The sequence below is a fragment of the Triticum dicoccoides genome, chromosome 5A, assembly GCF_002162155.2.
Source record: "Triticum dicoccoides isolate Atlit2015 ecotype Zavitan chromosome 5A, WEW_v2.0, whole genome shotgun sequence".
Classification (NCBI taxonomy): Eukaryota; Viridiplantae; Streptophyta; class Magnoliopsida; order Poales; family Poaceae; genus Triticum; species Triticum dicoccoides.
This window is the reverse complement of record NC_041388.1, coordinates 641,882,672-641,954,760: the sequence shown is the minus strand read 5'-3', so window position 1 is coordinate 641,954,760 and position 72,089 is coordinate 641,882,672. Positions and strand designations below refer to the sequence as shown.

The 72,089-nt window shown below is 45.4% G+C and overlaps 1 protein-coding gene across 6 annotated transcripts in view; it reads right to left on the bottom strand.

Moving 5' to 3' along the window:
* LOC119303680 (mucin-19-like) overlaps window positions 1-546 on the bottom strand; it is a 3,929-nt gene extending 3,383 nt beyond the window's left edge. For all 6 annotated transcript variants that reach the window (XM_037580813.1, XM_037580815.1, XM_037580814.1 and 3 more), the window contains exons 1-2: window positions 163-546; window positions 1-93 (exon numbers count right to left, since the gene is read on the bottom strand). The exon at window positions 1-93 is cut by the window's left edge and continues 229 nt beyond it. In XM_037580813.1, coding sequence (XP_037436710.1) covers window positions 1-93; window positions 163-178 — 109 coding nt within the window. In that variant the 5' untranslated portion in view covers window positions 179-546. The remainder of the gene's footprint in view (window positions 94-162) is intronic.
* Between the last annotated feature and the right edge of the window lie 71,543 nt (window positions 547-72,089).

Below are 72,089 nucleotides of genomic sequence, written 5' to 3'. Positions count from 1 at the left end.
AGTTGGTGTCCCGCCTCTCGCTGTCCGTTGCGCCACCAGTTGGTGTCCCGCATCTGTTGCCACTCGCCGACCCCTGCCATGGGAGAGGAGAACCTGGGGGCGCGTAAGTACAGGCCTACGGGGAGAAGATGGGTTGGGGCATCGGCAGGGAGATAGCGTTACCTGGGTCGTCGCTCATCGCTGTCGCGGACGCGGCGCTCCTGCTCGTCTACCTCCCACTTCGATCTCCTCCTGGAATCGGTGAAGAAAAGAAGAGACGGCAAGGGCGCAGATCCACCGCTCCAATCAAATCCCTTCCATTCCCTTCCCTCCCTTGGGAGAGGGAGAGAAGGTGAGGGGGAGGAGGAGGCCGCCGGCGGTGTCGCCATGGCCGGGCAGGGCTCCTCCCGCCTGCCCGCGACGGGAGGTGGCGGGGGCGGCAGCGACGGGCGGCGGCGTTTGAGGGAGGGGATCGGCGGCGGCGGCGAGGGCGAAGGGTCTGGTGTGGCGTCGCTCGAGGGCAAAGGCTTCGCTCGCTCCTTCGCAACGCACGGGAAACGTCTGGCTAATTCTTTGTAGGTTAACCGTCGTAGATTATTTTCAGGCGCGAGTTTTTTCGATGAATCGGAGGGTTTAGTACTGGACATAATGGGAGCATACCGATTTTTATTTTCTGGTTCGAGCACGGAGGTGGGAACCGAGAGGACGCGGGAGGTGGGATCGAGAATAAAAAAAATCGTCTCTGGTGGAACGAAAATTGACGAGCGGAGATTACCAACTGCTCCATTAGGAATAGAGAAGATATTAATTCCACATGGATATTAGGTATGCTATTTATGTGTTAATTATGTGATTAGTGCAATATTTGATATGATATTAATTATACGTTAAACATGTTCAACGCTCGTCATTGGAGCAGTCTAGGTCGTTGATTAACTTAGTTCAATGGCCGAGATCAGTTGGATTTGTCTTTTTAGGTTTTTTTATACTGGTATAGATATAGATGCATTTGTACGGCGCTGCGCGGGACCTCGTATATGGCGCCATACACGCCGAGAGCCACAGGAGCGTGCACCCTCCCCGCTCCCCCGCGCGCCCTCATGGGCTGGCCCATGTGCGGGGCGGGGAGCTCCTTGTGTATTTGTTTTTTCTGTTTTAGATTTTTTTTAAAAATAATTCAAGATTTTAGAAAAAGTTGCAAAATTGTTGAATTGTTCACGACTTCAAAGATTGCTCATGATTTGAAAAGTGTTCAGGAAATGATAAATGCTCATGGATTCAAAAAATGTACATGATTTCAAAAATAATGTTTGGCTATTCATTTTTTTACAATTTCAAAAAATGTTCATGAATTTCTAGTTTTTTCAAAACATTAAAAAATGTTCTAGAATTTGTAAATGTTCACAAAATTTTAAAAAATGTTCATCAAATTCAGAAAATTTCAAAAAAGTTCACATTTTCCAGAAATGTACACAATTTCTAGGAATGTTCGGGAATATGAAAAATGTTCACGACTTTTAAAAATGTTTAGTATTTTAAAAATAATGTTCTTGATTTCAAGAAATGTACAAGATTTCCAAAAATATTCATGAATGTCTAAAAACTTTTCATCAATTGAAAAAAATATTCATCGATTTGTAAAAAATGTTCCACTTTCAAAAAATGTTCGCAATTTGAGAAAAATGATTCGCAAATTTGAAACATTGTTGGAAAAAAGAAATGGGAAAGGAGTAAAAAAAGAACATTTAAAGTTTTTCGCAAATTAAAGAAAAGAAAAACAAAAATGAAAAAAGAAAACAGAAAAGAAAAGAGAAAAAAGAACAAAAATGAAAAAAATGAAAAAAAATGAAAGAATACCAGAAAAACCCGGTTCAGGGAATGTCCTAGAATATTCCCATAACCGGTTGGTGTGAAACCCCGAAATGGGCCGGCCCATTGAAATAGCAGCGCGCAAGGGGGAGCTGCGGCGCTGAGCAGTGCAACCTGCGTCTAGTCAGAATTGGGCCATCGCAAACATGTGAATGAGAGAAGTGAAAAAAAGCCCGGTGATGGCTATGTTCGCATGGACCAGCCTTTTTTTTTGAGACACTCGCATGGACCAGCTAGTTGTCCCTCGTAAGACTGCCTCAAAAAAGAAGTCGATCCTTACTATTTGGCGCACAGGTCACCCGCTAGCGCGCGTACTCCCCTGTGGCGCCAGATCGAGTGTTAGGGCCTGCCCAATATAGTGTTTTACCCCATCGGTTTTGGGAAGGTTCTAGAACCTTCCCCAAACCGTTTTTTTTCTTCTTGGTATTTTTTATTTCTTTTTCTTTTTTATGTTTCTTTTTTATTTCTTTTCGGGTTTTTTCTTTTCTTTTCTTTTCTATTTTTTATTTTGTGCCTTTTCTCCTTTATGTTTTCACATTTTTTTCTAATTTTATTTTAAAATTCGTGAACATTATTTTGTTCATCAGATTAAAAAAAGTTCAATCATGTAAAAAAATGTTCTCAAATTCAAAAATTGTTCATCGAATTTAAAAATTGTTCATCAAGTTCAATAAATGTTCCAAGTTGAAAAAACTATTCGTAAAATTCAAAAAAAAAGTTCATTGAATTTTGAATTAGCAAACATTGTTCACCAAATAGGAGCTCCCCCTCGTAAGAAACTTCATCGTAGCTTCGGATTCGAAGCAGGTTATTAATGACATTGATTGGGGTATCTCAGTGGGCTTTACCTTTTAATTGTATCTTTACATATGAAGGCCGTGCTACCAATGTAGATGCCGATAGGTTAGCAAAGTTTTGACACTCGGTTGATCAGGGAAGATATGTTTGGTTGTTATTGCCGCATGATCCCTTTTGTATTCCGCTCCACCTGAAGTTTGATCAATTAAGCTTGGTGATACCCTCAAAAGAAAAAGAAAAAAACTAGTTGTCCCTCATTCTTTTGCTCATAGAAGTTGTGGTATCTTTTAATGCTAGTGATAGGCTACATGTTAGTGTATTTAGATTAAAATAATCCTGATATAATAGAGAACAATTAATTAATTTAATTATTACTATTAGTCGGGTGACCCGTCGGATGACCTACGGGCATAAACTTAAACCCACACCCTACTCACGACTAATAGGGTTACCCATGTGCAAGACCTATGGGCGAACTCGACAACCCATAACCTACCCATTTGGGTCGGGTGCCCATGGGCGGACGGATCCATGGGCCGGATTGCCGGGTTGAGTCAAAACTTAGGACTAAACTTAAGTTCCTTCTATAAGTTTCTCCAGCATGGTGCTACACCTTAGACATCCATCTCGAAGCGTTTGGTGCGAACCGAAAATACAGAGAACAGTAGCGAAAAATCGACATAGATAAACACCATTATTCTTGCATGGAAAACCACCAAAATTAAGAAAAACCATGGGACGAGCCATCCAAATCTTCTTCCACTATAATCAAAAAGTGGGACACTATAACTTCTTCTCCAGATAGCACTAGAGGTTCTCATACATAAAGATCCACTACTGGGAAAAGCCTTATAGGTGAACTCAAATGAGTGGCGGACGCGACAAGTTACCTGCCACAACTATTTTGAAAAACTAGCAGTGACGGGTAACAAAAAGGGTCTGACACAGTTAGGGGCGTCACAGGCACTTTTTGTCGCCCGCCATAGGTATAATCTTTCGGGTGGGAGTTGTTTGCGTAACTCTGCAGTGATGGGCACTAACTAATGCCCGCCCTAGGTACATGAACCAGCAGTGGCGGGCGCTTCCTAGCAACCACCATTAGTTATCCTTGTCAGATGTCTAGTTTTGGGAGAACACAACAGTGGCGGGTACTACTTACCGCATGCCAGTGGTAGGCTAAACAACAGTGGTGGGCATTAATTTCTACCCACCACAAAACATTTTCCCGCATGGGGTGCTGTCCATGGCACTTTGCAGTGACATGCCCTTTTAGCGCCCGCCATTGGTGAGATCGTGTATAATGTTTGCAGGTTAGTACAGTAGCTTCCCCTCCCCAATTTCTTCTTCCTCTCCAACAAGGCCCTCTTCTTCTTCCTATTACTCCTCTCACTATTGGTCATCCTAGCCGCTCTCTCTCTCTCTCCTCTTTAGCCTTATGGGACCCACTTTCCATGGCATAGTTACTCCACGGGCCCACCTCCACCCTAATTAATTAGCATTTGTAGACCCGCGTTTTAGGTGAGAATTCTTTTCTAAATTGTAGCTCTATATGCTTAAATTTGAGTATGTAGTATGTATCATTGTATGAGCATGCATGCATAGTTGATTGTTGGTGTGGCATAGTGGACATGTTGAGTGATTCAACATTCGATCAATCCCATGCTTTGTTGCATTTTTTCAGGAAAAGAAATGAGTGCCAATTCTCGTCGAAATGTTGATTAATTTTCATTTCGTCAAGTTGGTGTCACTCAATATGTCTCATTCTTAGCAAAGGTCGTGCTGAATTTTTGAATATTTCATATTCTTCGGTCAAATAGTAATCAATTACGTTATGTATGCATGTTGCAGGTTTTAGCGTCGAATGATGGATCATAGTTGGATGTACTCCATACCACGAACGTCCAATGATTTTGTTAATGGTTTGATGGAGTTTTTATAGTTTGCGTAGGAATATGTTAGGAAAAGGGGTTGGAAGAAAATATGTTGTCCATGTGTTATTTGCGAGAATGATGTTATGTCAACACAATTGAATTAGAAGAGTTGCATAAGCACTTATTGGCTAGTGGTTTCATGCCCAGTTATACAACATGGACAAGTCATGGTGAGGATGGGATGTCATGTGAAGGAGCGGAACATGACAAGGAACAAGAATGGATGATGGATGGACATGCTAAACAATCCGACGGTGATGAATATGATGAGTCAGGTGAAGAGTCCATGAAACTGAGGAGGCCGAAGAAGACAAGGCAATCATCAGGGGAAAATTGGCAGGAATGGTGTATGACCAATACATGCAAGGTTGACTGTGAAAGAGACTAGCATCGAGACAACTTCTCATAGAGAGGCTACCAAACTGGCGACTCTCGTGAAGGACTAAACAACTCCTTTGTACGCTGGTTGCAAGGCAAAACACACCCGACTAAGTGTCACGATGAATCTTATGGACATTAAGGCAAAAACCAATAGCACAGACACTTCCATCGATGTGAACTTGAAGTATTTGCATGATGTTCTTAGTGAAGGCAAGGTGTTGCCAAAAAATATCGATGAGGCAAGGAAGGTATCATGTCCTCTTGATATCAAGCCAATAAAATACCACACGTGCAAAAAAGACTGCATCATTTACCGGAACGAGCACTCCAACTTATCAAGGTGTCCAACATGAAATTTTCCCCGATTCAAGCGGAGAAATAATAGTCGGGAAGACAATGATGATGATAGAGCACCCGCTAGCGGTACTCCTTATAAGGTTGTATGGTACTTTCCAATCATTCCATGCATGAAGCGTTTGTATGCAAACAAGAAGCGGGCAAAGCTTATGCTTTGGCATTCTAAGAGGAAGAAGGATGACGGAGTGATTAGACACATTGCGAATGGTCGGCAGTCGAAAGCAATCAATGATGAGTTCCCTCATCTCAGTGAAGATGATAGGAATGTTAGGCTGGGCTATAGCATGGACGGTCCGAATCCCTTTTGCAACCAAAACAATGTACACAACACCTGTCTCGTGGTTGTATGCATATACTGTTGGGTAACGTAGCAGAAATTCAAAATTTTCCTACGTGTCACCAAGATCTATCTATGGAGAAACCAGCAACGAGGGGAAGGAGAGTGCATCTACATACCCTTGTGATCGCTAAGCGGAAGCGTTCAAGAGAACGGGGTTGAAGGAGTCGTACTCGTCGTGATCCAAATCACCGGAGATCCTAGTGCCGAACGGACGGCACCTCCGCGTTCAACACACGTACAGCCCGGTGACGTCTCCCATGCCTTGATCCAGCAAGGAGAGAGGGAGAGGTTGAGGAAGACTCCATCCAGCAGCAGCACAACGGCGTGGTGGTGGTGGAGGAGCATGGTACTCCAGCAGGGCTTCGCCAAGCACCGCAAGAGACGAGGAGGGAGAGGGGTAGGGCTGCGCCAAGAAGGAGAGGAACTCGTGTGTCTTGGGCAGCCCAAACCTCAAGTATATATAGGGGGATGGGAGGGGCTGCTCCCCCACCTAGGGTTCCCTCCCTAGGGGTGGCGGCAGCCCCCAGATCCCATCTGGGTGGCGGCCAGGTGGAGGGGGAGAGGAAGGCGCACCAGGCATGGGCCCTAAGGCCCATCTGCCCTTAGGGTTTGCCCCTCCTCCCCTTAGGCGCCTTGGGCCCTTGTGGGGGGCGCACCAGCCCACCTGGGGCTGGTCCCCTCCCACACTTGGCCCATGCAGCCCTCCGGGGCTTGTGGCCCCACTTGGTGGACCCCCGGGACCCTCCCGGTGGTCCCGGTACGTTACCGATAAAACCCGAAACTTTTCCGCTGACCAAAACAGGACTTCCCATATATAAATCTTTACCTTCGGACCATTCCGGAATTCCTCGTGACGTCCGGGATCTCATCCGGGACTCCGAACAACATTCGGTAACCACATACAAACTTCCGTTATAACCCTAGCGTCATCGAACCTTAAGTGTGTAGACCCTACGGGTTCGGGAACCATGCAGACATGACCGAGACGTTCTCCGGTCAATAACCAACAGCGGGATCTGGATACCCATGTTGGTTCCCACATGTTCCACGATGATCTCATTGGATGAACCACGATGTCGAGGATTCGATCAATCCCGTATACAATTCCCTTTGTCTAGTGGTACGATACTTGCCCGAGATTCGATCGTCGGTATCCCGATACCTTGTTCAATCTCGTTACCGGCAAGTCTCTTTACTCGTTCCGTAACACATCATCCCGTGATCAACTCCTTGGTCACATTGTGCACATTATGATGATGTCATACCGAGTGGGCCCAGAGATACCTCTCCGTTTACACGGAGTGACAAATCCCAGTCTCGATTCGTGCCAACCCAACAGACACTTTCGGAGATACCTGTAGTGTACCTTTATAGCCACCCAGTTACGTTGTGACGTTTGGCACACCCAAAGTATTCTTACGGTATCCGGGAGTTGCACAATCTCATGGTCTAAGGAAATGATACTTGACATTTAGAAAAGCTTTAGCATACGAACTACACGATCTTTGTGCTAGGCTTAGGATTGGGTCTTGTCCATCACATCATTCTCCTAATGATGTGATCCCGTTATCAACGACATCCAATTTCCATGGTCAGGAAACCGCAACCATCTATTGATCAACGAGCTAGTCAACTAGAGGCTTACTAGGGACATGGTGTAGTCTATGTATCCACACATGTATCTGAGTTTCCTATCAATACAATTCTAGCATGGATAATAAACGATTATCATGAACAAGGAAATATAATAATAACCAATTTATTATTGCCTCTAGGGCATATTTCCAACAGTCTCCCACTTGCACTAGAGTCAATAATCTAGTTCACATCGCCATGTGATTAACACTCACAGGTCACATCGCCATGTGACCAACATCCAAAGAGTTTACTAGTGTCACTAAACTAGTTCACATCATCATGTGATTAAGACTCAATGAGTTCTGGGGTTTGATCATGTTTTGCTTGTGAGAGAGGTTTTAGTCAACGGGTCTGCAACATTCAGATCCGTATGTACTTTGCAAATCTCTAGGTCATATTATAAATGCTGCTTCCACGCTCCACTTGGAGCTATTCCAAATGGTTGCTCCACTATACGTATCCGGTTTGCTACTGAGAGTCATTCAGATAGGTGTTAAAGCTTGCATCGATGTAACCCTTTACGCCGAACTCTTTATCACCTCCATAATTGAGAAACATGTCCTTATTACTCCAAGGATAATTTTGACCGCTATCTAGTGATCCACTCCTGGATCACCTTTGTACCCTCTTGCCAGACATGTGGCAAGGCACACACCAGGTGCGGTACTCAGCATGGCATACCGTATAGAGCCTATGACAAAAGCATAGGGGACGACATTCGTCCTTTCTCTTTCTTCTGCCGTGGTCGAGCTTTAAGTCTTAATTTCATACCTTACAACTCAGGCAAGAACTCCTTCCTTGACTGATCCATCTTGAACACCTTCAAGATCATGTCAAGGTATGTGCTCATTTGAAAGTACCATTTAGCATTTTTGATCTATCCTCATAGATCTTGATGCTCAATGTTCAAGTAGCCTAATCCAGGTTTTCTATTGAAAAACACTTTTCAAATAACCCTATATGCTTTCCAGAAATTCTACATCATTTCTGATCCACAATATGTCAACAACATATACTTATCAGAAATTCTATAGTGCTCCCACTCACTTCTTTGGAAATACAAGTTTCTCATAAACTTTGTATCAACCCAAAATCTTTGATCATCTCATCAAAGCGTACATTCCAACTCCGAGATGCTTACTCCAGTCCTTAGAAGGATCGCTGGAGTTAGCATACCTTTTAGCATCCTTAGGATTGACAAAACCTTTCTGATTGTATCGCATACAACCTTTCCTTACGAAAACTGGTAAGGAAACTCGTTTTGACATCCATCTGCCAGATTACATAAATGCAGCTAATGCTAACATGACTCCGACGGACTTAAGCATTGCTATGGATGAGAAGATCTCATCGTAGTCAACTCCTTGAACTTGTGAAAAACTCTTCGCCACAAGTCGAGCTTCATAGACGGTGACATTACCGTCTATGTCCGTCTTCTTCTTAAAGATCCATTTATCTCAATGGCTTGCCGATCATTGGGCAAGTCCACCAAAGTCCATGCATTGTTCTGATACATGGATCCTATCTCGGATTTCATGGCTTCTAACCATTTGTCGGAATTTGGGCCCACCATTGCTTCTCCATAGCTCGTAGGTTCATTGTTGTCTAGCAACATGACCTTCAAGACAGGATTACTGTACCACTCTGAAGCAGTACGCATCCTTGTCACCCTACAAAGTACGGTAGTGACTTGATCCGAAGTTTCATGATCACTATCATAAGCTTCTACTTCAATTGGTGTAGGTGCCACAGGAACAACTTCCTGTGCCCTGCTACACACCAGTTGTAGTGACGGTTCAATAACCTCATCAAGTCTCCACCATCCTCCCACTCAATTCTCGAGACAAACCTTTCCTTGAGAAAGGACCCGATTTAAGATACAATCCCTATTGCTTTCGGATCTGAGACAGGAGGTATACCCAACTGTTTTGGGTGTCCTATGAAGATGCATTTATCCGCTTTGGGTTCGAGCTTATCAGCCTGAAACTTTTCACATAAGCGTCGCAGCCCCAAACTTTTAAGAAATGACAACTTAGGTTTCTCTAAACCATAGTTCATACGGTGTCATCGTGGTGCCCTATTTAAAGTGAATGTGGTTGTCTCTAATGCCTAACCCATAAACTATCGTGGTAATTTGATAAGAGACATCATGGTATGCATCATATCCAATAGGGTGCAGTTATGATGTTCGGACACACCATCATACTATGGTGTTCCAGGCTGTATTAATTGTGAAACAATTTCCACAATGTCTTAATTCTGTGCCAAACTCGTAATTCAGATATTCATCTCTATGATCATATCATAGATATTTTATCCTCTTGTCACGACGATCTTTCAACTTCACCCTGAAATTACTTGAACCTTTCAATAATTCAGACTCGTGATTCATCAAGTAAATGTACTCAACATCTACTCAAATCATCTGTGAAGTAAGAACATAACGATATCCACTACACGCCTCAGCACTCATTGGACTGCACACATCAAAATGTATTACTTCCAACAAGTTGCTTTCTAGTTCCATTTTACTGAAAACGAGGCTTTCAGTCATATTGCCCATGTGGTATGATTTGCATGTCTCAAGTGATTCAAAATCAAGTGAGTCCAAATGGTCCATTTGCATGGAGTTTCTTCATGCATATACACCAATAGACATGGTTCGCATGTCTCAAACTTTTCAAAAATGAGTGAGCCCAAAGATCCATCAACATGGAGCTTCTTCATGTGTTTTATACCGATATGACTTACGTGGCAGTGCCACAAGTAGGTGGTACTATCATTACTATCTTATATCTTTTGGCATGAACATGTGTATCACTACGATCGAGATTCAACAAACCATTCATTTTAGGTGCAAGACCATTGAAGGTATTATTCAAATAAACAGAGTAACCATTATTCTCCTTAAATGAATAACCGTATTGCGATAGACATAATCCAATCATGTCTATGCTCAACGCAAACACCAATCTCGATGGTAGAGGGAGCGTGCGATGCTTGATCACATCAAGCTTGGGAAAAACTTCCAACACATATCGCCAGCTCACCTTTAGCTAGTCTCCGTTTACTCCGCAGCTTCTTATTTCGAGTTTACTAACATTTAGCAACCTGTAACACCCTCGATGCGACTATAGCTCCCACGTGTCGAGGCACGACTTAGAGACATAATCGCATTGAAGGCATATGTCGCAAGTTAGGCAATCTTCACAAACATCCCATGTAATATAAATAATAAAGGGGAGATAACATAGTTGGCTTACACTCGCCACGTCAATCAAGTACATAAATAACATTACATCATCCAAACACTCATGGCCCGACTACGGCGCCAAAATGAAAGATAGCCCAACATGCGACACGGTCCCAATCACCCCCAACTGGGCACCACTACTGATCATCGGGAAAGGAAACATAGTAACGTTGAGAGTCTTCGTTGAACTCCCACTTGAGGTCATACGCGTCTCCTGAAGCGGAATCATCAGGCCCTGCATCTGGTGTAATAGTAATCTGTGAGCCACAGGGACTCAGCAATCTCGCACCCTCGCGATCAAGACTATTTAAGCTTATAGGTAAGGCAAGGTAAAATATGAGTGGAGCTGCAGCAAGCGACTAGCAAGTATGGTGGCTAACTTATTCGCAAAGGAGAGCGAGAAGAGGAGGCAAGCGCGAGCGAGAAACTAGAGAGCAACCTGCGCAAACATTACTCCAACACCGTGTCCACTTCCCGAACTCCGCCGAGAAGAGGCCATCACGGTAACACACTCAATTGATTCATTTTAATTTAATTAAGGTTCAAGTTATCTACAACCGGACATTAACAAATTCCCATCTGCCCATAACCGCGGGCACGGCTTTCGAAAGTTCAATCCCTGCAGGGGAGTCCCAACTTAGCCCATGACAAGCTCTCACGGTCAACGAAGGAATAGACCTCCTCCCAAGACGTTCCGATCAGACTCGTTATCTCGGTAACTCAAGACACTTCGACAGGTTAAAACAAGACCAGCAACACCGCCCGAATGTGCCGACAAATCCCGATAGGAGCTGCACATATCTCTTTCTCAGGGCACACTCAAATGAGCGCTCCATACAACTAAAACCAAACCTCGAGTTTCCCCGAGGGGGCGCTGCACAGGACTCTAGTTTGGACCAACACTCAGAGGAGCACTGGCCCGGGGGGGTTAAAATAAGATGACCCGCGGGCTCCGGAAACCCGAGGGAAAAAGAGGCTAGGTGGCAAATGGTAAGACCAAGGTTGGGCATTGCTGGAAAAGCTTTAATCAAGGCGAACTATCAAGGGGTTCCCATTATAACCCAACCGCGTAAGGAACGCAAAATCCGGGAACATAACACCGATATGACGGAAACTAGGGCGGCAAGAGTGGAACAAAACACTAGGCGAGAGGCCGAGCCTTCCACCCTTTACCAAGTATATAGATGCATTTAAGATAACATAGCAATATAATGATATCCCAACAATTAAATAAAAGATGTTCCAAGAAGGAACGACCTCCAATCTTCACCTGCAACTAGCAACGCTATAAGAGGGGCTGAGCAAAGCGGTAGCATAGCCAATCAACGGTTGCTAGGACAATGGTGGTTAGAGGTTTGACATGGCAATTTGGGAGGCTCGCAAGCAAGTGGTAGGCATCGTAGCAATGGCATAGCAAAAGAGCGAGCAAACTAGCATAGCAAAGATGGTAGTGATTTCGAGGGTATGATCATCTTGCCTGCACAATTGTCAGCGTTGACTGGATCCTTGAAAGCAAACTCAACGGGCTCCTCGTTAGCGAACTCGTCTCCCGGCTCTACCCAAACAAGACAAACAAGCAACAAGGATACAATCAACCACGTGCAAACTCAAACAACACAATGCAAAGATGATATGCTATGCGGGATGCGATGCGGGATGCAAAATGCAAGATATGACAGGAAATGCATGAACCTGGCCTCAACTTGGAAATCCAAGTGTGCCACTGGAAATATGAGATGAAATCGCTTGAAAACGATATAAAGAACGCCGGAATCGGAGTTACGGTTTGGAAATGGCAAGCGATTCAAAAATGACACCGGTCTGCGATTTACAGCAAGTAGGCATCTAAATGCAACGAAATGAACATGCTACAGCACCCAAACATGACAACAAAATACATGGCAGGGATGCACACAAGATGCTTAACAAAAGTCTAGCACTGAGCTACGGCCAAATCATCCATTAACCGGTTCAAACAAGCATGGAAAAAATGCAAATGGCAAACAGATCTCAGACTTAGTGAAATCAACACTTATCTGGAATTTCAGATCATATAGCCCTCTTCGGAGCAACAAAACAATATGCTACAGGACCTGAACATGGCAAAGAAAGATATGGCATGGACCTACTCAACAAGCTTAACAAAAGTCCCTTAGTGACCTTGAGCCAAAAGGGATCAGAAAATACAATTGCAAGCACGCGAACATAGCAAAAACATAACCAGTTTTCAGACTTAGTGAAAACTGGGACATGCTGAAACATAACTCACGAAGGCATGTTTACGAGCTCGATGCACTCACCACGGTGCAAGTCATGGCAAGACAAGCATACATCCCTTAAGAAGGCACAAAATGCAAGCTAGACATGGCAAGAACAATGGCATAGCATGCATGGATCAACTACAATAACATCGGCAAAATCGCAAACAAGTTGACGATCTGCCCAGATTCGCAACGAAGCAAAAGTAGAGCTCGATTGACTCAAGCTAGGGTGCTCCATAATTGCAAAAAAAGACATGGATGGATAGAGCACTACAATATTAACGAAACTCCCTTATTGATCATCCACAAAAGAGGCACGGATCACTAGGAAACAACATGAACATATGGCATCGTGAACTAAACAATCCCAGGACTTAGTGAAACTACTAAGTCTCTGAAAACAGATTTACCGGGTGCCTCACTTTGCAAGCTTGCACAAGTCACCACACACATCTCAAAAATACATGGTTTGCACCTCTAGAAAGATGACAAAACCCTTAACAAAACATATGTAGAACTCACGGACATAACATGCACACATTAATCATGGCAAAAATAACAAAAGTGCTAAACGGAGTAACAGATCTGACAATTAACTCAAGTAGCCCTCTTCTAATAGCATTTCGGGCATCAAGATGAGCTCAAATGAAAATGATGCAATGGAATGAAATGATTTACTCTCTGAGATGAACATTTTGATATGCTATATGCATGAATCGGAGCTACGGATGCAAAGTTACGGGGCCTCGAACAGGAGCATATGGACTGAAAATTTAGGGACTTAGAGAAAATTTCGACCTCCTAGGGTTTATTGTAGCTCCGATCCAGATCTGGATCGCACATTGTTCACGGCGGCGCGGAAGCCGAGGATCGGCGTCGGGGCTCGCCGGAGGAGGACGCCGGAGGTGAGGAGGAGCTCGCCGGCTTGCTCTCGCCGGAGCACGGGGCACGGACGCGACGTCGGGGAGGCTAGGGCGGCGCGCGGCGTTGGGCGATGGCGGCGGCCGGTCGGCGACCGAGGCGGAGGCGGACGCCGGCGATGGAGAAGGGCAGCGGCGGCTGGCGTGGCGACACCGGAGCCGAGGAGGGAGGCGGCGCGGCGCGGGGTCTTCGGGCGCGGGCGGCTAGGCGCCTTCGGGCCAGGAGGGCCGGGGACGGGCCCGAGCGGGCCACGCGCGGCTGAGGCGGCGATGTGGGCGCGACTCGCCACGTGGCGCGCTGCGGTTGGGCGGTGGTGATGTCCGGTGGCGGGCCGGACGTGTCCGGCGGCGGCGGGTAGAATTTTAGGGTTTCGGGGGGAGGAAGGAGATCCGAAAATGGAGGGGCCTTTTATAGGCATAGTGGGAGCTAGAAGAGTCCAAATGAGGTGCGGTTTTCGGCCACGCGATCGTGATTGAACGCTCTAGGACATGGAGCAGAGTTTGGTGGGTTTTGGGCCAAATTGGAGGGGTGCTGGGTTGCAACACACACGAGGCCTTTTCGGTCCCTCGGTTAACCGTTGGAGTATAAAACGAAGTCCAAATGGTACGAAACTTGACAGGCGGTCTACCGGTAGTAAACCAAGGCCGCTTGGCAAGTCTCAGTCCAATCCGGAAATGTTTAATCCCCACACACGAAAGAAAGCTAGAAATGACCACCGGAGGAGAGCGAAGCGCCGGAATGCAAAACGGACAACGGGGAAAATACTCGAATGCATGAGACGAACACGTATGCAAATGCAATGCACATGATGACATGATATGAGATGCATGACAAAGACAACAACACACGGAGACAAAAACCCGAACCCGAGGAAATAAATATAACTTAACACCGGAAACGGCAAGAGTTGGAGTACAAATAGGGAAAGTTATATCCGGGGTGTTACACAACCGAACCGGTATCTAATACCATGGTGCTACTAGGAGTACTAGTAAAGTACACATTAACACAATGTAACTTCTATCGACTTTGCCAGCCTTCTCATCTACCAAGTATCTAGGGTAATTCTGCTCCAGTGGCTATTCCCCTTATTACAGAAGCACTTAGTCTCGGGTTTGGGTTCAACCTTGGGTTTCTTCACTAGAGCAGCAGCTGATTTGCCATTTCATGAAGCATCCCTTTTTGCCCTTGCCCTTCTTGAAACTAGTGGTTTCACCAACCATCAACAATTGATGCTCCTTCTTGATTTCTACTTTTGTGGTGTCAAACATCGCGAATATCTCAAGGATCATCATATATGTCCCTGATATATTATAGTTCATCACGAAGCTCTAGCAGCTTGGTGGTAATGACTTCGGAGAAATATCACTATCTCATCTGGAAGATCAACTCCCACTCGATTCAAATGATTGTTGTACTCAGACAATCTAAGCACAAGCTCAACAATTGAGCTTTTCTCCCTTAGTTTGCAGGCTAAGAAAATCGTCGGAGGTCTTATACCTCTTGACGTGGGCACGAGCCTGAAATCCCAATTTCAGCCCTCAAAACATCACATATGTTTCGCGACGTTTCAAAACGTCTTCGGTACCTCAACTCTAAACCGTTTAACTGAACTATCACATAGTTATCAAAATGTGTATGTCAGATGTTCGCAACATCCACATACGACATTCGAGGCTCAACACACTGAGCGGTGCATTAAGGACATAAGCCTTCTATGAAGCAATGAGGACAATCCTCAGTTTACGGACCTAGTCCGCATAATTGCTACTATCAACTTTCAACTAAATTTTCTCTAGGAACATATCTAAACAGTAGAACTGAAGCGCGAGCTACGACATAATTTGCGAAGACCTTTTGACTATGTTCAGGATAATTAAGTTCATCTTATGAACTCCCACTCAGATAGACATCCCTCTAGTCATCTAAGTGATTACATGATCCGAGTCAACTAGGCCGTGTCCGATCATCACGTGAGACGGACTAGTCAACATCGATGAACATCTTCATGTTGATCGTATCTACCATACGACTCATGCTCGACCTTTCGGTCTCTTGTGTTCCGAGGCCATGTCTGTACATGCTAGGCTCGTCAAGTCAACCTAAGTGTTTTGCATGTGTTCCGAGGCCATGTCCGTACATGCTAGGCTCGTCAACACCCGTTGTATTCGAACGTAAGAATCTATCACACCGATCATCACATGGTGCTTCGAAACAACAAACTGTCGCAACGGTGCACAGTTAGGATGAACACTTTCTTGAAATTATTATGAGGGATCATCTTATTTACTACCGTCGTTCTAAGTAAACAAGATGCATAAACATGATAAACATCGCATGCAATCAAATAGTGACATGATATGGCCAATATCATATTGCTCCTTTTGATCTCCATCTTCGGGGCTCCATGATCATCATCGTCACCGGCATGACACCATGATCTCCATCATCATGATCTCCATCATTGTGTCTCCATGAAGTTGTCTCGCCAACTTATTACTTCTACTACTATGGCTACCGGTTAGCAATAAAGTAAAGTAATTACATGGCGTTGTTCAATGACACACATGTCATACAATAAATAAAGACAACTCCTATGGCTCCTGCCGGTTGTCATACTCATCGACATGCAAGTCGTGATTCCTATTACAAGAACATGATCTATCTCATACATCACATTCTTCTTGGCCATATCACATCACATAGCATACCCTGCAAAAACAAGTTAGACGTCCTCTAATTGTTGTTTGCATGTTTTACGTGGCTGCTATGGGTTTCTAGCAAGAACGTTTCTTACTTACGCAAAAACCACAACGTGATATGCCAATTGCTATTTACCCTTCATAAGGACCCTTTTCATCGAATCCGATCCGACTAAAGTGGGAGAGACAGACACCCGCTAGCCACCTTATGCAACTAGTGCATGTCAGTCGGTGGAACCAGTCTCACGTAAGAGTACGTGTAAGGTCGGTCCGGGCCGCTTCATCCCACAATGCCGCCGAATCAAGATTGGACTAGTAACGGTAAGAATATTGAACAAAATCAACGCCCACAACTACTTTGTGTTCTACTCGTGCATAGAAACTACACATAGACCTGGCTCATGATGCCACTGTTGGGTAACGTAGCAAAAATTCAAAATTTTCCTACGTGTCACCAAGATCTATCTATGGAGAAACCAGCAACGAGGGGAAGGAGAGTGCATATACATACCCTTGTAGATTGCTAAGTGAAAGCGTTCAAGAGAACGGGGTTGAAGGAGTCGTACTCGTTGTGATCCAAATCACCGGAGATCCTAGTGCCGAACGGACGGCACCTCCGCGTTCAACACACGTACAGCCCGGTGACGTCTCCCATGCCTTGATCCAGCAAGGAGAGAGGGAGAGGTTGAGGAAGACTCCATCCAGCAGTAGCACAACGGCGTGGTGGTGGTGGAGGAGCGTGGTACTCCAGCAGGGCTTCGCCAAGCACCGCAAGAGACGAGGAGGGAGAGGGATAGGGCTACGCCAAGAAGGAGAGGAACTCGTGTGTCTTGGGCAGCCCAAACCTCAAGTATATACAGGGCGATGGGAGGGGCTGCGCCCCCACCTAGGGTTCCCTCCCTAGGGGTGGCGGCAGCCCCCAGATCCCATCTGGGTGGCGGCCAGGTGGAGGGGGAGAGGGAGGCGCACCAGGCATGGGCCCTAAGGCCCATCTGCCCTTAGGGTTTGCCCCCCTCCTCCCCTTAGGCGCCTTGGGCCCTTGTGGTGGGCGCACCAGCCCACCTGGGGATGGTCCCCTCCCACACTTGGCCCATGCAGCCCTCCGGGGCTTGTGGCCCCACTTGGTGGACCCCCAGGACCCCCCGGTGGTCCCGGTACGTTACCAATAAAACCCGAAACTTTTCCGGTGACCAAAACAGGACTTCCCATATATAAATCTTTACCTCCGGACCATTCCGGAACTCCTCGTGACGTCCGGGATCTCATCCGGGACTCCGAACAACATTCTTTAACCACATACAAACTTCCGTTATAACCCTAGCGTCATCGAACCTTAAGTGTGTAGACCCTACGGGTTCGGGAACCATGCAGACATGATCGAGACATTCTCCGATAAATACCCAACAGCGGGATCTGGATACCCATGTTGGTTCCCACATGTTCCACGATGATCTCATCGGATGAACCATGATGTCGAGGATTCGATCAATCCCGTATACAATTCCCTTTGTCTAGTGGTACGATACTTGCCCGAGATTCGATCGTCGGTATCCCGATACCTTGTTCAATCTCATTACCAGCAAGTCTCTTTACTCGTTCTGTAACACATCATCCCATGATCAACTCCTTGGTCACATTGTGCACATTATGATGATGTCCTACCGAGTGGGCCCAGAGATACCTCTCCGTTTACACGGAGTGACAAATCCCAGTCTCGATTCGTGCCAACCCAACAGATACTTTCGGAGATACCTGTAGTGTACCTTTATAGCCACCCAGTTACGTTGTGACGTTTGGCACACCCAAAGTATTCTTACGGTATCCGGGAGTTGCACAATCTCATGGTCTAAGGAAATGATACTTGACATTTAGAAAAGCTTTAGCATACGAACTACACGATCTTTGTGCTAGGCTTAGGATTGGGTCTTGTCCATCACATCATTCTCCTAATGATGTGATCCCGTTATCAACGACATCCAATGTCCATGGTCAGGAAACCGCAACCATCTATTGATCAACGAGCTAGTCAACTAGAGGCTTACTAGGGACATGGTGTAGTCTATGTATCCACACATGTATCTGAGTTTCCTATCAATACAATTCTAGCATGGATAATAAACGATTATCATGAACAAGGAAATATAATAATAACCAATTTATTATTGCCTCTAGGGCATATTTCCAACATATACAACCGCTCGCCCCCCGTGGGTGTGCATGAAGCGGAAGCATCTACACATGCATGGTCATGCTAATTCTTTTTTTTGAGGGGAGTCGTGCTAATTCAAGGGCCAAGCCAACTGGGTAGTGATCTGAACTTGTATCTGCGGCTATTCAAGGAGGAGCTAGAAATTTTATGGTTAGATAAAGGGGTGTGGACATATGAATCTAAAATGGGTATGTATTTCCCTTTGAAAATTGTGCCACTCATGACAATGCAATACTATCCGACACATGGTTATAATTCGGGTCAGATTTGCCACGGGAACCATGCATGTTTTAGGTGTATGAATGAAACTCATCCTCTATATCTAAAGGACTCTCACAACAGTTTACATGGGGTATAGAAGATGACTGAATAACAATGATGAATGGAGAAACTAAGAAGATCAATTTGATAACACAAAATAAAAGCGAGGGAAGCCACGCAAGAGGAGTGGAATAGAAATCCTAGAAATGTTGAACAAATGGGAAGAGCGTCAAAGTATGGAAAAACGCGGAGTCCATTTTGGGACTTGGAATATTGGAAGTATCTCTCCACGCCCCATTGTATCAATGTCATGCATATCACGAAGAACGTTTGCGAGAGTATGGTTGCTACCATTTTGAACATCCTAGACAAGATGAAAGATATGGGGAGCTCAAGTAAAGACCTAGAAGCACTTGAAATTAGGGAGGATTTGTGGGCTGACGTGGAGGAAAGCAACGTTGGCAAGGTAAGAAAACGATGTTAAAATTCAAACCCGCGTGCTACAATCTGTCTCCAGAGGAGCTTGATAAGATATTCAACTGCCTTCCTAATGTTCGAGACAGTTCCGGGCACTCGTCAAACATACGCAGATATTTGTTATGTGAGAAGAAAACTTTATCTGGGATGAAGTCGCATGAGTATCACATGATGATTACACAGATACTACCGGTTGCAATTATAGGGATAATGGAACCGCATGTCAGAAAGACACTCCAAGACCTCTGTAACTTTTTTGATGTCATCTCTCATAAATTGATCAACTTAGAGCATTGCCAAAAACTGCAAGAAGAGATTGTTGTCATACTATGTGAGCCTGAGGTATACTCCCCGCACTCATTTATTTGACATGATGGTGCATCTGCTTGTCCACGATGTAGGAGATATCATAGACCCGGGCCTAGTATTCCTCCACAATATGTTCCCCCCTGAAAGGTTAAATGGGAAACGATACGTCATAATAGGTCAATCCAGACAGAAGCATTATCCAGGGATATCTAACCACAGAGGCTATCTCATTTTGCACAGACTACCTTGGAGTCAACAAACCTTTGGGCATGCCCAAGAATAAGCACATTGGCTGGCTGAAGGGCATAGGTCACAAGAAAAGGAGAAATGATTTGCATGTGAGCTTCAACATTCCCAACCGAGAGCCCGACTTCGTAAGAGCTCACAGTATGGTGTTACAACACATTAAGTGTGTCAACCCATATGCTAGGAAGCACACGTTGGAGTTGAGAACTGAATATAGGACATGTGGGATAAAACACTCTGTTGAGCAACTAACAAATGAGAACAACATAAATTGCCGGTTGGTTCAAGACATACATGCGAGAACATCATTGTCAGAAAATGATGACAGAGTTATAGAGCTATTCTCCTTGGCATCGGGACCCGTGTTGAATGTGACCACATACCAAGCCTATGACATCCACGGATACACTTTCTATACAGAGGCCAGAGATAAGCTGAAAGGTGTGTACCATAATTCAGGTGTCACTACATGCATACACCAGTAATGAGAAGAACAAACAATATGGCAGAATCGAAGAGATTTGGGAACTAAGGTACGCGGATGTAGGGATATTCCTCATGTTCCATGTTAGATGGGCGAAACAAGTACTTCAAGAAGACGATTATTTCACTACCATTGTTATACCACCACGAAATGAGTTCGTGAACGTGCTTGCAATAAGTGCCTTAAATGAGCCATGGGTACTGACCAAGACTTTGTCCCAATGCTTCTACATAGAAGACCCAATTAAGGCTAGCCGTGTGGTCTACCGGAGAGGAAAGAGGAGTATCGTCGGAGTGGACAAAGTCAATGATGAGGAGGACTATGGCCAATTCAACGACTACCCAGCCGAAGAAGAACGAGGCGTAAAACATGTACCGAGAAGAAGAAGAAGATCAACATTGGCCAATGACAACATTGCACCATGGTTAAGACAGAGTCACAACAAGGCAATAGTTCATACTAGGAAGAAGATCACAAAAATTCATGCGAAGACCGTGAGTAGAATACATTAATAGCTTATTTTGTAATGTTATATCAAGGTTATTTTGTAATATGAAGACATTTGGATCGGATCGATAATCGCCGTGTGGTGTGATGTATTCATGAAGCTTATTTTTGTAATATTAAGACATGTGGATTGGATCGACCAATCGATAATCACCGTGTGGTGTAATGCATTCATGACACTTATTTTGTAAGATGTGGATCAGATAAAATAAATTGCTAATGTCAGACCTATTATATGTGGCGGCCGGCCAGAAAGACCCACCACTGGTAATTAAGTCCACTACATGTGGCGGCTGACCAGCCGCACCCACCACTGCAACTTATTTTTTCAAATTTCCGGTGCGGAACTCGATGAAAATTATGTCTGCGTGGTGAGCCGTGAAAGATATTCCCCCACCCGCCCAATTCACGACACTGAGCTCCCCCCACCCAATCCCCCCGAACGCCACCGCACGCCACCGGCCCCCTCAAGCGCCGGCACCATGCTCCGCGGCCGCCCCCCCGCATGCTCCGCCACTTCCGTCATCCACCCCCTCCACCCAACGCCGCCCCCGCGCCCTCGACCGTTCCTACTTGTCGACCCTCTCCACCGACCCCTCCGCCCCCACCAATGGACCCTCGGCCATCTCCAAGTATACCCATCCGCCGACGCGCCTCCACCAACACAAACGGTTCTCAACCATCTATGATAACCCACAAGTATAGGGGATCGCAACAGTTTTCGAGGGTAGAGTATTCAACCCAAATTTATTGATTCAACACAAGGGGAGCCAAAGAATATTCTCAAGTATTAGCAGCTGAGTTGTCAATTCAACCACACCTGGGTAACTTAATATCTGCAGCAAGGTATTTAGTAGCAAAGTAATATGATAGTAGTGGTAACGGTGGCAAAAGTAACGGTAGCAGTTTTTGTTTTATAGTGATTGTAACAGTAGCAACGGAAAAGCAAATAAGCGAAGAACAATATATAAAAAGCTCGTAGGCAATGGATCAGTGATGGATAATTATGTCGGATGCGATCAATCATGCAACAATTATAACATAGGGTGACACAGAACTAGCTCCAGTTCATCAATGTAATGTAGGCATGTATTCCAAATATAGTCATACGTGCTTATAGAAAAGAACTTGCATGCCATCTTTTGTCCTACCCTCTGTGGCAGCGAGGTCCCAATGGAAACTAAGGGATATTAAGGCCTCCTTTTAGTAGAGTACTGGACCAAAGCATTAACACATAGTGAATACATGAACTCCTCAAACTACGGTCATCACCGGTAAGTATCCCGATTATTGTCACTTCGGGGTTAACGGATCATAACACATAATAGGTGACTATAGACTTGCAAGATAGGATCACGAACTCACATATATTCATGGAAACATAATAGGTCCAGATCTGAAATCATGGCACTCAGGCCCTAGTGACAAGCATTAAGCATAGCAAAGTCACAGCAACATCAATCTCAGAACATAATGGATACTAGGGATAAAACCCTAACAAAACTAACTCGATTACATGATAAATCTCATCCAACCCATCACCGTCCAGCAAGCCTACGATGGAATTACTCACGCACGGCGGTGAGCATCATGGAATTGGTGATGGAGGAAGGTTGATGATGACGATGGCGACGGATTCCCCTCTCCGAAGCCCCGAACAGACTCCAGATCAGCCCTCGTGAGAGAGTTTAGGGCTTGGCGGCGACTCCGTATCATAAAACGCGATGAATCCTTCCCTCCTATTTTTTTCTCCTCGAATGTGAATATATGGAGTTGGAGTTGAGGTCGGTGGAGCGTCAGGGGGCCCACGAGGTAGAGGGCGCACCAGGGGGGTAGGCGCGCCCCCACCCTCATGGACAGGGTGTGCCCCCCTAACATTGATTCTTTCGCCAGTATTTTTTATATATTCCAAAAATAATCTCCGTTGATTTTCAGGTCATTCCGAGAACTTCTGCACAAAAATAACACCATGGCAATTCTGCTCAAAACAGCGTCAGTCCGGGTTAGTTCCATCCAAACCATGCAAGTTAGAGTCCAAAACAAGGGCAAAAGTGTTTGAAAAAGTAGATACGACGGAGATGTATCAACTCCCCCAAGCTTAAACCTTTGCTTGTCCTCAAGAAATTCAGTAGACAAACTGAAAGTGATAAAGAAAAACTTCTACAAACTCTGTTTGCTCTTGTTGTTGTAAATATGTAAAGCCATCATTCAAGTTTTCAGCAAAGATTATGAACTAACCATACTCACAATAACATTTAGGTCTCATGTTTACTCATATCAATGACATAATCAACTAGCGAGCAATAATAATAAATCTCGGATGACAACACTTTCTCAAAACAATCATAATATGATATAACAAGATGGTATCTCGCTAGCCCTTTCTGAGACCGCAAAACATAAATGCAGAGCATCTTTAAAGATCAAGGGCTTTCTGGAAATTGTAATTCATGGTAAAAGAGATCCAGTCAAGTCATACTCAATGTAAACTAACAATAATACATGCAAATGACAGCGGTGCTCTACAACTGGTGCTTTTTAATAAGAGGATGATGACTCAGCATAAAAGTAAATAATAGGCCCTTCGCAGAGGGAAGCAGGGATTTGTAGAGGTGCCAGAGCTCGGTTTTGAAATAGAGATGAATAATAATTTGAGCGGTATACTTTCATTATCAACATAACAACCGAGAGATCACGATATCTTCCATGCTACACACATTATAGGTGGTTCCCAAGCAGAATGGTAAAGTTTATACTCCCCCACCACCAACAAGCATCAATCCATGGCTTGCCCGAAACAACGGGTGCCTCCAACTAACAACAATCCTGAGGGAGTTTTGTTTGCAATTATTTTGATTTGATTTGAGCATGGGACTGGGCATCCCGGTGACCAGCCATTTTCTCGTGAGTGAGGAGCGGAGTCCACTCCTCTTGAGAATAACCAGCCTAGCATGGAAGATACATACAACTGTAGTTGATACATGAGCTATTCGAGCATACAAAACAGAATTTTATTTGAAGGTTTAGAGTTTGGCACATACAAATTTACTTGGAACGGCAGGTAGATACCGTATATAGGAAGGTATGGTGGACTCATATGGAATAAATTTTTGGTTTATGGAATTGGATGCACAAGCAGTATTCCCGCTTAGTACAAGTGAAGGCTAGAAAGAGACTGGGAAGTGACCAGCTAGAGAGCGACAACAGTCATGAACATGCATTAAAATTAACCAACACTGAATGCAAGCATGAGTAGGATATAATTCACCATGAACATAAATATCATGGAGGCTATGTTGATTTTTTTTCAAATACATGTGTGAACATGTGCCAAGTCAAGCCACTCAATCGTTCAAAGGAGGATACCACCCTATCATACCACATCACAACCATTTTAATAGCATGTTGGCACACAAGGTAAACCATTATAAACTCCTAAATAATTAAGCATGGCATAAGCAACTATAATCTCTAATTGTCATTGCAAACATGTTTCATTCATAATAGGCTGAATCAGGAACGATGAACTAATCATATTTACAAAAACAAGAGAGGTCGAGTTCATACCAGCTTCTCTCATCTCAATCGGTTCATCATATATCGTCATTATTGCCTTTCACTTGCACAACCGAATAGTGTGGATAATAATAACAGTGCACGTGCATTGGACTAAGCTGGAATCTGCAAGCATTCAATTCAAGAGAGAAGACAAGGTAATATGGGCTCTTTGTTAGATCAACAATAATGCATATGAGACCCAGTCAACATTTTCATCATGGTCTTCTCCTCTCGACCCCCAAAGAAAAGAAAAGAAATAAAACTATTTACACGGGAAAGCTCCCAACAAGCAAAAGAAGAACGAGAAACCTTTTTGGGTTTTCTTTTTAATTACTACTACTACAAGCACCTACAAGCCATATCATGCATTGAAACTACTTTTGACCACATAAATTTGACATGCAAGCTCAAGAACAGGGTCACCTAAGTAGCAAAAATTTGCAATAAATAAAGCACTAGAACAAAAACTAATTGGACCATTGGAGGAGTCACATATCGAAGAACAATCCCCCAAAGCAGTTTTGTGAGTGGAGCTTTGAGCAAGGAGATCGAAAATGGCAGCAAGATGAGCTAGAACTCGGGTTTGAGCTGGTGGGTGATTTTTTCTGGAGCAAGACAAAGTGTGTGGGTGCAAGAATAAGTGGAGGGGACCCACGTGGGGTCCACGAGGTAGGGAGGCGTGCCCAGGGGGGTGGGCCCGCCCTCCACCCTCGTGGGCACACGGTGGGTCCCCCTGATGTGTTCTCAGTGCCAATAATTCTCAAATATTTCAGAAAAAAACATATTAAAATTTTAGGGCATTTTGAGATCTCTTATTTTCGTGGTATTTTTTATTGCAAGGATAATTCAGAAATCAGATAGAAAATACTATTTTTTTCTTTAATATAAATAACAGAAAGTAAAAGGAAGGTACAGAAGGTTGTGCTTTCTAACTTCATCCATCTCATGCTCATCAAAAGGAATCCATTAACAAGGTTGATCAAGTCTTGTTAACAAACTCATTCCGAATCGCATGAAACCGGAGACATTTTGAATAACACTAGGTTACCTCAACTGGGATATGCACATCCCCAACAATAAGAATATCATAGTTATTCTTGACAGTAGGAAGAGGAAATTCAAAACCTCCAATAGTAATTGTTGAGATTTTTCCAATAGAATTGATACTGTGGACTTGAGGTTGTTTCCTCGGAAAGTGTACCGTATGCTCATTACCATTAACATGAAAAGTGACATTGCCTTTGTTGCAATCAATAATAGCCCATGCAGTATTCAAAAAGGGTCTACCAAGGATAATCGACATACTATCGTCCTCGGGAATATCAAGAATAACAAAGTCCGTTAAAATAGTAACGTTTGCAACCACAACAGGCACATCCTCACAAATACCGACATGTATAGCAGTTGATTTGTCAGCCATTTGCAAAGATATTTCAGTAGGTGTCAACTTATTCAAATCAAGTCTACGATATAAAGAGAGAGGCATAACACTAATACCGGCTCCAAGATCACATAAAGCAGTTTTAACATAGTTTGTTTTAATGGAGCAGGGTATAGTTGGTACTCCTGGATCTCCAAGTTTCTTTGGTATTCCACCCTTAAAAGTGTAATTAGCAAGCATTGTGGAAATTTCAGCTTCCGGTATCTTTCTTTTATTTGTAACAATTTCTTTCATATACTTAGCATAAGGATTCATTTTAAGCATATCAGTCAAACGCATATGCAAAAAGATAGGTCTAATCATTTTAGCAAAGCGCTCAAAATCCTCATCATCCTTTTTCTTGGATGGTTTAGGAGGAAAAGGTAAGGGTTTCTGAACCCATGGTTCTCTTTCTTTACCGTGATTCCTAGCAACAAAGTCCCTCTTATCATAGCGTTGATTCTTTGATTGTGGGTTATCAAGATCAATAGTAGGTTCAATCTCTACATCATTATCATTGCTAGGTTGAGCATCAACATGAACATCATCATTTGTTGGGGAACGTAGTAATTTCAAAAAAATTCCTACGCACACGCAAGATCATGGTGATGCGTAGCAATGAGAGGGGAGAGTGACGTCCATGTACCCTCGTAGACCGTAAGTGGAAGCATTATGAGAACGCGGTTGTGTAGTCGTACGTCTTCACGATCCGACCGATCCAAGTACCGAACGTACGGCACTCCGAGTTCAGGACACGTTCAGCTCGGTGACGTCCCACGAACTCCGATCTAGTAGAGCTTCGAGGGAGAGTTCCTCCAGCACGACGGCGTGATGACGGTGATGATGATGCTACCGACACAGGGCTTCACCTAAGCACCGCTACGATATGACCGAGGTGGATTATGGTGGAGGGGGGCACCACACACGGCTAAAAGATCAACTGATCAACTTGTGTGTTCTAGGGTGCCCCCCTCCCCACGTATATAAAGGAGGGAGGGGAGGTCGGCCGTCCTCTTTAGGTGCGCCAAGGGGGGTATCCTAGTCCTACTAGGAGGGGGAAGGAAGGAGAAGGGGAGGGGAAGGAAAGAGGGGGCGCAGCCCCTCCCCTAGTCCAATTCGGACTAGGCCCATGGAGGGCGCGCGACCAGCCCACGTGGCTTCTCCTCTTTTTTCCTTAAAGCCCACTAAGGCCCATATGTACTCCCGTATTCCCGTAACTCCCCCGGTACTCCGAAAAATACCTGGATCACTTGGAACCTTTCCGATGTCCAAATATAGCCTTCTAATATATCGATCTTTATGGCTCGATCATTTCGAGACTCCTTGTCGGTGTCAAAACCGGCGGATCTCGGGTAGGGGGTCCCGAACTGTGTGTCTAAGGCGGATGGTAACAGGAGGCAGGGGACACGATGTTTACCTAGGTTCAGGCCCTCTTGATGGAGGTAATACCCTATGTCCTGCTTGATTGCTCTTGATGATATGAGTATTACAAGAGTTGATCTACCACGAGATCAGAGAGGCTAAACCCTAGAAGCTAGCCTATGGTATGATTGTATGTTATCCTACGGACTAAACCCTCCGGTTTGTATAGACACCGGAGGGGGCTAGGGTTACACAAGGTCGGTTACAAGGGAGGAGATATACATATTCATATTGCCTAGCTTGCCTTCCACGCCAAGGAGAGTCCCATCCGGACACGAGACGAAGTCTTCAATCTTGTATCTTTATAGTCCAACAGTCCGGCCAAAGGATATAGACCAGCTATCCGAAGACCCCCTAATCCAGGACTCCCTCAGTAGCCCCTGAACCAGGCTTCAATGACGATGAGTCCGGCACGCAATATTGTCTTCGGCATTGCAAGGCGGGTTCCTCCTCCGAATACTCCATGGAAGAATTTGAACACAAGGATAGTGTCCGGCCCTGCAAAACAAGTTCCACATACCATCGTAGAGAGAATAATATTTCCACAAATCTAATCCGCTGACATGTTTTGACGACATGACATCACGCCACGACCCGGTCATTATTCGAACCGTTTTTCTCAACCAGCTCCGCACATATCGCGAGGCGGTTTTCTTGACACGTCCTGTCAAAGCAGAGATCGTGTTCCGCTTATCACGGGATTCCCATCAATACAGACGTGGGTAACCCAACCGTGCCTGTTGGTATGACGCCTAGATCTTAGGCAAGTCCAGAATGGCCACGAGGAGGACGCTTGATATTCACCCCCTTTATAACGAGGACAAGGCCTTTTCTTTTTCCCTCTCATGCTCAATCAAATCCTTCCCCCGCCTCGAGTTCTAACACCGAAAGCTCAAGTCAGGCGCTTCGGACCTTCAACTATGTCCGGATCCAACCTTCAAGGTCGATGGATGCCCTCCTCTGTAACAGAGGACATCAAGAAGCTGAGAGAGGCCTGATAGCTGACCGAGAAATTTCACATAGGCTGCCTGCCCGAGGGCAGGTCGTCCCTACTCCCGAACCCACCGAGAGCGTCGTGTTCATCTCCCACTTCCTCCGAGGACTAGGCCTCGGTCTAGATCCCTTTGTGAGGGGTCTTATGTTCTATTATGGGCTGGATTTCCATGATTTGGCCCCAGACTCCCTTCTTCACATCTCATCATTTATTGTCGTATGTGAGGCCTTCCTCCGCATTACCCCTCACTTCGGAATGTGGCTCAAGACCTTCGATGTGAAGCCGAAGATGATCGAGGGGCGGCACGCAGAGTGCGGAGGTGCTTTAATAAGCAAAATCGCTGATGCTCCATGGCCAGAGGGATCCTTCCCAGAGGTGTCCGGATTGTGGCAATGGGAGTGGTTTTACATCACTGCTCCCCAAAGTGCCAAGTGGGTAGCCGCCCCCACCTTTCGCTCGCCCCCCATCGCAACTGATGTCATAGATTAGCAGGGGGCTGAGCTGGGGTCTAGCAAAGGACGTGCCAATACTGCAGAGCCGTATCCGAGATCTCTTTGAGAGAGATTTTAGTCTGGTTATGGTAATGCAAGTTATGCTAGTTCGTCGAATCCAGCCTTGCAAACGCCGGCCCCTCCATATGTGGGAATTCAACCCGGAAGGACCGTGAGCTATTCAGCATTTCCTCGGCATGACGCTCGAAGAGATGTATAAATCGTTCTTCGGACCCCAAATAAAGTGTCCGGACACCTCCATGGATGTGGGTTTGAGCTGCAACCGCCCTGCTACCCAAGTAAGTAATCCCATGACCGAACCCGCCGTCCTTTTATTTATCATGGCATCATTCTAAAGAGTCGCTCTTTGACTAGGACTGGATAACAAAGGCGAAGATGATTAGGTGTTCGGCCCCCCTTCCTGAGGGTTTGGACAATCCGGTACTGGACAAGATGCTCGAGCCGGTGCCTTATCTAGTGCCCTCAAAGGAAGATGAAGGGGGGATTAAAGAGGGCGAAAGCGGGTGAGGGAGTCCTGGATTAGGGGGTGACCGGATGGCCGGACTATACCTTCAGCCGGACTCCTGGACTATGAAGATACAAGATTGAAGACTTCGTCCCGTGTCCGGAAGGGACTTTCCTTGGCGTGGAAGGCAAGCTTGGCGATACGGATATGTAGATCTCCTACCATTGTAACCGACTTTGTGTAACCCTAACCCTCTCCGGTGTCTATATAAACCGGAGGGTTTTAGTTCGTAGGACGACATACACAACAACAATCATACCATAGGCTAGCTTCTAGAGTTTAGCCTCTCCGATCTCGTGGTAGATCTACTCTTGTACTACCCATATCATCAATATTAATCAAGCAGGACGTAGGGTTTTACCTCCATCGAGAGGGCCCGAACCTGGGTAAAACTTCATGTCCCTTGCCTCCTATTACCATCCGGCCTAGACGCACAGTTCGGGACCCCCTACCCGAGATCCGCCGGTTTTGACACCGACATTGGTGCTTTCATTGAGAGTTCCTCTGTGTCGTCGCCATCAGGAAGGATGCCTCGCCCCGTCTTTAAAGACGACACCATTGCTAAGGGAGCTTTGGCTATCGGCCAAACCCTCCGGCTAGGTGGTTTTCTTATGACTGCCTGTTCGGCTTCTGCGCCGATGATGACCTCTCGAGCCATCGAAAACAATCTTCATGCCAGCTCGGAACTCGCCGAGCAGTTAGATCCAATGGAGCTCTCCTCCATAAACGAGCTCTTGGATTGCTTCGCCGCCCTGGGAGTCGCTACGGATTACGACCAGATTGGGCCTAAACCTGATCTGAGAGAGATTAACTCTCCCCAAGTCACCCATCATGTTGCCGTGGTAGAGGGACAGTGCGGCGACCCTTCATCTATCTTAAGGACTCGCTACATCCGGATTCCCGATCCCTCCAAGCCGGATACCCGCGGAGGGGAGGATATCACTCAAGACCTGAACTTAGAGTCAGGCGACGGGCTGGATTCATTGGACAACATCCAAGAATCCAAATTTTCGAGTCCGAAAATTCCTCGGCCTTTGAGCCTCAGATGGGGTGAGGCTTCGGATTTAATTCCACCCACCCACCCCAACATAAGCGATCTATCCAAAATCAGGCAAGAGCCCGATGAAAAAGTACATCATTACTGGGCCAGATTCCTCCTGGTCAAGAACATGCTAAGGGACTGCCGCGAGGAAGACGCAATCTCAATCTTCTGCAATAATTGCACGGACAAGGGAATACTCAACGCCATAAGTCGCCGTGATATTACACGCTTCGCTGACTTGGCGTCCATTGTACGAAAGTACTGTGCGATGGAAAGCGCCTGGAAGACCGAAATAAAATTTTGGGACAATCTAGCCCTGAATACAAACCCACTCCGAAATAAACGGGTGCATCACCACCAGACACCTAGGTCAAGCACTAAAAAGCAAAAACCCTCTACAGGGCATGGAACCGTACTAGAAGGATGGCTCAATGGACCCTCTAAAATTCACAGTACAGAGGACGCCACACCAACTCATAGCCTCAGAGCATGTTGGATACTCCGGCAGGTGGCCAAAATTGGCGAAAATCTCCTAATTCCGGAGGCCACATAAAGCCATCCCAGAGACAACAATACGGTATTAACAGTCTTCGAGACTTTCGCATCAAATAATATGCGAAAAAGGACACTCCGCAGCCTTGCCGAAGTCTACCAAGTAGCAACAATAAACCCATGGAGTGACACGGCTATTACCTTTAACGCCAGTGATGAACCTAAATTTCGAACAGCCCGAGCACCAACCGCATTGGTCCTCAGTCCAATAGTGGACGGCTTTCGTCTTACCAAGGTACTCATGGACGGCGGCAGCAGATTGAACCTCATTTATGAGGAAACCCTTCAAAAAATGGAAATAGACTAGAACCGCATTGAGCGAAGCAGCACAACCTTTAGAGGAATAATCCCCATTCGAGAAGCGCGCTGTACAGGAAAAATCACACTAGATGTGGTGTTCGGCACGCCGGATAATTACAGGTCCGAAGAGGTCACGTTCCATGTGGCTCTGTTCAGCAGCGGTTATCACGCCCTGCTAGGGCGGGAAGCGTTTACAATCTTCCAAGCAATACCCCATTACGGGTACATGAAGCTCAAGATGCCCAGGCCTAATGGGATCATCACTCTCGCTAGTGATCCGAACATAGCACTCCGCACCGAAAACAAGACAGCCGCACTGGCCCTCGAGGCACTATCCGAAGCCCTAGCGGCTGAGGAACTGACTGCGCTGCGCTCTACGGTGAATAGGGACGATGTGGTACTCGACAAAAGATCCAAGTCCACCTCCTTTAAACCGGCGGACGAAATAGTCAAATTCCAGGTCCATCCAACGGACCCCAATAAAACAGCATCCATCGGGGCACATTTAGACCCTGATGTAGACGCCGCACTACGAGAGTTCCTATGAGAGAACTGGGATATTTTTGCCTGGCACCCTTCAGACATGCCAGGAATCCCACGCAGGTTGGCCGAGCACAACTTAAATATCCTAAAAGGATTCAAGCCTGTCAAACAAGCTCTTCGGCGTTTTTCCGAACCTAAGAGACAGGCCATGGGAGAAGAGCTAGCAAAGCTATTAGAGGCCGGATTCATCAGAGATATAAAACATCCGGACTGGCTAGCAAACCTGGTGATGGTACCAAAGAAGGACAAATCCTGGCGCCTGTGCGTTGATTTTAAGGACCTTAACAAGGCTTGCCCAAAGGATCCCTTCCCCCTCCCCCACATCGATCAAATTATCGACGCTACCGTAGGACACGATTCGTCGTGTTTCCTTGATGCATATTCCGGCTACCATCAAATCAAGATGGCAGAACTAGACCAAGCCGCAACGGCATTCATCACACCATACGGCCCATTCTGCTTCAACACAATGCCCTTCGGGCTCAAAAACGCCGGCGCAACATATGAGTGCATGATTCAGACATGTCTGGCAAACCAGATCGACAAAATAGTGGAGGCATATGTAGATGATGTGGTCGTCAAAACAAGACATGTCGAATCTCTAGTAGACGACTTGAGGCTCACATTCGATAACCTTCGAACATACGACATCAAGCTCAACCCAGAAAAATGCGTTTTCGGCGTTCCAGGCGGAAAGCTCTTGGGCCTCATTGTATCCGGTAGAGGAATTGAAGCAAATCCAGCCAAGATCCAAGCTCTGTCGCAACTGGATATCCCAAAGGACCTCAAACAAATACAAAAGTTAACCGGCTGCATGGCGGCTCTAAGCTGCTTTATCTTCCGCTTGGGAGAAAAGGCCCTACCCCTTTACCGCCTCCTTTGGCGCACCGAACACTTCGAATGGACGGATGCAGCCACGGCCGGACTCGACGAAATAAAAGCCATATGGGCAACAAACCCAGTCCTGGCCACACCAAACATCGGCGAACCAATGCTATTGTACATTGCAGCAACATATCAGGTTGTAAGCGCAGTACTCGTCGTCGAACGAGAAACGAACGGACACAAATTCCCTCTTCAAAAGCCGGTCTATTATGTGTCCACTGTCCTCACTCCCTGCAAATGACGGTACCCGCATTATCAAAAGATTGCGTACGCGGTATTCATGGCATCCCGGAAGCTACGACACTACTTTCAAGAGTGTTCAATAACAGTAGCCTCGGAAGTACCACTTAACGATATTATAAACAACCGTGACGCAATGGGCCGGATTGCAAAATGGGCCATTGAGCTCCTCCCGTTCGACATAACTTATAAGCCATGGCGAGCCATCTAGTCGCAAGTCTTGGCCGACTTCGTCGCAGAATGGACGGAGGCCAAACTCCCTAAAGAGTATGACACATATTCAAATTGGATCATGCATTTCGACGGCTCCAAGATGTTGGCCGGACTGGGGGCTGGCGTCGTTTTGACGTCTCCCACAGGAGACATAGTTCAATACGTACTCCAGATTATGTACACGGAATCCAACAATGCAACCGAATATGAGGCCCTTTTACATGGTCTCCGGATGGCAGTATCCATGGGCATTCAACGCCTAGAGGTGCGCGGGGACTCGAACCTCGCAATATCCCAAATAAATGGAGACTTCGATGCCAAGGATCCAAAAATGGAAGCTTACCACAACGCCGTCCTAAAAATGTCAGCTCGGTTCGAAGGGCTCGAATTCCACCATGTAGCCTGGGAAAATAATCAGGCGGCAGATGTCCTGGCACGCATCGGCACAAAACGCGATGTAGTCCCCCCAACATCTTCTTGGAAAGGCTGTTCAAGCCATCCGTAGTATGGGAAGGGGAGCCGAACAATAACAGCCCGGACCCAACCGCACTGCCCGACACCGAACATTCCGACACAATCGGAGGCTCTGCCAATGAAATAACACCTTCAGCCCACGTAATAATGGCCGTTATCGCCCCGTGGACGGAACCATTCCTCGCCTACCTTACTAGGCAGGAACTCCCCGAGGACCAAAACGAGGCACGCTGCATAGTGCGGCGATCCAAAGCCTACAAAGTCCACGAGGGAGAGCTTTATAAGAAAAGCACTACCGGAGTCCTTCAAAGGTGCATCTCCGAAGAGGAAGGGCGGAACCTCCTGGCTGAAATTCATGCCGGACTCGGCGGTCATCACGCGGCAGCTCGGTCCCTTGTAAGCAAGGCCTTCCGTAGAGGCTTTTATTGGCCGACGGCCCGGGCAGACGCCCAGGACTTAGTCCAACGATGCACCGGTTGCCAGCTCTTTGCAAACCAAAGCCATATGCCACCCACCGCCCTCCAAACTATCCTCATCACTTGGCCCTTCGCGGTCTGGGGGCTTGACATGGTTGGACCCCTTAAAGGCGGAACCCACAAGAAAAAATACTTACTGGTCATGGTGGATAATTTCACCAAATGGATAGAAGCCAAGCCTGTTAAGACGGCCAAATCTGGACCGGTGATAGACTTTATATCCGGGGTTGTACACCGTTACGGTGTCCCCCACAGCATCATCACGGATAACGACACGAACTTTACGGCCGATGAGGTAAAACTCTGGTGCAAAAACATGGGCATCAAGCTCGATTATGCTTCTGTCTATCACCCACAAACTAACGGCCAGGTCGAACGCGCAAATGGTCTTATCATGAGCGGCATCAAACCCAGATTAGTGCGGTCCCTCAAGGAATCTAACACGCACTGGGTAGAGCAGCTCGACTCCCTACTCTAGGGGCTGTGGACCACGCCGAATCGCACCACCGGATACACATCATTCTTTATGGTGTACGACGCAGAGGCAGTTTTGCCTTGCGACATAATTCATGACTCACCTCGAGTGCGCATGTATGAAGAAAGAGAAGCCGAGCTTGATCAGCAGGACAACTTGGACGCATTGGAGGAGGAGCGTGACGTGGCAAAAGCCCGTTCCGCATTCTATCAATAGCAGGCTCGAAGATACCAAAGCAGAGAAGTACGGGCCAAAAATTACAATGTTGGCGAATTAGTTCTACGACTACCAGACAAGAAAAAGGACAAACTCATGCCCAAGTGCGAAGGTCCCTTCATAATTGACCTTGTCCTGACTGGTGGAGCGTACCGCCTGCGAGATGCATTGGATAACCGACTTGAGCCGAACCCATGGAACGCAGCCCGTCTCCGAAGATTCTATGCCTAGCGCCGGACTCTATGTTCGTCTCCTTCCTCTGTCCATTTTTTATATACTTTCTGTCTTACATTCCTCTTCTTCTCTCTCTCTCTCTCTCTCTCTCTCTCTCTCTCTCTCTCTCTCTCTCTCTCTCTTATAACCTTTAAAGGCTCATAAAGGGACGCGCTATCCGCGCTCATTAAACCTAGGGGCTTCTTTAAACAGAAGCTTATTTATACGGGCTTCATGCCCAACACATGTGTCACACTTCCGCATGTACCTTTTATTCACCATTATATGCATCGATATGACTTAAGTTTTGGCCAAGCTGGGTTGCCTGGCTCCTGTGCTTACCCCTACGTTCCCGATTGTTCGGCTAGGTGGTAAAGGGAGCACCTCTGCGATTGTTACTGCCGGGTCAGCCGGACGTGTACCTCAGACTGGGTGAAGCCGAAAGCTAGTGTTCTTAAGGGAATATTCGGTCGGTGAACTAAAGATGATCTTTTGTTTTATTTTATTTATCTATACACCCCCAGATGTTTTTCTTGCGTTTCTTTTCGCAGCATGGACATGCACTTTAGGGCATGCCTCCCAGGGAAAGGAACCCCTAACGGAACTATTCTCCCTGGAAGATGTTTCTTACTAACCATGTAATATAACATAACTAGTCGGGCACTTGTCTGTTCATGCACTAATGACCCCTACGCTTGGTCTCCATGCATTCCCCGGTTCCTATATAACCGCATGGGAATTCGGACACACTCCGGACCGTCAGGTCCCGAGGCTGAAGCGAAAAGGTCGGGCATGACAAATGATCTACAATCCGGCTAGAAGGCATTATAAATGTCAATTAAAGTACATAGTCATTTTGACTGACTGTATTCCTCTTCAATACCATCTAACAGGCTGTTTAATTTACAGTCCTGCTGGGAATACTTTGCGGCCAACTTTACTTGGCCGTATACTAAGCTTACAGGGATCTCCTTCCCATCGGGCCCTACAGGACCGACCTCGGCCAGGTGGTTGGGGTCAGCCTTTGTGTACCGCGTCTTCACCATGGCCCAGGCCTCCCTAGCGCCTTGACGGCATGCCGATATCTTCCACAATCGGAAGCGCCGCCGTGCTCCCTTTAGCTTCTCCGCAAGCTCTCCAAGACCTTCGGGCATGGAGATGGATGGCCACAGGGCCTGGGCGACGCCTTGCATCGCCTGCCGAACTCGATCGAGCAGTTGCGAGAGCTCGGGAAGAAGGTCACCCGTAGAACCGGGCATCTCCTCTGCAGGACGACCTGTTAGCACACCTACAGACATTGCTTTGTTAGTCGACTTCCCCGCCGAACTTTCTTTCAAAGGTTCGTTCAAGCACTTACTAAATATGTCGCGCTGAAGCCGCTGATTCTCCTTAACGGAGTCTGACAGCTGGGCACGAACATCTTTCAGCTCGACGCCCAACTTGGTGTTGGCATCTTGGAGATCGTTCTTCTCCCGCCCCACCTTTGTCAGCACCTTCTCACCAGCCTTTAGCTGGCGTAGGAGGTGTTGTCTTTCCGGATTTAGTCCGGCGCCATCTGCAATTTCATTTGTCAGATTCGCACCCATGCCGTGCTTCGCAAAATACTTATATTTCGAAGTGTATATTACCAGAGGGGGTCTCCTTGGGCTCCCCTGCCGCGGCTAGTGCGGCCTCAAGTTGGGCTTTGCACTCTTTCAGCTCCTTGGACAGTAGGGAATTCTTTTCTGTAAGGACCTGCATAACAAATGATCCTTAAATCAGTTATTCTAACTGTTTCAAGTCTTAGGGGCTACTGGTATATATATATATAATTACCAAAATTTTCTTACCCGTATGTCTTTTACATATTGCTCCGTAGCTCTGGCTAGACCATTTTGAGCGGCATGGAGGTACGCATCTCCCGAATTAAAGGCATCTAATGCCTCTTGGGAGAAACAAGCGTCGCGAAGAATTGTCCGGCGACGCCTGTGGTTCATGGCACTCCACCTCAGAGTTGGTGACAGACAACCTGTCCACATCCTCCATCGGAGGAGCATCCGGTGCGCGCCTTGTGTCCGCCTCCGCCTCCGGACCAGGCTTCGGAGCCTGGCTGGTGGAGGCGCGGTTGGCAGCCTCTCCGGGTATAGTCCGGCGAGGTCTCTTTGTCCTGAAGAGAGCACGAGTGTTAATATGCCTCGCAGGTGTAACACCTGGGATAAGGGGATGTGCCATACCTTTGCGCCGACGCCTCAGTCCGAACTGCGCCTCTTTTCTGCCCACGGGCCCCTATGGCCCCTCGTTGGCTTGCCGCCGCAGGTTCGGCCTCCCGTCTCAAAAACCTCCCCTGCAAAGCTTGGTTGTAATAAGGAAACTGAAAACATGAGAGGGCGGACACCTATTCGGGGTACTGGGACTTCGATCTCAGTTACCTGGGAGGTCGGGATTAGCCCTGGGTAATCGGCCGTAATGGCCACCAAGGCGTTGTCCTTGCTCAATTGATGGAACACTCCATCAATCGGCTCCACAGATATGCCCGGATCCTCTTGAGAGGCCGGGTCGAGGGACCGTCCTGGGTCCTCGGGTTGTGGAGGAGGGCTGTTTATTTCCTTAACAGCCCGGCGCAGTTCCTGCGTTGAAGTCGTTAGACTAAATATTTAACAATGGGAATACAAAACGGATGGGCAAGTAAATGTGACCGCTTACCCAGCTTGGGGGATTGTGCATAGAGAATCCACCCTGTGGGTTGACGCGGAGAAATTCCCCCTCTTCTCCCTTATACAAAGTGGACAAGATCTTTAGTAGAGCGGCAGCTAAATCCGGCCCCTTACAGCCATAGAGGGTGGCATCATCCTCCCCGTTGAAGTCCCACATGGGGTGGCTTCTATACTGAAGCGGCTGCACCCCCCGCATGATGCATTCGGCCATAACCCCGATCATGGCCAGTCCGGAATGGGCTAACAATCTTATTCGGCCCATCAGGTAAACGATGTCCCTGTCATTTTCCCTCCGAGGGCTCCGTGGACGCCAACTTAGGCGCTTCTTTAAGGGAGCACTGTCCAACTCAGGGAGGCCAATCCGAACATGATCCAGCAGCGGGACATCCTCTATATAAAACCATTCCGAAGGCCAGTCTTCGGATGCCTTCTTTGGAGTTCCGGATAGATTTCCGGTCCCGGCGATGCGCCACACTTCGGCTCCACCCACTTGATACATTGACCCCTCCTTAGAGCGGGGCACAAGGTAGAATAACCTTTTCCATAGCCCGAAATGAGCCTCGATACCCAAAAACAGCTTGCAGAGGGCTAGGAAGCCCGCGATGTGCAATACGGAGGCAGGCGTGAGATTGTGTAGCTGGAGGCCGTAGAACTCCAGCAGCCCCCGAAGAAATGGATGGATTGGAAACCCGAGCCCCCTTATTAAATAAGGGACGAGACATACCCGCTCTCCTTTAGAGGGATTAGGGGCACTCTCCGCTTGCTTTCCGTCGTTATAGACGGCAAGACAGGCTCGAACCAGGATCATATAGGTCGGGGGGAGAAATCCCTTGGTCTGGAGTGTCACTAGCTCACTATGAGGGACGGAGCATTTCTCCCAATATCCAGGCTGAGGGCTGGAAGGGCGAAAGGAGGAGTTGTGATGGCTGGCCATGGTGGAATGGACCTTTGTCGGATGCGCTCTGATGAACACTCGCGAAGGGGAGAAGGTATGGTTTGGATCTAAATCCTCGTCCCCTTAAATGGGCGGCTCATTTACGCGGCTAGGGGTGTGAATGTAAAAACACTCAGACTTTTCATATTCGTTTGACATGTGGGAGACAACCATTATTGGGCGTAGAAGCTGAGGAGCGCAACATTTACAAGAAGCCATACTTTATTCCACAGGTACACGGAATTTGGAGGAGAACCCGCCTTGCAATGCCGAAGACAATCTGCGCTGGACTCATCGTCATTGAAGCCTGGTTCGGGGGCTACTGAGGGAGTCCTGGATTAGGGGGTGTCTGGATGGCCGGACTATACCTTCAGCCGGACTCCTGGACTATGAAGATACAAGATTGAAGACTTCGTCCCATGTCTGGAAGGGACTTTCCTTGGCATGGAAGGCAAGCTTGGCAATACGGATATGTAGATCTCCTACCATTATAACCGACTTTGTATAACCCTAACCCTCTTCGGTGTCTATATAAACCGGAGGGTTTTAGTTCGTAGGACGATATACACAACAACAATCATACCATAGGCTAGCTTCTAGGGTTTAGCCTCTCCGATCTCGTGGTAGATCTACTCTTGTACTACCCATATCATCAATATTAATCAAGTAGGACATAGGGTTTTACCTCCATCGAGAGGGCCCGAACCTGGGTAAAACTTCGTGTCCCTTGCCTCCTGCTACCATCCGGCCTAGACGCATAGTTCGGGACCCCCTACCCGAGATCCGCCGGTTTTGACACCGACAGCGGGCCTCACCCGCTACTCATTCCAACCGGGGGAATGAGCGCCTTGGCGAGGGAGGATAACCAGGGGGAATAATCTGGCATTCTATCTCCCCGGGGAAGGAAGAGGACTACCTCTGAAGATTCGGAAACCAAGGTTTACAAATGGGAGAATAAATCTTCGCCAAAGGGTCCTGCCTTGGAGGGTATTCTCACCGCACCATGTCTGCGCGGGGATCAGCCCTCTACCGAGATGTAAGTAATTGAAAAGTACTTAATAGTGAAAATAGCATACCTTACTTCCGAAGACAATAACCAATGCTTATAAATTGTAGTCTAGATCGTAGCCCTTCTCAACAGAGTTCGTGTTCGGGGGATCTCCTTTCAGAGATGATGGAGAGCGAAATTCCTCCCCTGACACCCCGCCTCCGGAGGCGGGCGACACTGAAGTGTTGTCGTGGAGGATATCTCCGGATCCGCCAAGGCTAGAGGATAACCCTTTGGCTGCCCGGAATCCCCAGTATCCGACTTCTAAGGAGAGCGGCAGCTAGGGTCCGGAACCGTACAGTGTGCGGTCGGACGTGCTGAAGGATCTTATGGGGCAAGCGGCCATCTCGGAAGCGCATCGTATGCTAATGGGTACGGTAATTGAAAGGATTTTATCCACTGAAAGCGGTTTACATGAAGCCTTTATGAGTCTGCTGAAGGGCTTTGAGGTACGTGAAATAGTGTATGTTTTTGATAGTACCGCACACGTTAGGTGTGCCCTATGCCGATAGTAGCCCCTGAGACTCTGGTTGTCGTCGAGAACGGCGGCAACCAGAGGATCATATTCCCAGGTAATAACTCGACTGCCTTTATGTGCAGGTGACTGAGGCTATGGTGGCTAGCCGAACTGATGGGTTTACCGAGCTAAAGCGACAGCTTGATGCGGCCGATGCCGATATCGTGCTTGTCAACCAGTGGCTTGACGAGACACAGGGTGAGTGATTTCTCTGGTGATCGTCACATAATAAGAGGAGCATGATGCCAGTATCTTTAATATGTTGTGACTATAGACGGAGCTGCAATCGTGGAGACCCTTCGGGCGGAGCTTGCCCGAGCCAAGGATCAAGCAAGGAGTAGCAATGCAGACGCTCTAAAGGCGGCCGAAGAGTTAAGGGCCGAATAGGCCGCACATCGCGAGAGCAAGGAAATAATAGCCAAAATGGCTGTAGAATTAAAAGATGCCGCCGACCGTTACCAGCTTCTTGAAGAAGAAAGCCGAGCGAGGGGGACGAACCTGGAGAAGGCCCTGGTAGCTGCCAAGGAAGCCCGCTCCAAAATAGAGCGGCGAAGGAGGAGCTGCATCAAGCTGCAGATATCGTGTCTGGGAAGCCCTTCTTGTTACGGACTAAATTCGGAGATCCAAGGTATGCTCCTCTTGACCGACTATGGAGTTCTGCTGACGCCTACGTGGATTTGGCTGCAAGTGCTGCCGATGCGGCCGAGTACTTCAAGGATCAGAAAGATCACGAAGTGGAGAAGCTGTTCTGGTCACAGTTTCATGCTCCGGTCTGTCCGCTGCTGTTGAATGAGCGAATCGCCGAGTGGGCCGAGCTCCATAGGTTGTCTGGACTTGCCATGAGGTCCGTTATGGATCATCTGTGGCTGGGAGGGCCAAGGCCGAATAGCTACTTTAGTTTAGTGCAACAATTCCTTGGTGCTGTGCCACGCATCGATGCTGTAAAGAGATCGGCGTGCATAGAGGGTGCACGGATGGCCTTTGCCCGTGTTAAGACATACTGGGCAGAGATGGAGGCCACCACTGTTGTGACACAGGGTTCGGCCGTAGGCCGAGTGGCTGCCAAGCACTACTTTGAAGAAGTTCTTGAAGGCGCTCGTTCAATAGAGGCTCAGTGCTCAAAGAATACTATGTTCTAGTGACATGTATTCCCATTGTAAAAACAATGTTTACTCAATTTATCAAGGATGTATTTATACTTTTGCCTGAAAGTACTGTGATGCCTCCTGTGCGGCCGTTTATGTATATATGTATATAACCTGAAAGTTTGCAGTCGTCGGCTTCTGCCCCCACGCATATAATGCGGGGGTGTTCACAGAAAACACATATCCACACTTGATCCAATGTCTTGGTACGTTAAGGAGGTGGTAGCGCGGCGAACGAGGCAATTAGACTACATTACTTTAACACTTTCACTTAGCCATAGGAGTTTGACGGTGGGGCTACTATATAGCCCCTGGTACTTCTGCGTTCGTCCGAATACGGGGCGCATACGTACATGACCGGGAAACGGCCCTTTGTTAATGCGGGGGAATCCCGAAGATTCCGCTGAGTCATCGAGTGGTTGACCAGTCTCTCGCTATATCATGACAGTCAGTTTTCGGCTTTCTCTACTGAGGTGGTCATCCGGATGAACCAGGGCACAATCGTAGTAGTTCTCCCAGAGCTACCTTAGCCGATATAACGGAACGTAAGGTACCAAAACGTGGGAGCCGGGCAAACCCAACATTTGACCAAAGACATGATTCGGAGCTGATGCATATAGGACCAAACTCGCGACGTCGAACACTCCCTAAGGTGTTCGGTCTTTATAATATATACCGGGCTAAACAATGCCCTCAATAATAGACCCCATGTGTCCAGGTACGTGCAATATCCTGACGTGGCCACATGCCAATAACGTCAGCATCCTTCTCAGTTGTGTGGAGTATCCGGAGGATGAGAGCAACAAGAGACAGTAAAAAAGGTTTACGCAGGGTCTTAATCTAAAAAGAAATCTTTGGGCGGGTCCCTGCTGCACGTCTGCGCCTTTGTCTCTGTTGTGCCGTGTCCTGGATGGGTGTAGCACGATTGTCATCTGTAAAAGGAAAGAACTTAGGTGAAAGTTGCCGTGCCGGAAGAAAAAGGAGAATTGGTTATTATCAATGAACTATCAAAATTCAAGAGAAGTCAAGTTGAGCCGGGCTGGCCCTAATTACACGCGGGAAGCCCCTGGTATCGTATTTGAGGGTTTGATTATCAAACTAATCTCGTGTATATGTGATGGAACGCCGGACTCGTCTAACCGTGTCCGTGGTCTTGACGACCTGCCATTTTTTCTGGTTAGTGAGGCCGTCTAGTTCGCGGCTGTTATAGCCGCCGCATCCTCCTCCGTACGTGAAAAACGTTCGATATTTCCGCTAACTATGATGATGCCACGTGGACTGGGCATTTTAAGCTTGAGAAAAGCATAATGCGATATTGCGTTGAAACGAGCGAAAGCCGTTCTTCTGAGTAGTGCTTGATAACCACTACGGAATGGAGCGACGTGGAAAATTAACCTTTCGCTTCGGAAGTTATCGGGAGAACCAAATACCACCTCTAGCAGTAGAGAGCCCGTACAGCGGGCCTCTTGGCCTGGTATTACTCCCTTGAAGGTAGTATTACTGTGGCTTATTTTTGTCGGGTCTATCCCCATTTTGCGGACTGTGTCCTGATATATCAGATTTAGATCACTGCCGCCGTCCATGAGGACTCATGTGAAACGATACCCATTTATTATTGGGTCTAACACCAAGGCCGCCAGTCCCTCGTGCCGGATATTTGTTGCGTGATCCCTATGATCAAAAGTGATCGGGCAGGCCAACCAGGGGTTGAACCTAGGGGTGACGGGCTCTATGGCGCGTGTGTCTCGGAGTGCATGCTTGCTTCTCCTCTTCGTCACATGGATCACGTTTACCGTTTTAACCTTTGGTGGGAACTTTTTCTGTCCTCCGACGCTTTGCTGGCGAGGTTCATCCTCGTCTTTGCTTGGTGTCTCTTCCCCTTTGTGTTTGGTGTTTAGCTTACCGGCTTGCTTGAAGACCCAACATTCTCTGTGGGTATGATTTCCAGGTTTGTCAGGGGTGACGTGAATCTGACAGAGCTTGTCAAGAATTTTGTTTAGGCCAGATTGTCCTTCTCTGCTGCCTTTGAAAGGCTTTTTTCACTGACCTGGTCGAGAGCCCCTGAATCCAGCGTTTACCGCCGTGTTATCCGGGCTGCCTTCTTTATTTCAACGCTTGTTTTTGTTGCGTCGTGGTTTTCCATTGCCACCCCTGACTTCGGATGTGCTTGGGTCGCTGGTACTGCTACGGGCCAACCAGCTGTCCTCGCCCGCACAAAAGCGAGTCATGAGGCTTGTTAGGGCCGCCATTGTTCTCTGTTTTTCTTGGCCGAGGTGTCTGGCGAGCCATTCGTCTCGTATGCTGTGTTTAAAAGCTGCTAAGGCTTTGGCGTCCAGACAGTCGATGATTTGGTTCTTCTTGGTGAGGAACCTATTCCAAAGCTTTCGGGCGGACTCTCCGGACTGTTGGATTATGTGACTTAAATCATCTGCATCCGGAGGTCGGACATAAGTCCCTTGAAAATTAGCCCAAAAAGCGTCCTCGAGCTCCTCCCAACTTCCAATTGAGTTTTCGGGGAGGCTTTTCAGCCAGTGCCGAGCTGGCCCTTTAAGCTTGAGGGGCAAGTATTTGATGGCATGGAGATCGTCTCCGCGAGCCATATGAATATGGAGGATAAAGTCCTCGATCCAGACTCCAGGGTCTGTGGTCCCGTCGTACGCCTCTATGTTCACCGGTTTGAATCCTTTTGGGAATTCGTGGTCCAGCACCTCATCAGTGAAACATAAGGGGTGTGCGGCACCCCTGTGTTGGGATGTGCCATGGTGTTCGGACGGTTGTAGTATTTGGTTTTGGTTTTGTACCGGAGCGCGCTTCCTAGATCCATAGATGGATCTGGTCGCTCCAGATTTTTGGCGCAAGTTCTCACGTAGATCGTGTGTTGACTTATGCGCGACTTTGTTAGCCGCTCTATCGCGTTCACAAGGTGGTGGATCTGGCCGGTTGGCCGTATCATTCTTCGGCTGTGTGGGCTCTAAGGCCTCGTCATCGAATTCCGGTAATAGCTTGCGCTTTGGATAGCTTTTTGTGTGGTAACTTCCACCATACTTTGTTTCCTTGTCGAACACTTTGTTCCACCTGTTGTTGAGCGTATCTTGTGCGGCCTTAAGCCTTTGCTTCTATTTCTTCAGGCTCCTCGTTGTGGCAATAAGCCTTCTTTGGGGGTGTCCACCATGTAAATATCATATGCTGAGGTGGTGGTCCAGCGCCCTGTGGGCAGTGGTTCCTGTTCGTCTCCGGCGTCGTCGTCCATACCGTCGAAGTCTTCGGAGTCGAAGTCGAGCATGTCGGTTAAGTCGTCTACAGTGGCTACTAAGTGGGTGGTGGGTGGGCAGCGAATTTCATCACCGTCCGCATCCCATTCTAGCCGGACATAGTTCGACCAAGGTTCTCCTAACAGGGAGAGAGACCTTAATGAATTTAGCACATCGCCGAAATGTGAGTGCCGAAAGATATCCGCGGAGGTGAACTCCATGATCGGCGCCCAATCGGATTCGATGGGTGCAAATGCAGGCGGCTCGGAGCCCATGGCCGGAGAAGAATCCAGTGGTTCGGCGACGCGACTCTCGTAAGGGGTGAAGTGAGTATCCGGCTCTATCGCCACTGAGAGTGCGGCCTCCATGGCGGGGTCTATCCCTCCGCTCTCGGATGGCGCAATTTGCTCCGGATTGATGGCCGGAGTAGTTATAGATGCGATCCCCGAACATTGTCCGACGACAGAGTTACATCATGCTCGTCGCGACTAAGCGGCACACCTGGCATGGGCTCGAATCCGTCGAAGATCAAGTCTCCGCGGATGTCGGCCATGTAATTCAAGTTTCCAAATCTGACCTGATGGCCAGGGGCGTAGCTCTCGATCTACTCCAGATGGCCAAGCGAATTGGCCCGCAGTGCGAAGCCGCCGAATACGAAGATCTGTTCAGGGAGGAAAACCTCACCCTGGATCGCATCGTTGCCGATGATCGAAGGAGCCATCAAGCCTTACGGCGACAACATAGTGGAACTCTCAATGAAATCACCAATGTCGGTGCCAAAACCGGTGGATCTCGGGTAGGGGGTCCCGAACTATGCGTCTAAGGCGGATGGTAACAGGAGGCAGGGGACATGATGTTTACCCAGGTTCAGGCCCTCTTGATGGAGGTAATACCCTACGTCCTGCTTGATTGTTCTTGATGATATGAGTATTACAAGAGTTGATCTACCACGAGATCAGAGAGGCTAAACCCTAGAAGCTAGCCTATGGTATGATTGTATGTTGTCCTACGGACTAAACCCTCCGATTTATATAGACACTGGAGGGGGCTAGGGTTACACAAGGTCGGTTACAAGGGAGGAGATATACATATCCGTATTGCCTAGCTTGCCTTCCACGCCAAGGAGAGTCCCATCCGGACACGAGACGCAGTCTTCAATCTTGTATCTTCATAGTCCAACAGTCCGACCAAAGGATATAGTCCGGCTGTCCAGAGACCTCCTAATCCAGGACTCCCTCACTCCTCGTCATGTCCATGATCTCATCTGGGGCTCCGAACAACCTTCGGTACATCAAATCACATAAACTCATAATACTGATCGTCACCGAATGTTAAGCGTGCGGACCCTACGGGTTCGAGAACTATGTAGACATGGCCGAGACTCATCTCCGGTCAATAACCAACAGAGGAACCTGGATGATCATATTGGGTCCTACATATTCTACGAAGATCTTTATCGGTCAAACCACATAACAACATACGATGTTCCCTTTGTTATCGATATGTTATGATCGTCGGTATCTCAATACCTAGTTCAATCTCGTTACCGGCAAGTCTCTTTACTCGTTCCGTAATGCATCATCCCGCAACTAACTCATTAGTCACATTGCTTGCAAGGCTTATAGTGATGTGCATTACCGAGAGGGCCCAGAGATACCTCTCCGACAATCGGAGTGACAAATCCTAATCTCGATATATGCCAACTCAACAAGTACCATTGGAGACACCTGTAGAGCACCTTTATAATCACCCAGTTACGTTGTGACGTTTGGTAGCACACAAAGTGTTCCTCCGGTATTCGGGAGTTGCATAATCTCATAGTCAGAGGAACATGTATAAGTCATGAAGAAAGCAGTAGCAACAAACTAAACGATCATCGTGTTAAGCTAACGGAATGGGTCAAGTCAATCACATCATTCTCTAATGATGTGATCCCGTTAATCAAATGACAACTCATGTCTATGGCTAGGAAGCTTAACCATCTTTGATTCAACGAGGTAGTCAAGTAGAGGCATAGTAGTGACACTCTGTTTGTCTATGTATTCACACATGTACTAAGTTTCCAGTTAATACAATTCTAGCATGAATAATAAAAATTTATCATGATATAAGGAAATAAACAATAACTTTATTATTGCCTCTAGGGTATATTTCCTTCAGTCTCCCACTTGCACTAGAGTCAATAATCTAGTTCACATCTTTATGTGATTAGTTCACATCTCCATGTGATTAATACCCAGAGGGTTTACTAGAGTCAATAATCTAGTTCACATCGCTATGTGATTAACACCCAAAGAGTGATCATGTTTTGCTTGTGAGAGAAGTTTAGTCTACGGGTCTGCAACATTCAGATCCGTATGTATTTTGTAAATTTTTATGTCTACAATGCTCTGCACGGAGCTACTCTAGCTAATCGCTCCCACTTTCAATATGTATCCAGATCGAGACTTAGAGTCATCTAGATCAATGTAAAAAGCTTGCATCGACGTAACTCTTTACGACAAACTCTTTTATCACCTCCATAACCAAGAAATATTTCCTTAGTCCTCTAAGGATAATTTTGACCGCTGTCCAGTGATCTACTATTAGATCACTATTGTACTCCCTTGCTAGAATCATGCTAAGCTATACAATAGGACTGGTAAACAACATATCATACTTTATAGAACCTATGACTGAGGCATAGGGAATGACTTTTCATTTTCCTTCTATTTTCTGCCGTGGTCGGGTTTTGAGTCTTTACTCAACTTCACACTTTGCAACACAAGCAAGAACTCCTTCTTTGACTGTTTCATTTTGAACTACTTCAAAATCTTGTCAAGGTATGTACTCATTGAAAAAAACTTATCAAGCGTCTTGATCTATCTCTATAGATCTTGATGCTCAATGTGTAAGCAGCTTCATCGAGGTATTTCTTTGAAAAACTCTTTTCAAACACTCCTTTATGCTTTCCAGAAAATTCTACATTATTTCCAATCAACAATATGTCATTCACATATACTTATTAGAAATGTTGTTGTGCTCCCACTCACTTTCTTGTAAATACAGGCTTCACCGCAAGTCTGTATAAAATCATATGCTTTGATCAATTTATCAAAGCATATATTCCAACTCTGAGATGCTTGCACTAGTCAATGGATGGATCACTGGAGCTTGCTCACTTTGTTAGCACCTTTAGGATCGACAAAACCTTCTGGTTGCATCATATACAACTCTTCTTTAAGAAATCCATTAAGGAATGCAGTTTTGACATCCATTTGCCAGATTTGATAAAATGCGACAACTTCTAACATGATTCAGACAGACTTTTAAGCATCAATACGAGTGAGAAAATCTCATCGTAGTCAACACCTTGAACTTGTCGAAAATATTTAGCGACAATTTGAGCTTTGTATATAGTAACACTACTATCATCGGCCATCTTCCTCTTAAAGATCCATTTATTCTTAATGACTCACCGATCATCGGGCAAGTCAATCAAAGTCCATACTTTGTTCTCATACATGGATCTCATCTCATATTTCATGGCCTCGAGCCATTTCGCGGAATCTGGGCTCATCATCGCTTCCTCATAGTTCATAGGTTTGTCATGGTCTAGTAACATGACTTCCAGAAATGACTACTATACCACTCTGGTGTGGACCATACTCTGGTTGTCCTACAAGGTTTGGTAGATCTGAAGTTTCATGACCATCATCATTAGCTTCCTCACTAATTGGTGTAGAGATCACTAGAACTGATTTCTGTGATGAACTACTTTCCAATTCGGGAGAAGGTACAATTACCTCATCAAGTTCTACATTCCTCCCACTCACTTCTTTCGAGAGAAACTTCTTCTCTAGAAAGGATCCACTCTTAGCAACAAAGATATTGCCTTTCGAATCTGTGATAGAAGGTATACCCAACAATTTCTTTTTGGGTATCCTATGAAGACGCACTTTTCTGATTTGGGTTTGTGCTTATCAGGCTGAAACTTTTTCACATAAGCATCACAACCCCAAACTTTAAGAAACGACAACTTAGCTTTCTTGCTAAACCACAGTTCATATGGTGTCGTCTCAACAGATTTAGATGGTGCCCTATTTAACGTGAATGCAGCTGTCTCTAATGCATAACCCCAAAAAGATAGTGATAAATCGGTAAGAGACATCATATATTGCACCATATCTAATAAAGTATGATTACGATGTTCGGACACACCATTATGCTGTGGTGTTCTAGGTGGCATGAGTTTGTGAAACTATTCCACATTGTTTTAATTGAAGACCAAATCGTAACTCAAATATACGTCTTCGCGATTAGATCGTAGAAACTTTATTTTCTTGTTACGATGATTTTCAACTTCACTCTGAAATTCTTTGAACTTCTCAAATGTTTCAGACTTATGTTTCATCAAGTAGATATACCCATATATGCTCAAATCATCTGTGAAGGTCAGAAAATAACGATACCTGCCGCGAGCCTCAACACTATCGGACTGCATACATCAGTATGTATTATTTCCAACAAGTTTGTTGCTCGCTCCATTGTTCCGGAGAACGGAGTCTTAGTCATCTTCCGCATGAGACATGGTTCGCAAGAATCAATTGATTCATAATCAAGTGATTCCAAAAACCCATTAGCATGGATTTTCTTCATGCGCTTTTACACCAATATGACCTAAACGACAGTGCTACAAATAAGTTGCACTATCATTATTAACTTTGCATCTTTTGGCTTCAATATTATGAATATGTGTATTACTATGATCGAGATTCAATAAACCATTCACTTTGGGTGTATGACCTTAGAAGGTTTTATTCATGTAAACAGAATAACAATTATCCTTGACTTAAATGAATAACCGTATTGCAATAAACATGAATCAATCATATTATGCCTGACGCAAACACCAAATAACATTTATTTTAGGTTCAACACTAATCCTGAAGGTAAAGGGAGTGTGCGATGGTGATCTTATCAACCTTGGAATCACTTCCAACTCACATCATCACCTCGCCCTTAACTAGTCTCTGTTTATTTTGCAACTACCGTTTCGAGTTACTACTCTTAGTAACTGAACCAGTATCAAATACTGAGGTGTTGTTATAAACACTAGTAAAGTACACATCAATAATATGTATATCAAATATATACTTTTGTTCACTTTGCCATCCTTCTTATCCGCCAAGTATCTAGGGAAGTTCCACTTCCAGTGACCATTTCCTTTGCTGTAGAAGCACTCAGTTTCAAGATTGGGTCTAGCTTTCGGCTTCTTCATGGGAGTGGCAACTTGCTTGCCATTATTCTTGAATTCCCTTTCTTTCCCTTATCGTTTTACTTGAAACTAGTGGTCTTGTCAACCATCAACACTTGATGCTTTTTCTTGATTTCTACCTTCGCCGATTTCAGCATTGCGAAGAGCTTTGGGAATTGTTTCTGTTATCCCTTGCATATTATAGTTCATCACGAAGTTCTAGTAACTTGGTGATAGTGACTAGAGAACTCTGTCAATCACTATCTTATCGGGAATATTAACTCCCACTTGATTCAAGTGATTGTAGTACTCAGACATTTTGAGCACATGCTCACTCGTTGAGCTATTCTCCTCCATCTTGTAGACAAAGTACTGTCAGAGGTCTCATACCTCTTGACACGGGCATGACTATGAAATACCAATTTCAACTCTTAGAACATCTTATATGTTCCGTGGCGTTCAAAACATTTTTGAAGTCTCGGTTCTAAGTCGTAAAGCATGGTGCACTAAACTATCAAGTAGTCATCATACCGAGCTTGTCAAAATGTTCATAACGTCTGCATCTGCTCCTGCAATAGTTCTATCACCTAGTGGTGCATTAAGGACATAATTTTCTGTGCAACAATGAGGATAAACCTCAGATCATGGACCTAGTCCGTATCATTTCTACTATCATCTTTCAACATAGTATTTCTCTAGGAACATATCAAAAAATAAATGGGGAAGCTATACATGAGCCATTGATCTACAACATAGATATGAAAACACTGTCAGGACTAAGTTCATGATAAATTAAAGTTCAATTAATCATATTACTTAAGAACTCCCACTTAGATAGACATCCCTCTAGTCATCTAAATGATCATGTGACCCAAATCAACTAAACCATGTCCAATCATCACGTGAGATTGAGTAATTTGCAATGGTGAACATCACTATGTTGATCATATCTACTATATGATTCACGCTCGACCTTTTGGTCTCCAGTGTTCCGAGGCCATATCTGCATATGCTAGGCTCATCAACTTTAACCCGAGTATTCCGCGTGTGCAAAACTAGCTTGCACCCGTTGTATGTGAATGTAGAGCTTATCACACCCGATCATCACGTGGTGTCTCGGCACGACGAACTGTCGCAACGGTGCATACTCAGGGAGAACACTTATACCTTGAAATTTAGTGAGATATCATCTTATAATGCTACCACCGAACTAAGAGAAATAAGATACATAAAGGATAAACATCACATGCAATCAAAATATGTGACATGATATGGCCATCATCATCTTGTGCCTTTGATCTCCATCTCCAAAACACCGTCATGATCTCTATCGTCACCGGCATGACACCATGATCTCCATCATCTTGATCTCTATCAATGTGTCGTCACATGGTCGTTGTCAGTGTCAAAACCGGCGGATCTCGGGTAGGGGGTCCCGAACTGTGTGTCTAGGATTGATGGTAACAGGAGACGGGGGACACGATGTTTACCCAGGTTCGGGCCCTCTCTATGGAGGTAATACCCTACTTCCTGCTTGATTGATCTTGATGAATATGAGTGTTACAAGAGTTGATCTACCTCGAGATCATATGTTGTGGTCTAAGCCCTAGAGGTATGATGAGTAATGTCATAATGATCTAGCATATATCATGTATCTATCGACTAGCCTGGCCTCGGCTTATATAATGTACCAAAGGCCTAGGATTACAAGAGTCCTAGTCGAATACGCCGGTGGGGAGGAGTCCTTGTCTTGATCACCAAGTCTTGTAGAATCTTCCTTGCATATGTCATCGGCTGTCCGAACTGGCCCATGAGTATTCGGCCCTGGGGTCCTCGGCCCAAATCAACTGAGCGGGAGATGACGTGGTGAGTACCCCCTAGTCCAGGACACCGTCAGTAGCTCCCTGAACCGGTCTTCAAGTTAGGGACGCTCCTCGATTCTTCTGAACTGTTCTTCATCTTCAATCGTCGGTCTTGAAAACTGGTTCAACAAATCCTCTCATCATGAGGATCGCCGAAGTGAATCTGGAAAGTTTACACGTCGGGTATCCGAGGAGCCCTTTTAAGTTCTCGGCCTTTATCAATGCCTTGTTATATTTTACGCCACACCTTGGGTTTGAAGTGTTTCCCATGCGGCGGTGTCTTCTCACATCCGAGCTCCAACGCCGGACTGTATTCGAGGTATCTTTCGCAGCCGAGCACACACGCCGGACCGCTTCCGAGCTCCAACGCCATATTGTATCCAAGCCCCCACGCCGGACTATGTCCAAGCTCCAACACCGGACCGTATCCGAGCTCCAACGCTGGACTATATCCGAGGTGTCATAGCACACCCCGGTTCAAAAAAGTTGAAGGAGTTTAGCCGAGCTTAATGCCGGAAGTGCCCTCTATGGAGCCAGCCATTCAAATCCGAGCTTTATGCCGGATTACCTCCAAGGTGGTGCACCACCTCGGGCTTGGGCTGATTGTTTACGGATTTTATTTCCGATGCATGTAAATTTATTCGCTGTCAACATGTATAACTAGTAGCCCTCAAGGTGTGTGTCGGTCTGAAACCCGAGATGCACCTGAAGGAAAACATGAAACCACTGATCCTAGTAGCCCCTGAGGCTCAGGTCGATGCGCGAAATCGGCCTGAGGATCAACTCCTAGCTCGGTAGCACACGTAGGAATAGAAACACATTGTAATATATTAGAGATTAGTGATCGGCGGACGGGCCCTTGAGAGAGGGTCTTGAAAAGTTGCCGTAATATATTTAGCTTGACGCCGGATAGGTCCAAATGGTACCTATTGTTATCCGAAGACACGTTTGCCCATAGTTCGGTCAAGCCGAACACTTGGCAGTTGGAATTTTCTGCATTGAAATAGGCAATGCAGTAGCCCCCGAGACGCTGGTCGGGTGGCAACACCAGATCAGGGGATCGATGTGCCCCTTTTAATATTTATAAATAATGAGCACGAAGCCCAGCAGCCCCCGAGCCTTAATGTGGGCATGGGTGGCCGAATTAAGGATCGATATCCATTTGATAAAAAAATTTGCTTGTGTGTAACACAAACTTCCCGGAAAGAGAATAAAGATCTCATAAAGGAGTTAGAGCTAACGAAAGCTGAGCTCGCCAAGGTAGGCCTCAAGGGGCTCAAAAGAAAGGAAATTAATGCCAATAAGGAACTATGAGAGCGTTATGTCAGCTGCTCGGGCGTCTCAAAGAGACTGTGCCATTGACTCTTTAAAAGATTGGCTGAGAAAAAATTGATTTTTGCTCACAATTTATGTGTAATGATTCTATGTACCCAAGTACTTTACATCATTAATGCTCGGATCCGCATTGTACAAAACTTTGTTGACCGACCATCGGCTTCAACCTCTTCGGCTAGTAGCCGAGGAGTGTTTTCCTACTTTATATGGCCATGATAAGGGCAAATATTTATGGAAAACAAGGCAATCCGGCCATACCGTTTTATAAACAAAGGTACACAGAGAGATATGTTATATTACTTTTTAATATAAGAAACATCTTCCAAAGAAAATAGTCCCGCTATCGGTTCCTTTCTTTGGGTTGTCATGCCAACCATGATCATGAAACCTCACCTCCGATCAATGCAGTTTAAGATTGCTAGATTTCGGCTTCACCCAGTCTGAGGTACTTACTCAGATGACCCGGTAGTAACAATCGCAGAGGTGCTCCCTTTACCACCTAGCCGAACAATCGGAAACGTAGGGGTAAGCACAGGAGCCAGGCAACCCAGCTTGGCCAAAATCTTAAGTCAAATTGATGCATATTTATGGATTTATAATGATAATTACAGAAGGCAGCGCTTGTATACCGAATACAAATACTGGTGATATATGTTTATTTTATGTATAATGATTGTATGTACCGAAGTACTTATATCATATCTGTGTTCGCCCAAACTTTAAACGCGTCTTAACCGACCGTCGGCTTCTCCCTCTTCGGTCAAGGGCCGAAGAGTGTTATGTACTCCACCTGTCGAGTATATCGGCAGTGTTTCCGATAACTAGGCAACCAGGCCATAAGGCTGTAACAGACAAAGCGCGCTCAGGAAACTTATGCTATATTACAGACGAAGTGTAAGAAGCATCTTCAAAGAAAATAGTACCCCCACCGATACCTTTCTTCGGTGCTCATTATTACTATGAGACTTGTGCAATAGAGTTTTTGTACTCATGTGTTCCGTTGTGTGCCGACCATGATTGAAAACAATAAGAGCGCTAGCTTTCGGCTTCACCCAGTCTGAGGTCAGAGCTCGGATGACCCAGTCGTGGAAATCGCAGAGGTGCTCCCTTTACTCCCTAGCCGAACAATTGGGAACGTAGGGGTAAGCACAGGAGCCAGGCAACCCAGCTTGCGGAACACTTAAGTGAATATGGTGCATATTGTGGCATAATACACGAACAAGGAACGAAGCTGTACAAGTATAATCATATGCAAGAGGAAAAGCTTCATGAAGGAAGCCCCCAAGTAAACAGGGTATTTGAATTTGTGCGTCACAAACAAAGTTTTGACAAGGAAGTATGACGCTTGGTCGAACCAAAAAAAATTTAAAACCGAAAGTTTTTGAGCATGAAAGCGACTTAGCTTCTTAATGTGTTCGGCATTGATGACGCGGTCCAAGCTTGACGTAGGACAAGGTTCCATCCTCCGAGCCAGTCCCAAGGTGGCGGAACGAAGAGCTCAGCACGCCGAAGTGGTGGCATAGCATGGCCAAAGCGGGCCGGCAGAGTGATGCCGAAGCCCCTAGTGCGGGTTAATGAAGTGTTGATGAAGCCTCCCGTCCAGCCGAGGAGACATCACTGCCCAACTCGATTCATTTACCTGTGCACAAAAAATAGTGCAAACCGGAGATAATGGTAATAATGATGAATAAAATTGTTGCATAATAAATAATTTATGCAAAGTAAGTAATAAAAGAAGTATGGCCTGTGCGCCGAATACTCGGTGAGGTAGAGCTCTCTCGGCGATGCCGATGTCCCCGAGGCAACTGAACACGCCGGTATGGCAACACGACAAACAAGGTTATCACGCAAGCCAATTTATGCCAATTTGAGACAGTGGCTTTGGCTTGCCGAAGCGATCGCGTAACACAGTCGAAGTCGATCACCTACACGCATAAAATAATGCGGTCCAAAAAGAATAATATAAATATATATAAAATCCTTGAATAATTGCTTTTTGCAAAAATAATTTATTTAAAGAGATGTGGCCTGGCACCGAAGTCAATGTTGATGCAGAGCGTCAGCGTGACGTGATGAAGGCGTGGCAAAAGCCCGAATTCACATGCCAGTCCGAGTTCCGGATTCGGAGTTTGCCGGACTATATACGGAAACTGACCGTACCACCGCGTGACCGTCGATAATCCGGCAGCCATTTGATAGGCTTGCGTAGAGATGATGGGACAAACCAGAGTAATAATTCTTTGGGGAGAATACACCCAAACAAGCAAAAATTACTAGGATAAATAACACCTGGTTTATTTATTGTAGCAATCCAAAGAAAAGTGACTCCCAAAATTGGGACTCAATCCGCACACCCATTGCCTGATGGGTGATAAAGCGTCGGCATGGCGATGCTGGCAAAGGTTGGCTTGCTAAGACAAAGCCCTCGGTCCAGCTAATCATGATGAAGCTAGTCGGCTGGTGATGCTAAAGTCACCGGAGTAGGTTGATGAAGAGATGATGAAGCTCCTGGTCTAGCCGAGGTGTTGGAGCAGCTCGGCGAAGAGATGCCAGAGTCTACATGTCAGACGATGTGTCGAAACAACTCGGCGTGTTTGATGATGATTTGAAGAAGAGGCAGCATGGTGATGCCGACGCAGGTCAAGACTTGTGACGCGATCGACGCTAGCTTGATGAAGTTACCGCATGGCGATGCCGGTGTGCCCGCTCCGTGTAACTCGTGGGGCAACGATGTTGATAATTATTTATCCTTCGCGATGCCGAACTCTTGTTCGGCTTGCTGAGATGATGATCGAATGAGTTGAGCTCGGCTCAATAAAGTGGCGACGTGTCTAGCTTAGGTCGGCAACCATGGAGCAATACTGCCAGACTGGTTTGACACCAGCATGATGGTGAAGATTACCTCGGAGAAGGCTTAAAATTTTATGGGTACGTGTTTAAAAACAATGCGCAATACCCTAGAAAAAATTCCTTCAAAAGGGGTGTCCGATATCCCGTTCATGAAGAAACATGAACTTGGGCCGGATTCGTATTGGCGCAGAAAATGGATCCAAAAATCGTTGCGCTCATCGGAGGTTTCCCGGAATTTGAACGGTCGGATCAAGCTGAAAGTTTGAGGGGTGGTAGATATAGGAATTCCCCAGCCGATCAACGATTGGATCTTCCAAAGGACGTCCGAGCTAGATGCTGGACGCCGCGCTCCAAAATTATCCAGATTCTCGTCCAGATTCGAAATAGCTCCGGTATATCATAGATTGCCAAAGATTCCTCCATCAGAACTCGATGAAATTTTGCATGGTTGTTGTAGACTCAATTGCGCACAATCCCACCGAAGCAATCGTCAAAGCGATGCTCGAGGAGACGGTGGTGACAAATACGAATTTGCTGTCCAGAAAAACAGCACGGTCGCTCGAGGGCAATGTTGACGTTGAGCCCCCGAGCTCCATGGATGATTCCTCCATGATGTTGATAGAGATCGGAGTTGATGTTTGATGAAGGCCCTCGTCCGAACATGGTGATCCGAACACGGGGCGCAGTTCTTGGTCAAACCAAGGTGACCAGTCGAGCTGGTGACGAAGATGCTGAAGTCGCAGTTGATCTGGAGGCGAGCCATCGATCTTTTGCCGAACACACAATGGAACTCTCAATGAAAGCACCAATGTTAGTGTCAAAATCGGCGATCTCGGGTAGGGGGTCCCGAACTGTGCGTCTAGGATCGATGGTAATAGGAGATGGGGGACACGATGTTTACCCAGGTTTGGGCCCTCTCTATGGAGGTAATACCCTACTTCCTGCTTGATTGATCTTGATGAATATGAGTGTTACAAGAGTTGATCTACCTCGAGATCATATGTTGTGGTCTAAGTCCTAGAGGTATGATGAGTAATGTCATAATGATCTAGCATATATCATGTATCTATCGACTAGCCTGGCCTCGACTTATATAATGTACCAGAGGCCTAGGATTACAAGAGTCCTCGTCGAATACGCCGGTGGGGAGGAGTCCTTGTCTTGATCACCAAGTCTTGTAGAATCTTCCTTGCATATGTTATCGGCTGTCTGAACTGGCCCATGAGTATTCGGCCCTGGGGTCCTCGCCCAAATCAACTGATCGGGAGACGACGTGGTGAGTACCCCTAGTCCAGGACACCATCAGTCGTCTCACCAATTATTGCTTTTGCAACTATGGCTATCGCATAGCGATAAAGTAAAGCAATTATATGGCGCTTGCATCTTATGCAATAAAGAGACAACCATAAGGCTCCTGCCAGTTGTCGATAACTTTAACAAAACATGATCATCTTTTATAACAATTTATATCTCATCACGTCTTGACCATATCACATCACAACATGCCCTGCAAAAACAAGTTAGATGCCCTCTACTTTGTTGTTGCAAGTTTTATGTGGCTGCTACGGGCTGAGCAAGAACCGTTCTTACCTACGCATCAAAAACCACAACACAATATAGTGATTTCTTTTTGGTCTTCAGAAAGAACCCTGTTCATTGAATTCGATTCAACTAAAGCTGGAGAAATAGATACCCACTAGCCACCTGTGTGTGAAGCACGTCGGTAGAACCAGTCTCGCGTAAGCGTAAACGTAATGTCGGTCTGGGCCGCTTCATCCAACAATGCCGCTGAATCAAGAATCAACTAGTGATGGCAAGCAATATGTATATACCCACGCCCACATCTCCTTTGTGTTCTACTCATGCATATGACATCTACGCATAAACCTGGCTCTGATACCACTGTTGGGGAACACAGTAATTTCCAAAAATTTTCTACGCACACGCAAGATCATGGTGATGCATAGCAACGAGAGGGGAGAGTGACGTCCACGTACCCTCGTAGACCGTAAGCGGAAGCGTTATGAGAACGCGGTTGATGTAGTCATACGTCTTCATGATCCGACCGATCCAAGTACCGAACATACGGCACCTCCGAGTTCAGCACACGTTCAGCTCGGTGACATCCCACGAACTCCGATCTAGCAGAGCTTTGAGGGAGAGTTTCGTCAGCACGACGGCGTGATGACGATGATGATGATGCTACCGACGCAGGGCTTCGCCTAAGCACTGCTACGATATGATCGAGGTGGATTATGGTGGAGAGGGGCACCACACACGGCTAAAAGATCAACTGATCAACTTGTGTGTTCTAGGGTGCCCCCTCCCCACGTATATAAAGGAGGGAGGGGATGCCGACCGTCCTCTCTAGGCGCACCAAGGGGAGGAATCCTCCTCCTAGTAGGAGTAGGATTCCTCCTTTCCTAGTCCTACTAGGAGGGGAAAGGAAGGAGAAGAGGAGGAGAAGGAAAGAGGGGGCGCAACACCTCCCTGATAACCCACAAGTATAGGGGATCACAATAGTTTTCGAGGGTAGAGAATTCAACCCAAATTTATTGATTCGACACAAGGGGAGCCAAAGAATATTCTCAAGTATTAGCAGCTGAGTTGTCAATTCAACCACACCTGGAAACTTAATATCTGCAGCAAAGTATTTAGTAGCAAAGTAATATGATAGTAGTGGTAACGGTAGCAAAAGGTAATGATAGCAAAAGTAATGTTTTTGGTATTTTGTAGTGATGATAGCAATAGCAACGGAAAAGTAAATAAGCGGAGAACAACATACGGAAAGCTCGTAGGCAATGGATCAGTGATGGAGAATTATGCCGGATGCGGTTCATCATGTAACAGTCATAACCTAGGGTGACACAGAACTAGCTCCAATTCATCAATGTAATGTAGGCATGTATTCCGAATATAGTCATACATGCTTATGGAAAATAACTTGCATGACATCTTTTGTCCTACCCTCCCGTGGCAGCAGGGTCCTAATGGAAACTAAGGGATATTAAGGCCTCCTTTTAATAGAGTACCGGAACAAAGCATTAGAACATAGTGAATACATGAACTCCTCAAACTATGGTCGTCACCGGTAAGTATCCCGATTATTGTCACTTCGGGATTAACGGACCATAACACATAATAGGTGACTATAGACTTGCAAGATAGGATCAAGAACTCTCATATATTGATGAAAACATAATAGGTTCAGATCTGAAATCATGGCACGCGGGCCCTAGTGACAAGCATTAAGCATAACAAAGTCATAGCAACATCAAACTCAGAACATAGTGAATACTAGGGATCAAACCCTAACAAAACTAACTCGATTACATGATAAATCTCATCCAACCCATCACCGTCCAGCAATCCTACGATGGAATTACTCACGCACGGCGGTGAGCATCATGAAATTGGTGATGGAGGATGGTTGATGATGACAATGGCGACGGATTCCCCTCTCCGGAGCCCCGAATGGACTCCAGATCAGCCCTCCCGAGAGGTTTTAGGGCTTGGCGGCGGCTCCGTATCGTAAAACGCAATGCTTTCTTCTCTCTGATTTTTTCTCCCCGAAACCAAATATATAGAGTTGGAGTTGAGGTCGGAGGAGCTCCAGGGGGCCCACGAGGTAGGGGCGCGCCCTCCACCCTCATGGACAGGTGTTGGGCCCCCTGGTCTTCATCTCCTACAAGGATTTTTTATTATTTCCGAATAGATGTTCCATGAAGTTTCAGGTCATTCCGAGAACTTTTGTTTCTGCACATAAATAACACTATGGAAATTCTGCTGAAAACAGGATCAGTCCGGGTTAGTTCCATTCAAATCATGCAAGTTAGAGTCCAAAACAAGGGCAAAAGTGTTTGGAAAAGTAGATACGATGGAGACGTATCAACTCTCCCAAGCTTAAACCTTTGCTTGTCCTCAAGAAATTCAGTTGATAAACTGAAAGTGATAGAGAAAAACTTTTACAAACTCTGTTTGCTCTTGTTGTTGTAAATATGTAAAGCCAGCATTCAAGTTTTCAGCAAAGATTATGACTAACCACATTCACAATAACGCTTAGGTCTCAAGTTTACTCATACCAATGGCATAATCAACTAGCGAGCAATAATAATAAATCTCGGATGACAACACTTTCTCAAAACAATCATAATATGATATAACAAGATGGTATCTCGCTAGCCCTTTCTGAGACCGCAAAACATAAATGCAGAGCACCTTTAAAGATCAAGGACTGACTAGACATTCTTATTCATGGTAAAAGAGATCCAGTCAAGTCATACTCAATAAACTAACAGTAATGAATGCAAATGACATCGGTGCTCTCCAACTAGTGCATTTTAATAAGAGGATGATGACTCAGCATAAAAGTAAATAGATAGGCCCTTCACAGAGGGAAGCATGGATTTGTAGAGGTGCCAGAGCTCGGTTTTGAAATAGAGATGAATAATATTTTGAGCGGTATACTTTCATTGTCAACATAACAACCAAGAGATGGCAATATCTTCCATGCTACACACATTATAGGCGGTTCCCAAACAGAATGGTAAAGTTTATACTCCCCCTCCACCAACAAGCATCAATCCATGGCTTGCTCGAAACAACGAGTGCCTCCAACTAACAAGAGTCCCAGGGGGAGTTTTGTTTGCAATTATTTTGATTTAGTTTGCATAAAGCATGGGACTGGGCATCCCGGTGACCAGCCACTTTCTCGTGAGTGAGGAGAGGAGTCCACTCCTCTTGAGAATAACCCGCCTAACATGGAAGATACGGACAGCCCTAGTTGATACATGAGCTATTCGAGCATACAAAACATGTTATTTTTTTGAAGGTTTAGAGTTTGGCACATACAAATTTACTTGGAACGGCAGGTAGATACCGTATATAGGTAGGTATGGTGGACTCATATGGAATAACTTTGGGTTTTATGGAGTTGGATGCACAAGCAGTATCCCTGCTTAGTACAGGTGAAGGCTAGCAAAAGACTGAGAAGCGACCAACTAGAGAGCGACAACAGTCATGAACATGCATTAAAATTAATCAACACCGAATGCAAGCATGAGTAGGATATAATCCACCATGAACATAAATATCGTGAAGGCTATGTTGATTTTGTTTCAACTACATGCGTGAACATGTGCCAAGTCAAGTCACTTAAATCATTCAGAGGAGGATACCACCCTATCATACCACATCACAACCATTTTAATAGCATGTTGGCACGCAAGGTAAACCATTATAAGCTCCTAGCTAATCAAGAATGGCACAAGAAACTATGATCTCTAGTTGTCATTGCAAACATGATTATTCATAATAGGATGAATCAGGAATGATGAACTAATCATATTTACAAAAACAAGAGAGGTCGAGTTCATACCAGCTTTTCTCATCTCAGTCAGTCCATCATATATCGTCATAATTGCCTTTCACTTGCACGACCGAACGATGTGGATAATAATAATAGTGCACGTGCATTGGACTAAGCTGGAATCTGCAAGCATTCAATAAACAAGAGAAGACAAGGCTATATGGGCTCTTTTGTCAGATCAACAATAATGCTTATAAGAGCTACTTCAACAATTTAATTATGGTGTTCTCCTATCGACCCCCAAAGAAAAGAAAAGAAATAAAACTATTTACACGGAAAAGCTCCCAACAAGCAAAAGAAGAACATGAAATATTTTTGGGTTTTCTTTTTTAATTACTTCTACAAGCATGGAAACTAAACTAATTGAAAGCTACAACTATTTTTTTGATTTTTCTTAAGGTTTATTAAACACACAAGAAGAAAGCATAAAAAGGAAATAAACTAGCATGGATAATACAATGAAAAATCATGAGCACCGACATCTAGCAATGAGTGTGTGAACATGAATGTAATGTCGGTGGGAAATACGTACTCCCCCAAGCTTAGGCTTTTGGCCTAAGTTGGTCTATGGCCACGGCTGGCCTGGCGGATATCCATAATAATAGTTGGGGTCATACTGAGATGAAGAAGACTCTGATTGCCACTGGTTGGCAATCATCTCCGGATCCCACTGGTAATTGGACTGTCATGGAGGATCAACTTGTGGTTCCGACTCTGGCTCTGTGGCTGATGTAGGGTTCCGATAGGCGTGAATAGCCTCTAATGGAACAAGGTACTGGCCTACAGATAAATCAAACAAGGAAGGAGCAGGCAGGGTAATAGTCTCAGGATGATGTTTATGAAAGAACAATTTGTATTTAAGCTCCCCTTCCCTATTCTTAACAATAAATTCATGTGCCACCATACTCTTGTAATCTAAATAAACATGAGGCAACAATTTTTCTTCCTTCTCATAATGCCTAATAGGTATGTTAAAATGTGCAGGTAAGCGTGAAGCATAGATGCCTCCAAAGATGGGACCCTTTGCACGGTTCAGACTTAACCGTTTAGCAATAATACCGGCCATACTAACAGAGTTATCACTGAATAAACCATGGAACAAAATAATAATATCAGGAACACTAAGATTTCCATAGTTTCCATGACCAATTAAGCAACGACTAGCAAATATTGCAAAGTAGCGTAAAACGGGAAAATGTATGCTAGTGATTCGTGCATCGGAAACCTTCCTCATTTCCCCTACAGTGATGGTATCAATAAACCCATGCACATCGCTGCGATGTGGTTCCTCTGTCGTGCCCTTGAAAGGGAGCAAACAAACCCAACAAAATCACAAAGTGACATCTCCTTATGCTCATCATATAAATAAAACTCCACCGTAGGTGGTGAGCTCCTAGAATGGAAATGAAAGTTTTGCACAAAGATATTTGTGAGTAAGAGATACTGTTCGCGTTGGTCGTGGAGGAAAGTGGTGAGGCCTGCATTCTCAGCCAATTCATAAAAATCTTCATAAATCCCGGCTGCTCTCAAGAAATCATCGGAAGGCCATTCACATGACCGAACCTCCGTGGTGCGAGGCATATTATATTTGGGCTTCTGTGCCTTTTCCTTCGAGCTTTGGCTCGATGAGCCCCTCAAAAGTCTCTTCATTATTTTCTGAATTTTTTTGAAATTTTTAGTAACTTCAAAATAAAAGTAAACCAAACTCAATAATATTGATAGCAACTACTCCTACAAGTTCCTAGAGCCTATATCATGCATCAAAACTACTTGGAACCATATAAATTTGACATGCAAGCTCAAGAACAGGGTCACATGAGCAGCAAAAATTTGCAATGAATAAAGCACTAGAACAAAAAACTAATTGGACCAATGGAGGAGTCACATACCAAGGAACAATCTCCCCAAGCAGTTTTGTGAGAGGTGCTTTGAGCAAGGAGATCGAAAATGGTAGCAAAATGAGCTTGGACTCGGGTTTGAGCTAGATATTCGTGTTTGTGGGAGGAAGAAGGAGTGTGTGGGTGAAAGGATAGGTGGAGGGGGGCCACCATGGGCCCACGAGGCAGGGGGCGCGCCCAGGGGGTAGGGCGCGCCCCTGACCCTCGTGGCCAGCTGCCAGCTCCTCCTGTTGTGTTGTCAGTGCCAAATATTCTCAAATATTCCAGAAAAAATCATATTTAAATTTCAGGGCATTTGGAGGACTTTTATTTTCGGGGTATTTATATATTGCACGAATAATCAGATAACAGACAGAAAAATACTTATTTTTATTTTATTTATTATAAATAACAGAAAGTAAAAGTAGGGTAGATAAGGTTGTGCCTTCTAGTTTCATCCATCTCATGATCATCAAAAGGAATCCACTAACAAGGTTGATCAAGTCTTGTTAACGAACTCATTCCGAATAACACGGAACCGGAGAAATTTCGAATAACACTATGTTACCTCAACGGGGATATGCACATCCCCAATAATAAGAATATCATATTTCTTATTGACAGTAGGAAGAGGAAATTCAAAACCTCCAAATATAATCGATGGAATTTTTCCAATAGAGTTGATACTATGAACTTGAGGTTGTTTCCTCGGAAAGTGTACCATATGCTCATTACCATTAACATGAAAAGAGACATTGCCTTTAGTGCAATCAATAACAGCCCCTGCAGTATTAAAAAAGGGTCTTCCAAGAATAATAGACATACTATCGTCCTCGGGAATATCAAGAATAACAAAGTCCGTTAAAATAGTAACGTTTGCGACTAAAACAGGCACATCCTCACAAATACCGACATGTATAGCAGTTGATTTATCAGCCATTTGCAAAGATATTTCAGTAGGTGTCAGCTTATTCAAATCAAGTCTACGATATAAAGAGAGAGGCATAACACTAACACCGGCTCCAAGATCACATAAAGCAGTTTTAACATAGTTTCTTTTAATGGAGCATGGTATAGTTGGTACTCCGGGATCTCCAAGTTTCTTTGGTATTCCACCCTTAAAAGTATAATTAGCAAGCATTGTGGAAATTTCAGCTTCCAGTATCTTTCTTTTATTTGTAACAATATCTTCCATATACTTAGCATAAGGATTCATTTTAAGCATATCAGTTAATCGCATACGCCAAAAGATAGGTCTAATCATTTCAGCAAAGCGCTCAAAATCCTCATCATCCTTTTTCTTGGATGGTTTGGGAGGAAAAGGCATGGGTTTCTGAACCCATGGTTCTCTTTCTTTACCATATTTCCTAGCAACAAAGTCTTTCTTATCATAACGTTGATTCTTTGATTGTGGGTTATCAAGATCAACAACAGGTTCAATTTCTATATCATTATCATTGCTAGGTTGAGCATCATCATGAACCTTATCATTAACATTATCACTAGTTTCAGGTTCATTACCTGATTGTGTTTCAGCATCAGAAATAGAAATATCATTTGGATTCTTAGGTGTTTCAGCAATAGGTTCACTAGAAGCATGCAAAGTCCTATCATTTTTCTTTTTCTTCCTTTTAGAAGGACTAGGTGCATCTATATTATTTATCTGAGAATCTTTCTCAATTCTCTTAGGATGGCCTTCAGGATACAGAGGTTCCTGAGTCATTCTACCAGTTCTAGTAGCCACTCTAACAGCATAATCAATATTCTTACTATTCAATTCATTGAGCAAATCATTTTGAGCTTTAAGTACTTGTCCTACTTGAGTGGTAACCATAGAAGCATGTTTACTAATAAGTTTAAGTTCACCTTTGACATTAGCCATATAATCACCCAAGTGTTCAAGCATGTTGGATTTGTATTTCAATTGTCTACCAAAATAAGCATTAAAATATTCTTGCTTAGCCATAAATTTATCAAACTCATCTAAGCATGGGCTAGCAAACTTAGTAATGGGATTTCAGCTTTATCATATCTATAGAGAGAATTTACCTTTACTACCTGTGTCGGGTTATCAGGACCATGAGTTTCTTCAATAGGAGATGGATTAAGGTCATATGTTTATTCAACATGCGGTAAATTAAGACCGTGTATTTCTTCAATAGGAGGTAAATTCTTAACATCTTTAGCTTTAACACCTTTTTCTTTCATAGATTTCTTTGCCTCTTGCATATCTTCAGGACTGAGAAATAGAACACCTCTCTTCTTCGGAGTTGGTTTAGGAATAGGCTCAGGAGTTGGCTCAGGAAGTGTCCAATTATTTTCATTTGTCAACATATTATTCAATAGAATTTCAGCTTCATCCGGCGTTCTCTCCCTGAAAACAGAACCAACACAACTATCCAGGTAATCTCTGGAAGCATCGGTTAGTCCATTATAAAAGATATCAAGTATTTCATTTTTCTTAAGAGGATGATCAGGCAAAGCATTAAGTAATTGGAGAAGCCTCCCCCAAGCTTGTGGGAGACTCTCTTATTCAATTTGCACAAAATTATATATATCCCTTAAAGCAGCTTGTTTCTTATGAGCAGGGAAATATTTAGCAGAGAAGTAATAAATCCTATCCTGGCGACTATGCACACAACCAGGATCAAGAGAATTAAACCATATCTTAGCATTACCCTTTAATGAGAACGGAAATATTATAAGGATATAAAAGTAGCAAGTTCTCTCATCATTGGTGAACAGGATGGCTATATCATTTAATTTAGTAAGATGTGCCACAACAGTTTCAGATTCATAGCCATGAAAAGGATCAGATTCAACCAAAGTAATTATATCAGGATCAACAGAGAATTCATAATCCTTATCAGTAACAAAGATAGGTGAAGTAGCAAAAGCAGGGTCAGGTTTCATCCTAGCATTTAGAGATTTCTTATTCCATTTAGCTAATAACCTCTTAAGTTCGTATCTATCTTTGCAAGCTAAAATAGCTAAAGCAGCTTCTTTATCAAAAACATAACCCTTAGGAACAACGGGCAAGTCTTCATCATCACTTTCATCAATATTATCAGATTCAATATTTTAATTCTCTCTAACCCTAGCAAGTTGTTCATCAAGAAATTCACCAAGTGGCACAGTAGTATCAAGCATAGAAGTAGTTTCATCATAAGTACCATTCATAGCAGAAGTGGCATCATCAATAACATGCGACATATCAGAACGAATAGCAGAAGCAGCTTTAGGTTTAGCAAGCTTACTCAAAAAAGAAGGTGAATCAAGTGTAGAGCTAGATGGCAGTTCCTTACCTCCCCTCGTAGTTGAGGGATAAATCTTGGTTTTTGGATCTCTCAAGTTCTTCATAATGATAAGCAGATATAAATCCCAAGTGACTCAAAGAATAGAGCTATGCTCCCCGGCAACGGCGCCAGAAAATAGTATTGATAACCCACAAGTATAGGGGATCGCAACAGTTTTCGAGGGTAGAGTATTCAACCCAAATTTATTGATTCAACACAAGGGGAGCCAAAGAATATTCTTAAGTATTAGCAGCTGAGTTGTCAATTCAACCACACCTGGAAACTTAATATCTGCATCAAAGTATTTAGTAGCAAAGTAATATGATAGTAGTGGTAACGGTAGCAGAAGGTAATGATAGCAAAAGTAATGTTTTTGGTATTTTGTAGTGATGATAGCAATAGCAACGGAAAAGTAAATAAGCGGAGAACAATATATGGAAAGCTCGTAGGCAATGGATCAGTGATGAAGAATTATGCCGGATGCGGTTCATAATGTAACAGTCATAACCTAGGGTGACACAGAACTAGCTCCAATTCATCAATGTAATGTAGGCATGTATTCCGAATATAGTCATACGCGCTTATGGTAAAGAACTTGCATGGCATCTTTTGTCCTACCCTCCCGTGGCAGCGGGGTCCTAATGGAAACTAAGGGATATTAAGGCCTCCTTTTAATAGAGTACCAGAACAAAGCATTAGCACATAGTCAATACATGAACTCCTCAAACTATGGTCATCACCGGTAAGTATCCCGATTATTTTTACTTCAGGGTTAACAGATTATAACACATAATAGGTGACTATAGACTTGCAATATAGGATCAAGAACTCTCATATATTGATGAAAACATAATAGGTTCAGATCTGAAATCATGGCACTCGGGCCCTAGTGACAAGCATTAAGCATAGCAAAGTCATAGCAACATCAATCTCATAACATAGTGGATACTAGGGATCAAACCCTAACAAAACTAACTCGATTACATGATAAATCTCATCCATCCGATCACCGTCCAGCAAGCCTACGATGGAATTACTCACGCACAGCAGTGAGCATCATGAAATTGGTGATGGAGGATGGTTGATGATGACGATGGCGACGAATTCCCCTCTCCGGAGCCCCGAACGGACTCTAGATCAGCCCTCCCGAGAGGTTTTAGGGCTTGGCGGCGGCTTCGTATCGTAAAACACAATGATTTCTTCTCTCTGGTTTTTCTCTCCCCGAAACCAAATATATAGAGTTGGAGTTGAGGTCGAAGGAGCTCCAGGGGGCCCATGAGGTATTGGGGCGCGCCCTAGGGGGGCATGCGCTCCCCCACCCTCGTGGACAGGTGGTGGCCCCCCTGGTCTTCATCTTTTGCAAGGATTTTTTATTATTTCCAAATAGATGTTCCGTGAAGTTTCAGGTCATTCTGAGAACTTTTGTTTCTGCACATAAATAACACCATGGCAATTCTGCTGAAAACAACAGCAGTCCAGGTTAGTTCCATTCAAATCATGCAAGTTAGAGTCCAAAACAAGGGCAAAAGTGTTTGGAAAAGTAGATACGATGGAGACATATCACTCCCCTAGTCCAATTCGAAGTAGGCCCATGGGGGGCGTGCGGCCAGCCCTAGTGGCTTCTCCTCTTTTTCCCTTAAAGCCCACTAAGGCCCATATGTACTCCCGTATTCCCGTAAATCCCCCGGTACTCCGAAAAATACCTGGATCACTCGGAACCTTTTCGATGTCCGAATATAGCCTTCCAATATATCGATCTTTACGGCTCGATCATTTCGAGACTCCTCGTCATGTCCGTGATCTTATCCGGGGCTCCGAACAACCTTCGGTACATCAAATCACATAAACTCATAATACTGATAGTCACCGAACGTTAAGCGTGCGGACCCTACGGGTTCGAGAACTATGTAGACATGACCGAGACTCATATCCGGTCAATAACCAACAACGGAACCTGGATGCTCATATTGGCTCCTACATATTCTACGAAGATCTTTATCGGTCAAACCGCATAACAACATACGTTGTTCCCTTTGTCATCGGTATGTTACTTCACTAGTAGAAAATGGGGCAAAGATCCAGGCCGGGTCAGCCCATTAGTCCTGGTTCAGTCCAGAACCGGGACCAATGGGGGCATTGGACCCGGTTCGTGAGCCCAGGGGGCCGGCCGGGCCACGTGGGCCATTGGTCCCGGTTCGTGTGGACCTTTTGGTCCCGGTTGGTGGGACGAACCGGGACCAATGGGCCTCGCTCCTGGCCCACCACCATTGGTCCCGGTTGGTGGCTTGAATCGGGACCAAAGGCTCCCCTTTAGTCCCGGTTCATGCCACTAACCGGGACCAATGAGGTGCCTATATATACTCCCTCGCGTAAGAGCTGAGCACACTGCTCTGTTTTTTCTGGCCGAGGGGGAGAGGGCTTGGTGGTGCTCTAGCTCACCTCCTATGCACACAAGGTGTTCGATGGAATGCCCGAGCCACACTACTTAAGCTTTCTCCTCTCCAAGCTCGACCTCCAAGCTCCATTTTCCTTAATATTTTTCTAGGTTTGGCGGTCCGTCACGCCCGTCCCCGTCTTCACCACCGTCGATCACCCGCGCCGAGCTCATCGCCGGCACCACCGTGGTGAGCCTCTTGTTCTTATCTTCTTTCTGAAAGGAAAACATATTCTTACTTGTATGTTTACAAAGATACTTGTATTATTTTCTTACTTTTATGATTGCATCTTATATAGTGCGATGGTTTTGGTATCCGCCCCGTCGGCCCTCGTCCTGTCTATGATTCGGATGTGGTATATATATATTATCTTTATAACTATTGGTTCATTTATTGTTTATGAAAATTATGCCGACCAACGTGACATATATTTTATTTATCTAGGATGTATGTGAACCGGAAATTCCAACCGACCCTATTCGAGAGGTTAAATTTAGTTGAAGAAGAAAACAATTTCTTGAAGGAAAAAATAAAAAAAAATTGAGGAGGAGAAGATGATATTGGAGTTGCATGTTGCAGATGTCATTGATGATCACAAGATCAAGATGGATGCAATGCGCTTGAAGATTAGAAAGATTAGAAAATATGCCATTCATATCGAGGCTTGGTATCATTATGCTGTTGGATCAATTGTTACCTTGGTTGTGATTATGATCGCATTTGTTTTCGCATTGAAATGTTTTACATAGTTTCAATGTATGGTTTAATTAATTAGATGCTCTGGAGAGCTATATGTTGTTAGATGAGAACTATGCATGTACTTTGGTTTTAATGTGATGATGAACTTCTATTAATTTGGACACTTAATTATATATAATGCACGCAAATGAACCGACAATGGATGTACAGTGACATACACACCTCCGAGTACATTAAGGGCGTGCATGAGTTTCTCGATGCGGCTGAGGCAAACAAGCAGAATGATTTTATGTGTTGTCCATGCACTAAATGTGGGAATACAATGTCTTACTCTAACCGGAAAATCCTTCACTCCCACCTGCTTTACAAGGGTTTCATGCCACACTATAATGTTTGGACGAGGCACGGAGAAATAGGGGTTATGATGGAAGATGACAAAGAAGAAGAGTACGATGACAACTATGTGCCCCCTGAATACGGTGATGCTGCAACGGGGGGAGCTGGTGAACATCAAGAGGAACCAGACGATGTGCCCAATGATGCTGCAATGGGTGAAGCTGCTGAAGATCAAGAGGAACCAGACGATGTGCCCAATGATGATGATCTCCGCCAGGTCATTGTTGATGCAAGGATGCAATGCGAAAGTCAAAAGGAGAAGCTGAAGTTTGATCGCATGTTAGAGGATCACAAAAAATGGTTGTACCCCAATTGCGAAGATGGCAACACAAAGCTCGGCACCGTACTGGAATTGCTGCAGTGGAAGGCAGAGAATGCTGCCTGACAAAGGATTTGAGAAGCTACTGAAAATATTGAAGAAGAAGCTTCCAAAGGATAACGAATTGCCAAATAGTACATACGCAGCAAAGAAGGTCGTATGCCCTCTAGGATTAGAGGTGGAGAAGATACATGCATGCCCTAATGACTGCATCCTCTACCGCGGTGCATACAAGGATCTGAACGCATGCCCGGTATGTGGTGCATTGCGGTATAAGATCAGACGAGATGACCCTGGTGATGTTGACGGCGAGCCCCCCAGGAAGAGGGTTCCTGCGAAGGTGATGTGGTATGCTCCTATAATACCACGGTTGAAACGTCTGTTCAGAAATGGAGAGCATGCCAAGTTGATGCGATGGCATAGTGAGGACCGTAAGAAAGATGGGAAGTTGAGAGCACCCGCTGACGGGTCGCAGTGGAGAAAAATCGAGAGAAAGTACTGGGATGTGTTTGCAAAGGACCCAAGGAACGTATGGTTTGCTTTAAGCGCGGATGGCATTAATCCTTTCGGGGAGCAGAGCAGCAATCACAGCACCTGGCCCGTGACTCTATGTATGTATAACCTTCCTCCTTGGATGTGCATGAAGCGGAAGTTCATTATGATGCCAGTTCTCATCCAAGGCCCTAAGCAACCCGGCAACGACATTGATGTGTACCTAAGGCCATTAGTTGAAGAAATTTTACAACTGTGGAATGGAAATGGTGTACGTACGTGGGATGAGCACATACAGGAGGAATTTAACCTAAAGGCGTTGCTGTTCGTGACCATCAACGATTGGCCCGCTCTGAGTAACCTTTCAGGACAGACAAACAAAGGATACCACGCATGCACGCACTGTTTAGATGACACTGAAAGTATATACCTGGACAAATGCAGGAAGAATGTGTACCTGGGCCATCGTCGATTTCTTCCGACCAACCACCAATGTCGAAAGAAAGGCAAGAATTTCAAAGGCGGGGCAGATCACCGGAAGAAGCCTGCCATGCGTACCGGTGATCACGTACTTGCTATGGTCAATGATTTACACGTAATCTTTGGAAAGAGTCTCGGTGCACTAGCTGTTCCGAATGACACTGAGGGACACGCACCCATGTGGAAGAAGAAATCTATATTTTGGGACCTACCCTACTGGAAAGACCTAGAGGTCCGCTTCGCTCTTCAATTGACGTGATGGACGTGACGAAGAACCTTTGCGTGAACCTGCTAGGCTTCTTGGGTGTGTATGGAAAGACAAAAGATACACCTGAGGCACGGGAGGACCTGCAACGTTTGCACGAAAAAGACGACATGCCTCCGAAGCAGTATGAAGGTCCTGCCAGCTACGCTCTTACGAAAGAAGAGAAAGAAATCTTCTTTGAATGCCTGCTCAGTATGAAGGTCCCGACTGGCTTCTCGTCGAATATAAAGGGAATAATAAATATGCCAGAGAAAAAGTTCCAGAACCTAAAGTCTCATGACTGCCACGTGATTATGACGCAACTGATTCCGGTTGCATTGAGGGGGCTTCTACCGGAAAACGTCCGATTAGCCATTGTGAAGCTATGTGCATTCCTCAATGCAATCTCTCAGAAGGTGATCGATCCAGAAATCGTACCAAGGCTAAGGAGTGATGTGGCGCAATGTCTTGTCAGTTTCGAGCTGGTGTTCCCACCATCCTTCTTCAATATCATGACGCACGTCCTAGTTCATCTAGTCGACGAGATTGTCATTCTGGGGCCCGTATTTCTACACAACATGTTCCCCTTTGAGAGGTTCATGGGAGTCCTAAAGAAATATGTCCGTAACCGCGCTAGGCCAGAAGGAAG